Source organism: Callospermophilus lateralis, chromosome 10 (assembly GCF_048772815.1).
Source record: "Callospermophilus lateralis isolate mCalLat2 chromosome 10, mCalLat2.hap1, whole genome shotgun sequence".
Classification (NCBI taxonomy): Eukaryota; Metazoa; Chordata; class Mammalia; order Rodentia; family Sciuridae; genus Callospermophilus; species Callospermophilus lateralis.
The window spans coordinates 12,967,557-13,039,645 of NC_135314.1; positions in this window are offsets into that span (position 1 = coordinate 12,967,557).

Sequence of the window (72,089 nt, forward strand, 5' to 3'; positions counted from 1 at the left end):
ATGTCTGTGACTGGATGTTGTGAAGTCTTGTCCTATATAATGTCTCTCCCCTTATTTCATTCTCTGGTGTCACTTTCTATCTCCATTCATGCACCCAATCGGGCTGAGATTTGGTTGGGTACATCCTGATCTTCCCTGCTAAGCTGAAGGTTCACTACAGGCCTGTTCTGGGTCTTACTCATACTTTTATGTTCAGTAGGACCTTTCTCATGTTCTGCTTTTTAGGAAATTCTCCACAAATTCTAATGGAATTAAATAAACATAAATTCAGCTTTCCCACACTTACCCCTTCCTGACTTCAGTTGTAGATTCAGTGATACTGGTCAGTGTCAGTGGTGACAATGTTGGGATCACTTAGTCACCATCTTTCTTTAGGAGACTGAGATGGGAGGGCTACAGAGGAAGGGAGAGAGTCTCGGTGATTTGAATTACAGTAGGAGGAATTAATTCTCACGACTGAGGGATTTTCTTCCTCTCAGGCTCCTATTGGGTGCGTGATACATGGCTTTCACTATTTGGAGGCCACGTGGACTGTGAGGTACAATACACAGTTGATAATCTCATGTTAATTCTAATTTGAGGAAATGAGCTGCATAAAGTATTCACTGAGAGAAATTTCAGCTCCAGCATCAAAGAGGAAGGAATGATTATCACTTTTAACTTAAATAGTAAAAAACAAACAACAACAAAAAACTTGGTCTTTGATGGAGTCTAGGATGATCTTCAGAACTCAAATGTCTGTTTTATTTCCTTCTTCATGTCCATGGGATTGACATTGTCCTTCAAACTTCATGCCTTCCCAGAACCTCAGAATATGACCTAATTTGCAAATGAAGTTTTTGCAAATATAGTCAAGTTTTGATAAGAGAGAAATTTGGATAGAGATATTTGGATAGAAGGAAGATGAAGATAAGTGGAGTAGGTTATTTGAAAGGGAGGCAGAGGGTAAAAAGATCTATCTATAAGTCAAGCATTGCTGGCAACCACCAGAAGAGACAGATGTGAAGCGTATTTTCCCTCTGAGCCCCCAAGAAGCAAGTAATCCTTTGACATCTTGATGTAGAACTTTGAGCTTCCTGAGTGGGAAAGAATACATTTCTAAGTCAACCAGTTGTTGTAATTTGTTATGACAATTCTAGGGAAATCACGCAACAGCTTTCTCTAGATGGCCGTTCAGATCCACTGTGGACAGGTTGGGTGTGGGCATTCAGAAGGCCTTGCTAGTAAACATCTCAGTCAGCTTGATGGACTTGTCTACATCATGGTCTGTGCCACTGGCTACAGGGACAATGCTTGAAAAGCACCATGGCCAATAAGCCATGGCCAGACACCTGTGTCTCTGGTGTTGTGGATGAAATCAAGTGCCTGGTGCTGTGTTAGGATCGTCACTTCTCATGATTTGTCTTCACCTCCCAAGTGGAAGCATGGGTCGATTGGGGGATAGAGGCCTTTTGGCCTGAAGATTTTAAAATCAAGCCAATCATTTTCTAAGGGGATTAAGATGAGGAAGGTATGGATGGAGTTTGATATGTTTATTATTTTGGGATAAATAGTATTGTATTGTACACATATATCATCAAAATTTATACATACAATGTAGCTGGGCATGGTGGTGTATGCATGCAATTCCAGCATCTGAAGAGGCTGAGGCAGGAGGATCACGAGTTCAAAGCCAGCCTCAGCAACTTAGTGAGGCCCTAAGTATCTTAGACCCTGTCTCTAAATAAAATATAAAAGGAAAAGTAAAATACAAAAAGGGCTGGAGACGTGGCTCAGTGGTTTAGCATCCTTGGGTTCAATCCCTGGTGCCAAAAAAGAAAAAAAAAATAGCAGTTTTTAATATTGATTATTTCTCAGTAAAATTGTTATTAGAAAGATAGGGTAGACTCCATAACATATTCAGCATCAACACCATCCTGATTGATGTTGGTGTTAACTTGCTCCTAGAGAATGAAGATACACTCCCTGTAACTTTGGTTCTTGCAGCAGGTAAAGAGTCCTGTGCACTGATGATCATATAGGTTCAGAGCATCACCTGCTCCAATACTTGCTGGCACCTGGTGTTGCAGCAGCCATGGAACTTCCTGTGAGATCTGTGGATATGGTTCTGACTGAGACTGTGCCTATAGTTATGGATACGGTGATACATCTGGCTGCTGGTTTCTGTCCATCTTTTATAAATCGCTATTCTTGTCACTGCTGGAAAGTCAATTCCTTTTTGTACCTCCAAACAGACTGCTAGACTTTTCACTGATGTTAGAGATTGATTTTTGCAGTGGCCCCACTCATATTTTGAAGTCCTAATGCCCAAAGTGATAGGATTTGGAGGAGAGGTCTTTGGGAGGTAATTAGAGTTAGATGGTCATGAGGGAGGGAACTTATGATGACATTATTGTCCCAAGAAGGAGAAGAAGAAAAGATCTTTTTCTTTCTCTCTCCTCCTCCTCCCTCTCCTGTCTCTATGGACACAGATCAAAGGCCATATGAGGATGCAGCTGGAAGGTGGCCACTTGAAAACCATGAAGAGAGCCCTCACCAGAGAACCTGACCACGTGATCCTTTTATTTTTGCACTTCCAACTTCTATAAATTAAAAAAAGTAAGTTTTGATTTTTTAGACCACTCAGTTTATGAAACTTTTCTATGGAAGTTTGAGCTAAAATACAGTTAGTTTCTGTAGTACTTCATGCCATTGTTTTTAGGCTTAGTTCAGCACCAATTATCATTGGAAACCCACCTAAGCAAAGTATGTGAGATTATATGAAGATCATGGTACTTACTATGTAATATCAGAAATATCACCAGGTATCAGAACCCATGATTCTAAAGCTGTTCATATTTGTATGTTTTAGCAGTATTGTTTAGTCACTGTGGTCATACATGTTAAATAAACATATTTCAAAATTTGAATAAAATATTTTACTAACTTTTAAAAACATAATTAACTTATTGTGATTAATTTATTTTATTATTAACTTCACAGGACATTGTGTTATGAAATTTTTTCATAGGTTGGTTCTTTGGTAAAAGGCATCAAATATAATGTTTTACACATATAAGCTTCAGTTAAGTGATTTCAATACCTCAATGGCATTTGCTGTGGATATAGAAAAATAAGATAAAACATGCTCATTTAAAATGTTCTGTGAAAGTTGCCTTCATTGTACCTTGAAAATTATATTTTATTATTTTGGCAGCAAAGAAAAGCTCTGAATGTCCACTAAACTTTCATACGTGTGTTATCACAATAAAGTCTAAAACAGAGTATGTCATCTTTTAGAGCATCTAGAACCAAAGTAAAAGCTGTATCTCAGAAAGACCCTGTGGTGCATGTGTGCGTGTGTGCTTGTGTGTGTGTGTGTGTGTGTGTGTATGTGTGTGTGTGCGCGTGTTCAGGCAATGTGGACAAGTAAAGCAGTTAATAGCAACATCAGCATCAAATTAAAATATTCTTCACTGGGGGAACACCATAAAGTGCATTTCATTACAAGAAACAGAAAGATTTCAGTATGCGAGTTAAAAAGAGATTGATGCGAAATCTAAGAATGCTATACTTAGAGAATCAGAGAGTAAAATGGTGATTCTTTGGGGAGTGTAGGGAAATGGAGAGGTACTCTCAGTGAGTTTCTCTACTGTTGTCAATAAGTAGCAGATTATAGTCTTAAAATCACATGCCTTTGAAGAAAACTTGTGTGACCCTCCAGACTTGGCTCCCCTCTCTGGAAAAGGAAGATTCATGGAAGCAGTGCCTTAGAAAAGGAGCTGGAATGGCACCTAGAGACACTCCTTTTATTTTGTCATGAAAACATACTAGATTTTTGCTATTGGTAAAATAGATGCTATTGACTCAATTATAAGCAAGGAATTCACTTTTCTGAAATACAGTTTAAACTCAACTTCAGATTTGCCTTATTTGCATGGAACACATCATTTCCAGGGTAAATGATAACCACAACCATCTCCACCATCTGTAATGACTGTGTATCTCTGATTCATGTCTCAACAAAACCTGTGAGAGCTGGAGGGAAGTCTTTGCACACCACGTGCTCTTTCATCCTCCATTCTGCTGCCTATGTGTACTGTGGACTCCATGTTTCCAAAGCATGTGACCAACAAGTAAAGATACTTCAAACTGCTGGCAGAGCTGTGAGTTAAGCAGGAACTACAAGGCCATCAGCCAGATAAAAGAAAGGAGGACCAGACCAGTGTAGTCCATCAGGAACAAGGGATTTTATTATTTATACCCAGAAATGTTTTAAAGTGATTTTTATTTTTATTGTGTTAAAAATATTGAATATGAGATCCAACCTCTTGACAAAATTTTCATTGTCTCAAACAGTACTGTTAATTATAGAAAAATGAACAGATGATCTCTAGAACTATTCATCTTGCATGGCTAAAATGTCTTACCTGTTAATTACAACTCTCCATTTTTTTTTCTCCCCAAGCCTCTGGCATCCACCACTCTGCTCTGTTCTGTGAGTTTAAGTATTTTGGGTACCTTCTAAAAGTGGAATTATGCAGTATGTGTCCTTCTGTGCATGTATTTTTTCACTGGGCACAATGTCTTCAAATTATACCTGTGTCGTTACAAGTTGCAGGACTTCTTTTGTTAAGGGAATAAATAACATTCTCTTGTACCTGCATATCACCTTTTCTTTATTCATGCATCTGTTGATGGACATTTACTTCATTTCCATATCTTGGCTCTTGTGAATAGTGACGCAGTGAATAAGGAGTGCAAATGTCCCTTGAGATCCTGATTTCACTTCTTTTGGACATATAGGAAAAATTGCAACTGCTGAATCATATGGGAAGTTCTTTTTTTTTTCTATTTTTAGAAGAACCTCCATATTGCTTTTCAATAACATTAACATTATATTTCATCTCCACCAACAATGAATAAGGGTCCAAGTAATGAGACCTTTAGATAATAGATGGTGAAATAAAACCAGATATTAGGTCACTTGGCAGCAGTGTTCTTCCAAAATGAGCTGTTGTGCTAAATGAGAGGTATCTTCTAGAGTTGAACCATCCCACCAGCACTCTCCAGCACTTCTTCCATGAAATGCTAGGTTCATCCTGGATATGGAAGCCATACTACTTCTGTGAGTCAAGTGAAGTCCTGTGACTGACGTCAATCAAATACTCCAACAAACCACTTCATTCAAATGAGTCTGAGAATAGGAGACTGTGATATTTGCAAATATCAAAGACATACTATTGCACATCACTAGAGTGGAACAGAATATTTTGACCAACTAAAACGGAGAGTGGAGGAAGAGAAAGCAGCAGTTAGAACATTTTAATTGATAGCAATGAAGACTTAGAGATGAAGTGGTAGCCATGGGATCTATGTGATTGATAACAAAGAATGAAAAGCCATGGTAGCAACAGTTTCAAATATAAAAGTTGAAACTAAAAAATTTAAATTCTCTATTATTAGTTGTTTGCTATGAACATCACACATGAAGACTACACTTATGATGGACATTTAAAAAGTATAATGCCTAGAGTGCAATAAAGAAGACATCCTCCTCTGCAGTGGCTGTTTTTGCATAGTTTTCTCTGATGACAGCAAAATGACTGCTTTTTCTGATTATGAAACATTATGCAGCCATTATGGGTTGAAATGTCTTCCCCAAGAAGAGCTGAAGTGCTAATCTCTTGTACCTGGTAGTGTGACCTTATTTGGAGTAGGGTCTTTGTGGATGATCAAACTAAGATGAGGTCATCAGAAAGGGCCCATCTCCAATATTATTGTGTCCTGATTAAAAGGTGCAATTTAGACACAGAAGCCAGAACTCACAGAGAGGAGATATTATGGAGACACAGAGACAGCTTACTAGTCTAGAAGCACTACAGGGTCCTGGAAGCTGTGACTGATCCTTTCTATATCTGTCACAGGAACTAACCCAGCTAATGGTTTTAATTTTGCATTTTTGGTTTCCAGAACTAGGAGACAATAAATTTCTGTTATTTAAGGAATTAATTTGTGAAACTTTATTATGGCAGCCCTAGCACACCAAGCAGCTAATGTGCCGAATATTGTTAAAACAATATTACTTAAGAGAAAAAAATAGGTTTCCTGAAGTGACCATGAAATGAATAAATATTAGGGATATATTAATAATTAGACAAGTAAAAGCTGTTTATTACTTGCAATAATATGATTTTTATTAGATTTAAGGTAGATAAACTTAGAAAATGCAAACTTTCATAAGTTATTTTTCTGATTATAAGACTAATTTTTATTATATCTCATTTATAAACTCAGAAAATTTAAAAAAATAATTTAAATAAGCCATAATTTATACTAACCAAAGAAAACTCACTACTGTAATTTTATTATTTTTGCTTCCTGTCTTTTCAGAAACTGTGCTTGTGGGTATATTTCCTTATAACTTATTTTTTTTTCTGAAAAAAATAAAAAGTTCTTGCCAATTATCCTTTATCTTAAAATCATGGTGTCACACAATGCCAGAGGGGTTAACATGTTGCTTACATTTGTATTTGACAAGATATACATAGACTGGCAATATAATCCACAACTTGTATCTCGCAAGCACATTAACTTCATGTTGATATTTGCCTTAAAGTGATTATTATTTAGAAGCATGGCATGCCACCATTACACATGAAATATTTTATTTGAACTAGAACATAAGTAGTAGTCCAAATATGGCCCTTAGGAAGCAACAAATATTACTCCTGAGCATGATGCTTTGTAAAATGGTTTATAAATGCTGTGTAAATGCTTTAAAACGAAGCTTCAGAACACAAGTGTCATTAGCCTGTGTTTGTGGCCAAGAAGTGGCCTGGTTGTGGTTGTCCCATTAAAGACTGTGGGAAGAGGCTGAAGACTCACTAACAAGATCATTTCCTTTTCATGTATCTCTCAGAATGAAACGTACAAAACACACAAAATTGGTCTTGACTCTTCCTAGCTACAAATACAGTGACTGAATGGTTTACCTCTGTTGCTTCAGAGCACGCTGCAGTAACATTCATATGAAAAACACAGCTACATATACTAATGGTATTTCAAGTCTTTACTCACATATGGTGTTTCTAGATTTAGCAAATAAAAAACACAAACACCTGGTTAAACTTCAAAATCAGGTAAAGAGATTAATGTGCTAGTATAAGTATATCCCAAGTGTTGTATGGGACATACTTACACTAAATAAGTTATTAACTGATTTGAAATTCCAACCAAGTATTCTGCATTTTAGCTGGCTATCTTCACATAATCAAAGAGTCCCAATGAAACTGAGCCCCAAACTTAAATGCCTATCTGGGATTAGGCCTTAGAGCAAATTTTCTATTTACTCAGGTATTTGTAGCAATTAAAGAGAAAATATATCTACTATAAGCATAGTAATTTTTGCATACAGAAGCTAAATAAGTAAGATGATAAAAAGAGAAACTTTTTTCATGTTGGATCTTTTTGTAATGTGAATTTATCTTTTTGGGGAAATTGAATCCTAGGCCACTAGTTCTAGATTTAAACTGTTTAGAAATTACTTCAAATCTCCCCTGCCAAAAGAACCTTTAAATCTTTCTGTTGACACTCTCTGCCTCTGCCTCTCATCTGATTACTTGAGATTTTTTTTTTGGTTTAATATCTGATGACTTTCATGAGAAACAAAATATACTGTACTGTGTGCTTCTAAATGGGTTGGTTGCCCTCTTTCTATCAAATAGTTGAAACATTAATGAAAATGAGAGTCTCACCAATAGATACTAAATGGAACACTATGGTTTCTGTTGGAATTAGAGTTATATGATTTGCTAATACAGAGGAAGCAGTGTGGAGAGGTATTGAGAAAAGACAATGTTTAGGGTTACTTAAACACTCAGGGGTCACTCCAGGGAAACTTAGCTGCGTGCAATAACCACGCAAGAAACAGAAATACCTTTTTCTTTGGGGGTGCTGTGACAGCTCCTCTGACCTGAAGGGTCTGCAGAAAGAGAGAGAAAGCACGTGCTGACCCCTTTTATTGAGGAAAGGGGTCAGGTTTCAAGGGGCTGAGTCTAGCTTCCTGATGTCTGTTGTCAGCAAGTTGACTGACATCTAGGAAGACCACAGCCAAGGGCACAGTAAGAGAAGGGGACACACAAAGGGCATTTCCATAGAACATTCTATCTCAAACAGGGCAAGGGGTAAATATCACAAAAGAATAGGTGAGTGTAGCTCGACCCATGGGGATGTAGGAAGGCACACCCATGCACAAGAACATATTTGCACGACCCTAAAGATCTGGGCTACTGTCTATGTTTACCTAGGCAACCAGATCACAGGGTGACCAACAATGCCACACCAATCAGAGGGGGAGACAAACGCTGGTCACGTACTATGTCAGCCTCCTATAGTTCACTTGTGAAAAACTCACCCCCGTGGTTCTGAAGAAATAACATTTATGTCACTTGAGAGGCAAGAAAGGTGAGTATGAGTTCTTATGTTCTAGTCCAGAGAGATGTCAATAGCAACATAGAAACAATAGAATCTGAGAACTATAAGGTATACAAAGGTCTTCTGAAAATATGGGGAGAGGGAAATGAAATGAGAGCTGTACCAAGGAATGGTCAGTATTGAAAAGGTACTAGAGTTGAGGATGCTCCTTTGAAGGAAAGAGATGGGGTGGTAGGAGGCAGGGTGTGTGTGAAGACTTCATATGGAAGACTGAAGATCTAATACTGATTATTTTCAAAATAAATTGGCTTTAAATCAACTGTGGGTAGAAAATGAATAATGAAGAGGCAAACAGCCAGCTTTTGGTTTGGGAGAGACAGTAATAAATTTATCATAGCTCAAACTTCAGAACAAGATATAATTATAGATTAGTGAAGAGAAAAGCAAGGTGTTATTTAGTATCAGGATAGTGGTGGAATATATATTAGAAGTGCATTTCCAGGAACATGTGTACTGAGCACATGAGCTACTTTTTCAAGTTTATGGTTAATTTTAAGGACTAGGACTAAGGTTTATAAAATAAGAGGGACTTTCAGGACATAAATAAAACAACAATAAGCTTTCTTAAACATAAATTTCTGTGGAAACAAGAAAGCATGGTCAGAGAGACATTCACTGTGCCGACCTCTGATTACATGGAAATATCCCAAGGCAGTACATGATACATAAACTCCAGGAAATTCCCTTTATCATGTAACTGAATTCTCATCTCCAGACACATGTATTTCAGGTACTACAAACGTGTATGGGCTCCATGGATATGGCTCTTGTTGTGGTTGGGAGTATGCAGTACCTACAGCTTCTGCTATGGCTTATAATGGTGATTATGGATAATAACATCTATAGATTTTATAATTTTTGCCTTTATAGCATTACCTTTAAGCCAAATACCATCAAACAAACAAAAACCAAAAATCAATGGTCAAAAAGAATTACAGACTTCTCAAATGAAGAAATACAAATAGCTAGTAAAAAAATTGAAAAAAAAATGTTTAACATCCTAGCAATCATGGAAATGCACATCAAAACTTTACTGAGAATTCATCATGTTCCAGTTAGAATGACAATCATCAAGGATAAAAATACTCAACGCTGGTGAAAATGTGGGGGAAAGGTTACACTAATATATTGTTGGTGGGACTGCAAATTAGTACAGTATGGAGCTTACTCAAAAAAACCAAAACTATGAATGGGATCACCAAGTGACCCAGCTGTCTCACTCCTTGATGTTTATCCAAAAGAGTTGAAATCAGCATACTATAGTGATACAGGCACATCAATATTTACAGCAGTACAACTCACAATCGCCAAGTTATGGAACCAGTGCAGGTGCCTGTTAACAGATGGCTGGATGAAGAATATGTGGTACAGAACACAATGGGGTTTTACTCAGCCATAAAGAGAAATGGAATATGGCACTACCTGGGAAATAGATGGAACTGGAGGCCTTCATGATAAGCAAAAAAACTAGACTCAGAAAGTTGAAGGTCAAATGTTTCTTCTCATATGAAGAAGTTAGAGGAAAATAAGGGAAAAAAGGGAGGGGGAATCCCCCCAAAATATAAGAAAGATCAATGGAGCACAGGAAGGGAACTGAGGGGGAGAGAAAAGGGACAAAACAGAGAGAAATGATGGAATGAAATTGACCAAATTATGCTATGTACATAAATGAATATACCATGGTGAATTTCATTTTTATGTTTATCTATAGAAAGATGAATTCTAGATAGGGCAGATAGGTGGGAGAAAAAGAGAGGGGGCAGGGGATTAGCAAGGATGGTGGAATGTGATAGACATCATTATCCAAAGTACATGTATGAAGACATGAATTGGTACCAACATAATTTATATACAACCAAAGATATGAAAAATTGTGCTGTATATGTGTAATAAAAATTGTAATGCATTGTGCTGTCATTTATTTTTTAAAAAATCAATAAAAAGCACTAATTAGAAAGTATAAATAAATAGAAGGAAGACAAGTATAGTAGAGGAAAAGAACCAGCAGGGGAGGAGGAGAGGGAAAAAGTACCAGGCACTGAAATGAGCAAATCACATTCTATGCTTGTAAGATTATGTCAAAATCAATCACAATATTATATATATATCTATAATTCACTAATTTAAAACAAAAATACAAAAAGTGTATAGGGAATATAATAAACCAGACATAAAGAAATATATAGTGTATGTTATACCCCAGGCAGCCCCCCCCCCAAGGATAATTGTAACACATAAGCTTTTCCAGGGACCCCCACCATAATTAAGCTTATTGCCAGCCAGATTTTTCAAAGAATGTCAACAGGATTTCACAGGAGTCTACAGAGAGCACAATGTGGTTTGTGGCATCTTTTTTCTTGCCAATTCCTGGTTTGCCAACAAAAAATGTGATAAATTCTGTCTCAAAGAGAGCTATATGGGAAAAAGAGCAAGTGTTATGTACCCATTCATCACTGTCATGCACCCCCTGCCCCCACCACACACACTGGGTATAAATCTAAAAGATTTTTCAGACTCGGGTTCCAAAGATTTTTAGCATTCGTCCCTCTAGACCACTGCAACGTAAATACACCTGCTTTCTGAAGATTCCTTAGGTGTCCAGCCTCATCTGTCGTACATCATTATGGTTTAGATATCAGGTGTTTGACCCCCAGAAGCTCATGAATGAGACATTGTGAGAAGGTTTAGAGGTGAAATGATGGGATTATGATAGCTTTGACCCAATCTGTGGATTAATACTTTGATAGGGATTAACAGAGTGGTCACTGTAGGCAGGTAGATGTGGCTGGAGGAGGTGGGTCACTGGAGGGTAGCCTTTGGGATATTTATTTAGTCTTGGTGAGCAAGTCTCTCTCTCTCTTTTCTCTCTCTCTTCTCTCTTCTCTCTTCTCTCTCTCTCTCTCTCTCTCTCTCTCTCTCTCTCTCTCTCTCTCTCCCTCTCTCTCTTTTTCCTGGTGGCATGTCCTGAGCCATTTTCCTCTACCTCATTCTTTTGTCATAATATTCTGCTTCTCCTCCATCCCACACCAACGGATTCAGCCATTTATGAACTGAGACCTCTGAAATCCCAAGCACAAAAATAAACTTTTCTTCCTAATTATTTTTCTTTCAGGTCTTTTTTTCTCAGCAGCAAAATTACTGACTAAAACACTATACAATTCTGTTTATTTGAGATTCAAGAAATGCAGAACCAATCTGTGGGAATATATAATAGAAAAAAAAAGTTGTGAAATGGAATTTTCTGACCAGTGGTTAAAAAGAACTCTAGAATTAAGGAAATGTTTATTTTTGGTTTTGCTTTATATTCTATTGGATTTATATGTTGTTGAAACTCATCAAAATATAGGTTTAAAATATGGTCACTTTAATGTTTGTGATGGTACCTCAATAAAAATATATAAAGTTTTAAAAATAACCCAAGTTTTTAAATTTATCACCAAGTTGATAATTTCTCTGGTATCTGTGGAGGAGTGATCTCCACTCAGAACCCTCAAGAACTTTTCTTATAAACCTGGGCTCTGGCTCTGAGAAAAGCACCAAAGGGGACATTGAGTTGTCTGGTCTTGGTCACTTGGAGGCCGTGACTATAACCCAAGGTTGGAAGAGAAAGCAGACAGGGAGATTGATGGTACAAGGTTCCCACCAAACACATTCACACCTCTAAGGACATGAAAGCCAACCATTTCATATTAAGATGAGTCAACAAATAGGAGAAAGAATGTCCATGAGATTCTTTCTCAGTCCTGCAAGAATCTGGGCCACTGGTTAGAAATCAGGGAAAATTTTAGATCATTACGATTTTGCTTTTGGCATAATGAAATAGAGGTGTTGCTTTTGAGATTTTAAAAAAAAATCAGGCATCTGTTGCTTGTAACAGTCTTTTCTCAAAAATTCTTATAGCTAGTTGCTTTGTCCCTTTTTCAGTCTCCTGGTCAATGTCACCTCCTTAGGTGTCTTCTGCTTAATATGCAACCTACCTTCTCACACTGTTCCCTGTCATCTGTTCATTCTCCTCCTCATTCTGGTGGTTTTTGACATCAGCCTCCTCCCAACTTTCTCCTTCAGAATCAAAAAGCCAAAATTGGTCATTCTCTTTCTCCAGTTATGCTTCTTAGATACTTATGAAATTATTTAAGAAAACCCCATTATTCAATTTTCAAACCAACATTTTGGCAGGATATATAACATTAAAAACCTATGATATATGGGCTGGGGGTATGGTTCAATTGGTCGAGTGCCTGCCTCACATACACAAGGCCCTGGACTCAATCCCCAGCGCCACAAACAAACAAACAAACAAACAAAAAAGCTATGATATATAACATTAACACCTGACTTACATAGAAAATTCAGGGTACATGGATTTGATTCATTAGGCTTGACATTGTTTAACAATTTTTATCTAACAATTTTTATCCAAATTCTTTACCAGAACCACTGAGCATCTGCTAAGAACTCTAAGAACCCTAACCAGTTTTGTTACCAAAAGCTCAGTCCTTGTTCCCAACACCGATTCATGCCAATTTAATGATGAGGACACTGTTTTGAGAAAAAGGAAGAAGAAGGCTTATTGCTTTGCTGGCAAAGGAGAAACACAGGGGAGTCCTTGCCCAGAGGCTGTGGTTTTGCCCATCAGGGCTTTTACAGAAGCTTTCACCCTCCTTGCTAATCCCCTGCCCGCTCCCTTCCCCTCCCACCCCTCTGCTCTATCTAGAATTCATCTAATCCTTCCATGCTCTCCCTCCCTACCCCACTATGAGTCAGCCTCCTTATATCAGAGAAAACATTTGGCATTTGTTTTATTTTGGGGGGAATGTGATGGACATCATTATACAAAGTACATGTATGAAGACTTGAATTGGGTGTCAACATACTTTATATACAGAGATATGAAAAAAATGTGATATATATGTGTATTAAGAATTGTAATGCAAAAAAACACCAAAGTGCATGTATAAAGGCATAAATTGTCGTGAACATACTTTATATACAGAGATACAAAAAATTGTGCTCTATGTGTATAATAAGATTTGTAATGCATTCCACTGCTGTCATCTGTCATATATTTAAAAAATAATAAAATCAATAAAAGATTAAAAAAAAAGAAACTATTCAAAGGCTACATTCTAGGTATTCCCTGGCAGGGGGTCTCAGGTACACTGGGTGGTGTGTTGAAATCCAGTTGTTAATTTGGGAGGTAATCACTTTCTAGTTCTTCTGGTGACATCTCCTTCATGTAGAGAACAGATAACTCAAGGTAATCTTGTACCCTGCCTCCAAGTTAGGGAGGAGAAGAAGGAGAAGAAAACTATGTCCCTTTTAAAATAAACAGCAAGGGTTGTGTTCAAAAGGTAAAGTGGACCACTGTTATAATTTCTTCAGTCATTAAAACTGAGAACTCTTTATTATCCTATTTATCTAAAAACTAATAGCCATGTTGATCATTTTTAATACTGCTGGGAAAATATGCCTTTTTTTCTAAATTCCTGGCCTCTTTAAATACTTAAGACATCAATAGTTGTCTGTTTTTATGTTGTAAGAAAAAAGGGACAGATTATTTCTGAGCTCCATCCACATTGAAGTCATTCATGTCTTGAAGGCTCTTAGAAAGTGTCAAGCTGAAGAGTGGGAGAGGAGACTTGGGTGGCAGAGCACATAGAAGAACCTGACCTCATCCAAGCTCTTAGTAGTAGAGCCCTATGAGACTTATACAGATGATACCCTGAGTCAAGGAGTGCTGGCTTGGGATATTGTCTTGCACAAGAAAGATAGGCACACAGTTTCTTTGTTAAGGACACAGTCCTCTGGGCCACACAAACTGGCATTAGGTCCCAACAATTCCACTTACTAGTTGTGCATTCCTCAGGAAGCTTCTTAATCTCCACAAACCTGTTTCCTCTTCATCAACCAAAAAGTTGATAATACCTGATAACACTGTCATCATAGTCATTGGATATTACTCTCAGCATATAGCATGATACCCAACTTATAGTAGATGTGCAATAAAGAAGTCTTTTGTTTTTCTTTACAGGATGACTACTTTTGTATGATGTTTGGCAACAGATTTAATGTAATCCCCAATCTTTTCCATCCTTGGAAAGGCATCAACCTCTGATTTAAGTTGACAGGTTTTACTATTCTTTCTTTGTCTCCTGCTTTTGTTGGAGCTCAAGGAGTGTTGAAGAATTGCTATAGCAACTGTTACTCTCAGCATTTCCTTTTCTTGGGTTCTAAATATCTAGGTCTGGAAGCATATATACAGTAATAAGATCTTAAATTTCTATACTTAGAATTATTTGGATTTATTTTGTTTTTTTTTATTCACAAAATAATACATGTAAGCACAGTGTGCATATTCATCTTATTTAAAAGCAAAGAGTATAGCACCAAAGCCAGAATTAGACAGGCAGTCAGTATAGATAGGTAAATTGAGTCAGGTCAGATCAAGGAGGCCAGTTTGGGTCCAGGGAGCTGGAGACTTCCAACTTTCAATCTCCCGAGGTGTTGAAATGCTAATGCCTTCAGAGCCCCTCCTTCAGCCTTATCAAGATAACCTGCCCTGCTCCAACCTTTTGCTAAGGTAACCTGTCCCAGGAATTGTCCCTCTCTATAGGGAGTTATAAAATTTGTTAATTAATGTGTCCTGGTCTGCTCCATTTGGCCCTGCTTCCTGTCCATCTGCTCCTCATCTTTTGGCCATCCCACCTAGCATCTCCTGGGCCTAGTCAGGAAGGCGAGATATAAGGGGAAGAGAGTAGGAGAACAAAGGAAACCTAAGACATAAAAAGGCAGAACACCCTCACTTCTTGAGATACTAGGACACTACCCATGGCCCCTTTCTTCCTCTCAGGGAGAAGTCTATGTTACCCCTTTTAAAATAAACCCTGCTTTATATGATGTTTTGCATGCTTCTCTAATGTTATACTTCAACATGTGCCGAAACAGAACTCGTCAAGAATAATTGGAGGTATCTGCACCATCTAATTTTTCATGCATGTGATATCAGTATAACTCTCGGGCATCAGATCATCCTTTAATCTCTTCGAAATTCCACCTGAGAACTTCTTCTTTTTTTTTTTTTAAGAGAGAAAGAATTTTTTAATATTTATTTTTCAGTTTCGACGGACACAACATCTTTGTTTGTATGTGGTGCTGAGGATCGAGCCCAGGCCACACACATGCCAGGCAAGCGCACTACCATTTGAGCCACATCCCAATTATTGTTATTAATTGAAACAATAAAAACATCAGAATACCAACTGTAAAGCAGAGTGTAATCTTCTGTTGTTGATTTTGTGATCGATTAATTTTTCTTATAATTCCTGTATTTCTCAGGTATTTTGTTGTAGTGTTTTCAAATTACAATTGAACATGGTGAAGTGTCCCTGCAAAAATAAATTTTACAGAAATGAAAAAAATATTCACCATTTGAGAATTTTTACCAGCATAAGATCAGAGATATGGTCCTTGAAAACTGTAAATTATGAAAATTCATTTTTACTATCAACATCAGGCTCTTGGATACCATAATAAATGGAATAGCCTTAAGACCTTCTTATCATACTTAGTATTTTACTTGATATTTATGTGCACTTGCAATGCAACTGTTAAATATAAAATAAAAGTTTGATCTATAAACCTATATCTATAAATTAAGATATTCACTTTTCTTTTGAAAACAAACAACAGCAAATACAAAAAATGCAATTTTAAACAGAAAATATTATGTTAACAGCTTATAAATGGTGATGACTTGCTAGTGTTCAGTTATCCATAATGTACCTTAAGTTACATAGCAGTAAAAACATTACAATAAAATATTATTTTTATTGCTTGTGAATCATACATATTGTTCCTCTTGAATAAGGAAATAGTATTTTCAAATTGAAATAGAATAAATATCAGATAAAGGATTACAACATTTTAATAGCTAATCACAATATTATCATTCTCTATTAAAGTTCTCTCTCTCTATTTTTCCCAATTACATACCAAGAATCTAAATAAAACAAAACAATAAAAAAGAGAAACGGTTCAGGTCATCATGTAAAAATATAAATTTCATAGTAACCTGTATATTAAATATTACAACCAGCTGTCACCTCTTACTTATAAATGTTCTTGTTATAATTGGAAAAGTCCTCTGGGAGCTCATGTAAAGTAAGTTCAGATCAGAAATTTCTTTTTGCCATTATTTTTATTTTTCTTCCTTTCACTGAGATTTTATTTCTAAAAACTGAATCTCTCTCTTTTTAAAAACATACTTCATAGTTAGAGACTTCATCAAAGAAAGCATCACGTAAACAGCACAGGGCTATAGTTCCAGGCTGGTTTTCTCTCTGGTGTGCCTCAGTGGGATTCTCCTTTTATCTTTCCCCTCCCTGTGAATGAATGAGCTGTGACTTCCTGCCCTCTTGAGCCCTTTGGACCCATGTTGCCTTGTTGAGAATGTAAATGGCTTACTCCTGGCTCTCCAGCCCCAGAGACCTGTGACCCCCTCTGAGGCTAGAGGCAGTTAAAAGTCATTCCAAGATGCAAATAGAAGATGCCTCCAAAAAGAAATAAGGCTTGCCTTTTAAGTACACTAATGTGAATGAAAATCAATCAGAGCCAAACAGGCAACTTCAACTAACATTAGAGCCTTTGTGAGGCCAGACTGACTTGGTTTAAGGCTGTTCCACTTATCCATCCAAGGAATTGGTTGTTGCTGGTACAGCCACGTAGAGATATCAATTCCATCATTCTTATGGTTTTGTAAGATTTAAAGTACTCCAAAGCAGAAATGATCTAACAAGCTGACTTGCAAGAATTTGGCAGAAAAGTACATTCAAAGAGATATGATAGTGGCCTTCAAATTCTCAAAAGATGCTAAGAAACATCAAATGAAATTTCTAGAATAAACTTTGAGATGGCCTTAAGTGTCATTTCCTCAAAGCCTGCTTCATACAATGCCTTCTTTATAAGGACTTCTTCATAAGAGCCAATTTAGATAGCACAACATGAATGTTCTTTGCAAGGCTGAACAGTGGTTTGCAGAAGAGGATTTAGGGAACACCATATTTCTTTACTGCTATTCAGATAGTAAACTTTAGCTCCATAAAAATGTGATTACATTAGGGCTGGGGATGTGGCTCAAACGGTAACGCCTGGCATGCATGGGGCGCTGGGTTCAGTCCTCAGCACCACATAAAAATAAAGATGTTCTGTCCACCGAGAACTAAAAAATAAATATTAAAAAAATTCTCTCTCTCTCTCTCTCTCTCTCTCTCTCTCAAAAAAAAAAAAAAATGTGATCACATTAAAAGCTAAGAACCTACACAGAATGTTTGTTGTAAGTACTAGGAAAACAAACACATGTAAGCCATGTAACTCCTCATTAAGAAAAGCATACTGCAGCAGTGAGATTGGAACTCGAACCAGCAGATACAATGCACGGGGCCGAGGCATGGTTGTAATTCTTATGCACGCAGGAGAGTACAGGGAAGATGAGGTCAGAGTCATAAACTGAAGAAAAAAAAATAACAACAACAACAAAACATTTATTCGACTGAAAAAAGTTCTGCATTATCTCTAGAAGTTTGTAGGGCTGATTGAGGATGCAGGTACATGAGACCCTAGCTATCTTTAGCTGTCATTTCATCCACTATGAATCTTTAAATAATTTTAGTGATTCTAATTATTAATAAACTATACTCTTTGATTTATTTTCTTGAAGTAATTATAGATGATTATTATATTCCAGAGTGTTCTTCTTGTATTTTATTATTCAGAATATCTATATATACAAATATACAAGTATACAAATATACATATATATAATATATATACAAATATCCAAGTATACAAATATATATAAAAAATATGTTTTTGTGGTGTGTGTGTGTATAGATATATAGAGAGAGGCTGGCCAAGGTCATGAATTGTAGGGGCTTCTAGGAGATTCCACCAAAAGGATCAATATGAACTTCTCATTGAAATTCTTTTTCATGTACTTTAGAAAATATGAATCTCTCTTAAGATGCAAAAGAAATATAATTTTAATGTTTTATATTGAGTAAATGCTGAAGCCAAATCCTCACCCCGTAAGCTAAGGAGAAAGTCTACCCATTCATTCATTGAGGTCGGCATGCCATCCTTATACTCTAAGTGTAGAAACAAAACCTGTGAATTTTTGTTAATGGTAATCATGAAAGACGTGCTTATTAAATAAACCTGATGGGGTTTTGAGATACATCGAGTACACTGAGCCAATTCTCCAGCACAGGTATGAAATGCAGGGATCTTTGTTAAGCCAGAAGTTCAACATGAATTCTGCTGTCTCCTGTGAGATCCTGCCAGCTTCTTCTGGGTGATCTTTGTGTAGTACCCAGATTCTTGCTGCTCAAGGGAACAAACAACTCATTCCTCTTCCCTTTCAAGGGCATTAACATGAAACTATTCTCTCTCTTTTACCCTTTTTCTTCCTATTCTGTTCCCACCAATACCATTAAACCCCTTTATACTATCTTCCTGTATTTCTAAGATGCTGTGATTATATCAAATAAGAGCTGTTACTCGATGCTCAGTTCAAATTTTCTCCTATGTGGCTATTTTCCATGAGGGAAGTTATGATACGGAAGGAGTAAATCAAACAAGTTTCCTGTAACTTTTTTTGCCCTGCACCCTTCCTTTGGCCTTGCCTGGAATTTTGTGGGTTATTGGTTGAAGCAGTGTTTCTCATGGTGAATAAAGGTGGGGAGAATCCCTGATGGGGGTGTCTGTGGTGAGTCCACGCTTGATCTGCTCCTCCTCAGCCTCTCTCTCCATCTTCCACTGTCAGTTTCCTTAACACACCTGGGTCACACCTGAACCTGTGTCACCAGCTGTTCCCAGTCTTTCTGACAAAATAAATGCAGAAGTCACACATCTGAATGCAACGTTATTTTTTAGTCGATGCTTATCTTCTCTTCCTTCACTTGAGAAATCCCTCTCATTTCAGAGGACCTGATGGTCTTCTGTGGCCTAAATGTCCCTGAGTTTGACTCTTCTGCTCCCATAGAGTCCTGGTCATAAGCTAGTCTCCTTTCCTTCCCTGGTTTTTCTTCCCCTTCCCTTCCCTCCCTTCTCCTTTTCTCATGTGTGCATGCCTATTTCTCTTGAGATATGATTCACTCCTTATGAGCACAGGGTAAAGAGTATGATAATACATGGTTCTAGTTGTCAAATGGATCACTGAATGAGTGCAGGGGTGAATAAATGGACAACACAAACCCTGTTGGCTTTACTGCCAAATTACACCCTCTGCGGTTGAGACCCTGATGGCAACAGAGACATACACCCTTTAATCTGAGAAGACAGCTGTTCCATGTAACAGCACTATTTATATCTCTACTCCTCTGTAGGTGCCTTTTGTTTATCCACTGGAAGCTCATGGTTGAGAAGGCAAAAGAATCAGAATATAATTGAACCAAGATTCCTCTCCTTCTCTTTTTCATGAACTCCCTCTGTGCAATAGGATTTGTAACCTCTATCTAAACAAAACTATACAGCCCATATAAAAACACAAATTATTTAGATAAAAAATGCATAAGGGCACCTAAAAAGGAGCAGAATGGAAGAGCAAAGGGATCACCCATGAGCTCCAGGGGGATGGGATTTACTGAGGTTTAGAGAATGGCACAACTCAGAGCTAAAGGGATGGCTGATCTGTAAGAGTGGTATGCACAGGGCGGAATGATGCACAGAAGTTACAACATCCATGAAAAAGTACATGGTTAAGTTTTAAAATGGAATCATTCCATTTTTCTTATGAAATTAACATACAACAAAATAACTTTGTGTGTGTGTGTGTGTGTGTGTGTGTGTGTGTACCAGTATTGAACCCAGGGGCTCTTAACCACTTAGCCACATCCCCAGCCATATTTTACATTTTATTTAGAGTCAGGGTTCCGCTGAGTTACTTAGGGCTTTCCTAAGTTGCTGAGGTTGGCCTTGAACTAACAGTCCTCCTGCCTCAGCCACCCTCAAAACTGCTGGGATTACAGGTGTGAGCCACAGCACCTGGTGATAACAAACATTTCTAACAAGGGTCTGAGTTTTTACAGGTTGGAAGATTAGAAGGAGAACTAGGCTCACATGAAACATCTCTTGCTAAGTTAATATTTTCACTTTCAGTTGCAGGAAAGCATCCCTTCAGATAAAGCATGAAAACATTACCTCCATACACAGTTAGGGAGACAGAATAGCTAGCAGATGAAGGGTAGGTTCTATGATCTCCATTATCATTATTTTCAAATGAAATTAATTAGGCCAACCTCTATGCTGATGATGGAACTTAGTCGTCCATAGTAAAATTGGAGCAGATGCCGTGCTTGACCTTAGGAATAATAGGAATAAAACATACAGCACTGTTTCATATATGCCCAGAATAAGAAACACCTAAACGTGTGACATGGCATTTAATCTCTAATTATTCAATATAAAAATGTCTACTATCACAAGTTACTCACTAAAGAAACAATGCAGTGCTGCATTTCCTTCCATATACTGTCAAGTGTCTTTGTATCTGCATGGTAGAAATTTTCAGGTTTCTCTCCAAAATTTTTGTGGTACTTTAAATTCCTTTCAACAATGTGTGGATACATGGATTCTGGGAAACTTTCTCAAGTCTGGATGTTAGAGATCTGTTTTAAGTATTACCAATCTAATGGGTCAATGGAAGGTTGCAGGCAAGCATTATGGTACCTCAGTATTTTTCAATATTATGCAGTCATTGAAAAAAGTAAGTTATAGTTCTTTGTATCAATATAGGAAATATGTACATGTTATATAAAACAAAAGAAGATGAACTGAGAAAAGGCAGTGGGTATGTGTGTTAATCAGGTTTCCATCACTGTGACAAAATAACTGAGATAAACAATCTAAAAGCAGGAAATGTTTATTTTGACTCATGGTTTTAGAATTTTTTTTTTTTTTTTTTTTTTTTTAGAGGGGGGGGGAGAGAGAGAGAGAATTTTTTTTTTTAATATTTATTTTTGGCAGACACAACATCTTTGTTTGTATGCGGTGGTGCTGAGGATCAAACCTGGGCCACATGCATGCCAGGCGAGCGCACTACGGCTTGAGCCACATCCCCAGCCCAGGTTTTAGAATTTTTTAACGATATTCAGCTGGATCCATTGTTTGTGGGCTGTGGTGAGGCAGAATGTCATGGTGGGAGGAGATGATGCAATAGCTGTAATGGTCTTAAAATTATTGACATGAAAATGTTTTTGATACACAAAGATGTCTTTGATCACTTTCTCTCTTATTAACGATCCTCAGGGGCAAGTCTGAAGCTGAATCAGAGCATAAGAAAAGATTAATCCCAGTCACAAGGGCTTTGCCTTCACCATGCATTCGCTTTCCAAAGGTCTAATTTCCTATAACATCATGTTGAGGGTTAGGATTTTAATACATAAACTTTTTGAGATGATCCAAGAAATCCCTGTCCTGTAAGGTATATTCTACCTTCATGCAGCATGTCAGTAGGCCTAACTTTGTTTCACTGTGAATGACTTGTGGACACTGGGATTGATTAATCAAGAATGTGTTAAGTAATGTCCTCAGCCATCAAAAGGCAAAGACAACTCAATAACGAATAGACAAATGATTTGAAAACAAATTTAAATGAGTTTATATGCATTTATTTAGAAAAATTAAAAATATGCTCAATTTAACCAGTAATGAGAATGCAAATTATGGTACTAGTAAAGCATTTTCACCCAGTTTGTCAAAATTAAAATTTTCTCTGGTATCAAGCAAAAGTGCAATTGAATGAGCATTCTCATATACTATGATAAGAGTACAATTAGAGATTCAGAGGACACCATTTTTAGTATTTTATATTTGTAATTGTACATTTTCTATGCCCCCAAATCTATTTTCTATAATAACTAAGAACCATCTATGAACCATATAGAACACCATATGTTCTATGAAACATATAGAATTAGAAATCTATAGCACAAATGTAATGGTGTTTTGAAAGGTAAAAAAATTATAAACAACCTAAATGATCAGTAAAATAAGGGTGAATAGCACATTCTGTCTGTAATTCTATGCCATGTTTTTAATTAGAAAGACTGAACATATGTTTATGTTAAAATGCGGTTGAAGAATTTTACAGAACATATCCTATGGGGTTAAAATATGCCACCTCTTAATCTGTTTCCTACAGCTATTTATGTATATACTGATGCATAGGAATAGAAAAATACGTTTTGAAATGTTTTATAATTGGTAAATTAGTTTACAGAGAAGGAAACATTGATTAGTAGTCAGGGTCAAAGTGCTTTGTTTTTTTTCTGAAATGATTTATTTGTTTTAAAATATGCACTCATACATTTTTATGAAGTGAAAAAATAATGATGTTTATCATATAAACTAAAAAGAAGAGAGAGAGGGTAAAGGGAAATACACAGCAAAGAGAAAATTGGTCTTAAGATGGCATTTGAACACCGTAAATGTAGAAAATTCTGAGCAGAAAATGAGTAATGATTGGAAGGGAAGGAGAAAATAGCTACAAATAGTTTTCTATCAGGTAGTTTTGGTTATTAATGTGGCCTATGTAAACCTTTATATTTCCATTTTTAATGTAAAGAATAGAGTTCAGAGTTATTTTACAAAAGGCTGAAGAAAGTGAAATGGCAACTCTTCAAAAAGAATGTTTTCTGTTTCTCTATCGTAGTACAGATGTTTAGCGACCTATTAAGTTGATTTTAGATTTATTAAAAATGGCCTGAGCAAAATGGCATGTGCTTATAGTCCCAGCTACTTGGAGGCTTAGTTAGGAGGATAACTTGAACCCAGAGTTCAAAGCCAACCTAGTCAACCCAGTGAGAGCCCATCTCAAAAACAAAACCATGAAAACAAAGCCTCATGTTATGTTTCTATTTCACATCCAAGTCTTTGTATCAAGAATTCTGCCCCACATGGATGTATTCAAACTACAGCCTCCATTGGGAATTTTTGTTTTTTAATTCTCTACCACTTATTATCCATTTTTATTGGTGCAAGTATATTTTCCCATGGTCTGAAGTATTTTTGCAATATCAGAAGAGCATCACTTAATGATAAAATATGCTTTTTCTTCATAGAACAAGAGTCTTTGCCAGTGTATATGATTGCACAAATTGTCTTATGATTGTAAATGAAATGTAATTGTGAGTAGAGTTTCAAATTTAATAATAGCTACCACTTTAACTATAGTTCAGCAAAGTAGTGAACCAAACATTTTGCTTCTCATTTATCTTTGTATACTTAGGTGGAGATGGGTTTCTTTTTTTTTTCCACCTTTGAAATATCATTCTAAAATATTTTTAAGTAACTTCTTCTCAACAAAGTCTTCTAGTGTTCTGTGTACAACATACTTAAATTCTTTGTGTCCTTCATCAAGAAATAGCTCAAATATGAAAACTGATGGCTTGATATTTTGCATAGCATTATGAAATTATGAAATTTGCTAAATAAATGTCATATATTTATAAAGGCACACATTTACTTTTTTGGAAACCTGATAGATTTACCATAAAGAGGACAATAGATCTTTTTCACTATAAAAATTCTCAATTTCATGATTTTAGGTACTCAGAATGGATAGAGGTCTCTTCTATTTTCTCCTTTTCCATTTTCTTTGTATTCCAAGAAAATGTGACTTTGCTCCTCATTGCAACTTAGCAGATATTTCCATTCAGAGTATGAAATCTGTATGACTTCAAAAGGAAACAGAAAAATGGTTGTTGGTAGAGTTAAATATGATTGGCATTAGGATAATTCATAACACCATAATAGGTTGTATAAGGTTAGGAATTCAGAGTGTGGGTTTGATTACAAAATGAATAAGTGTCAAGAGAATCAGAAATTAAGTCAGAGAAGAGAGAACATATTTGCAAAAACTTAGTTGTTAAAGAACTGTTATCCAAAATATTCATAGGATTAAAGAAATCTTAAAACTCAAAAAAAAAAAATCAACAATTGAAAAGTGTGAAAAAGAACCGAACAGATATCTCATCAAAGAAAAAACAGATTCTGCATGATTCCACTTAGAAGGAGTATTTATAGTCCAACTCACATAAATAGAGGGTAGAATGGTGGCTATCCAAGATTGGGGAGAGAGGGGAAAAGGAAGTTGCTATAATAGGTACAAAGTTACAGTTCAACATGATAGATAAGATCTAGAGATTTGCCACTGTACATAATACCTCTATTAATCTGTCATTTATTACTTCTGTGAAATACCTGAGACTGGATACATATAAAGAAAAGATGTTTATTTTTAGTTCCCAGGCTTAGAGGCTGAAGCTAAACTGAATGGAGCTGACTTTGGCAAGGATAATCTTAGATACATCCCTTTCTGATGAATGTCATCATTGTGTCGGGAACACATACAAGAGGGAGAGATCATAGGGTGAGTCAGGGAGTCTATGTGAGGGGGAAAGGCCAGTCCTGTGATTGTCCACTGCCACCTCTCAACATCACCACACTGGGGACTGAACTCCCAATCTGTGAACGTTTAGAGGATACATTCAGACTATCCAAATCAAAGAATGATATTCTTATAATTAACAATATTGAAGGGTTCACTCAAAAATTGGTAATATGGGGGTAGATCACATGTTAAGTGTTTTTATCACATGATAAACAAACAAACAAACAAATAGTAGGTCTTCCAAAGGAACAAAACAAAGCAATAACCTGAGACAAATTTGGTTGGTTGCTAACAAATTCAGAGAATGGGTTGGTTGCAGAGAGAGGAGTGAACAAGATAGAAGTTACGAGAAGAATCTCAAAATACCCATTGATTGAGAGATTGGGTGTAGGATTACGGCACAAGGGCATACCAGATTGCTCATGAGTGTCATGAAAAACATTTGAGTAAAGACAAGGACACTGAGGTCATGGGATTCATTGATCATTAAATACATAATATGAATTGTGGAAATAATAGAAATATTAGTAGAAAATTGAAATATTTTAACAAATGCCAAAGAGTCCCATGATGTTGGAGGGCATGGTATTAAGATTTTGTATAAATTACTGTGGAAAATTAGGAGAAAGAATGCAAGAAGCCGGGCACAGTGGTGCACACCTGTAATCTCGGAGGCAGGGGAAGTTGAGCAGGAGGATCATGAGTTCAAAGCCAGCCTCAGCACTAGGCACCTCGGTGAGACCCTGTCTCTATATAAAATACAAAATAGGGCTGGGGATGTAGCTCAGTGGTTGAGAACCCCTGAGTTCAATCCCTGGTTACCACATCCCCTTCCCCCACCCCCCAAAAAAAAGAATGCAAGAAATGTGCTTTTGTAAGTCACGTTCTTGTGGATTTCTATGAAGTTAGTGAGATCTGACTTAAGAGTCATTGTTACTGATTCTCTGAAGTCAATGATCACATATAACTTTGTATAAACACCTTGGGGCACTGATCATTTCTCTGGCTATTAGCTTTGGAGGTAAAGGTTTAGGAGAGCATCATTGTAAGCACACATAACCAAAAAAAAAAAAAAAAAAAAAAACCAAAAAGAAAAAAAAAAAAACCAGAGCAGATCTCAAACAGATCCACAAGGTTTCCTTTATTCAGCAGTGGAATCAATCAGTCAGGCATCAGAGAGGCTCATTTTTGGGGTGGAAAATGGCTGCCAGTTATAGAGGTGCTCTGAATTTTATAGGCTACAATGAGAGTCAACTAATCATTGGAGACTGAAGCAGAATGTGTTGATTTGGGCAGTTCAGAAAAGAGTTGTAAAAAGTTCTGAAACTTATTGCTACTGGGAAGGGATAAAAGCTCAGCACTCAGCCATAGTTCACTCTTTATCTTCTTCCTCTGGGACCCATTGGTACCCAGAGCTTCATTATTTGCTTTTCTCCTTCCGGGGACTCATTGGCCATGGGAAAGGGTGAAAGTCCATGGCTCAGTCCCTTTAGGTTAATGTTTGCCTTAATTTCTCCCTCCTACTGGGCCACACTGCCCTCTTGTTTTCCCCAGAGGCTGTCTGGGGGGATGTTATTCTCCATAGTCCTTCAATCACTATGGCGTCTGGCCATGCTGGTTACCACTGTGGGTCTGACTATAGCTGTGGAACTGGCTGCCATTTTGTGTAAGATAATACTTGCATTGTTCCTGAAGAATTCTTAGAATACACTAAAGTGTGGAGGGTTCCCTGATAGCTGAGTAAAGTTTTAAGGACCTACCACAGATAATATAAACAAAGCAAATGATTACTCTCCTGACCCTTTCAGTTTTTCACTTTGGGCTGTCAGGTTTCCAGTTCTGGTTCCTCCATGCCAACTTTCACTTCTTTAGTTTACATTGAGCAATGCAGAGATATTTTCAGATGGTTAAACTTCCTTAGTCCTATATATAATTTTTAAACTCCTATTCCAGACTTTTATGCAACAGAACAGTTCCCTAGTTTAGGGCATTGTATGCTACCTTCTGTTATGATTTTTACTATATTCTGATGGAGATCAGAAAAATATGTGTTGCTATATTCAAGATTTAAGTTTTTCTTTCTAGCCCAGAGGTTAGCTGGCCATTTTTTCTTTTTTTTATTTCAAGTAAATTGCTCTTAAACTCCCTTGATAGTAAAATAGGAATTTATTTCATTCTGTGAAGAATTCATTTTATATAATTCACCATATGGTGCAAGCCACGAGGTGAAAAGTTTGGTTATGTTTTGCTTTCTTTTATCTATTGCATGCATTTTGATGTGTATAAAATTGTCTATGGAGTCCTGACTGTACTACTTTGTGACAAGGAAGATATGGGGCACTTCTGGGAGTTGATTCAGAATGAAGGATATGTCCCTGAGGATATTTTCAGTGGAGACAGCTATGCTAACTTTAAATGGAAAAATTTTCTCCAAGTGTATTTATAGTTTGTGTTCTTGAATGACAGAAATTTGACGTATCACCTTGCCTTTAGTTTCACTCTAACAGACTATAGTAGCATTTCAAGTCTGGGATAGGACTTTAGGGGTTACCAAAACCATTTTAGATGGTCCATTACATAGGTTGAATTATTTTTATAATTACATTGGAGCACATTTTTCACTCTTATTCTACCGCAATTTTATAGCTGAGTTTTCCAGAGGGTAGACGAAATATGATTATAACATTATTTTGAAAGCTAAAATGTTCTCTAGAATTTTCTAAAGTAGCAAGTTTAAGGTATAACATTTTGTATTTTCAAAGAACAGCTCAGTTTGTTTTCTGTACTTCTATGCTTTTACTCAGTCATCTTTATTAATACTTGCTATCATTTTTACTTATTGCCCTAGTGCATGCTGACACACTTTATAAAATTTAATTTTCTATTCAGGCAGTGAAGGAAACTGTCTTGAGTTAGCTTTCTCGAATTGCTGCAGCAAATTACCACAAACTTGTTGGTTTGAAATAACAGAAATTAATTTTCTTGCAGTTCTGAAGACCAGAAGAGTGAAATCTAGGTCTAGCAGAGCCTTGTCCTCTCTGGGGGCAAATCTGCCTTGCCTCTTCCAGATTCTGGTGGCTTCTGGAATTTCTTGGTTTATAGCAACATCACTCCAGTCTCTACTTTCATCTTCACTTAACTTCTTTCTTGTGTCTCCTCCTTTTCTTTCTAAAGACATTTGTCACTGCATTAGAACCTAGTGAGAATCCAGGATGATCTGGTTTCTAGATCCTAACTTTAATTACATCTGAGCTTTTCATGGACACATTTTTATAGTTCAACCCACTAAAACCTCTTAACTTGGTAAAAATGCCAAAAACCTATATGATGTTATTCTTAAGGAAGTGTATTAGTCAATAGATTAATGAACAGAGAAACAGATCCAATAGGTCAAGGGGATATATACAGAGAGAGCAACAGAGAAACATACGGAGAGATTTATTTTAAAGAATTGGCACACAGGATTGTGGAGACTGGGAAATCTGAACCTGGTAGAGCTGGAAGGCAGCAGAGAAGTTCTGGCAGGAACTGATGTTGCAGTGTGTTGAGTTCAAAAGAGTGCCTCAGTCAGAGTTCCCTCCCTCTTGGGGACCTCAGTCTTTTCTTGAAGTCCTTCAACATGTTGGATGTGACTCACCTAAGCTCTGGAGAGTAATCTCTATGACTCCGAGTTTACTGATTGAAATGTATATCACATATATCTTCACAGCAATATTGAGATTGGTGTTGGGCCAAGCAACCAAGCACTATAATCTAGTCCAGTTGACACACAAAATTAAGCAACACATGAGCAGTTAGAAACTTCTGTTTCCAAAACAGAGAAAATAAAATGTTCCACCATTACTTTTAATCAGTAGTAACCAGTAAATTCTAACCAATACAGTACAAAAAGAAAAAATAAATAAAATAAAAGTAGGAAGGAAAACAATACAAAGTATAAGGAGTAGATAAAGATTTTTTTTGTTTACATAATTGTGTTTATAAAAATTTATGGGCAGATTATAGGAATTAATGAGTTAAGTATGATGGTTGGACATCCGTTTAATTTACAAAGAGATTGTGAAATTTATATGCCAGTCTCAGAAGAGAAAACTAAAATAAGTAAACAAACAAATAAATAAATACTAGAGAAGAAAAATATGATAATTTGTAATACATATAATAAGTAGTAAACATTTTATTGCATAGCATCACTAATGTATAAATGCCTAATGTTACCTACATTCTTTCTTTGTCATAGAAGTTGTTCTAGATAATTTATATATAATCTCATGTAATATTAACTGTAAAGTAACCCCTTTTACAGATGAGAAAATCAAGTCATTGAGAGTTTAAATAACTTTCTGAAAGGCTTAGGTATAAATGATAGCAATGGAAGTTGAAACTGGACAGTCTTGTTCCAAATTTTCACTTGTAATGACTTTTAATAAATGGATTGAAAGATTCAATAATCTAAAAATAGCTATATCACCAAATTAATCTGTATATCCAGTGCAATTCTAGTCAAATAGTATCCCAATTTGGTTTTGCAGAATTTGATAAACCAAATTAAATGTATTTGGAATTTCAAAAAGTTCAATTGTATACAAAAAGCTTCCCCCCAAAAGGAGTAAGGTTGAGATTTTTGATCTGTCACATGTCAAGGTTCTATAGAGCTCTAGTAGTTCAGACTTTGGGATTTTAGAAGAAGGATAGACAAATAATTCATGTAATGTAACACAAAGTTAAAAAAATGGATCCTACTTTTGTTGATGCTGAAAAAGTAATAAAAGTGACAAAAGTCATTGTTGGTAGGATAGCTACTTGATAATGGTTATAGAGTCATTTCTTTTTACATAAAAATAAAAATAGAAAGATTGCCTCACACACAATACCAGTGGTTCTGAAAAAGGGATAGTTTTTCTATTCAAGGGACACTTGTCAATAGCTGGAGACATTTTGGATAGTGACAACTGTGGGTGAGTTGCTACCAGTATTGTGAATACAGGCCAGAGATGCTCATAATGTTGTACAATACAGAGAACAACTGCCACCAATGAGCAATTATCTAGCCTAAAATATCAATAGTGCCAGTGTTGATCTGCTGTGCAATAAAATCCAGTCCAAACATAATTAATATGAAAGTCAAGAACTTAAAAGTTTTCTGAAAACAATGTAAAAGACTATCTTATCAACTGAAGATTGGTAAGATTTACAATCTCAGAGGGCATTGGAACTCAAAATAAAATATTGAACCCTTTGACTTTATTAAAATTAAAATTTATTTTCTATAATTTAAGAAAGTTAAAAAATAAATACACATACCTTTAAATGGAGAGAGTTACTGATGGTATGTATGAATGACTTACAGCAAGTAAACAGAACAAAACATGCTATACATAGTGAGTTCTTATGTGTCTAAGTATATGAGTGACACATAAACACATACATGACTCTATAGATAATATTTATGTATATTCAAATGTGTGTATATTATACATTTGTACATATGATATATTAGATATAAAAGATGAATAAGATATGGGGATGGCCATTTTGCTGAGGGGAAGCAAATACATATTTGAAAAGTTGTTCAAACTCATGAATAAAGAGAAACCTGAAGACCATAATGATGTATATTTCAAATTAAAAAGTTGGAATATTCTAAGTGTTGAGAGGTGAAGCAATGAAAACTTTTATATCATGCAGCTGGAAGTATAAATTGTTGCTACTGCTTTAGAAAACGATTTGGCATTATTTCATAAAATTAAATCTGAGCATGCTTTATGAGATCCTTCAATTTCCCTCCTGGGTATGAACCCAGGTGCAGCTGGAGACAAGTGCAAGACCATTAAGGGCAGTATTGTTTGTAGCAGCAAAAATAACTCATCTCTTATGGATGTGGGGCTATTGGATCAGGTTAAACTGCCTGGGCTAATTCAATGGCATGGTTCATGTTCTAGCTCATGGGGTAAATGATGTGTTCATGAATGCTCATTTTATACTCATGTTTTAGAACTCACATATGGTCTTTTGTGTGCATCAACATTGCATATTAGTCATTTGAAAAGTACAATAAAAATTTATTTGTCTATATGCATAGAGAATAATTTGGGAACTGTGACTATTTATTTGAAATTACAGAAAATTTTTCAAAATAAAAACATCTTAGGTTTTAGGGGATAGACAGATGAGGATGGTGGGAATGTGAGGTTAAGAGAATAATTCTATAAAATGGGCCCCCACATATTCCAAGAAACAATTTAGCTGAAGCCCTGCCTGGAATAAGTGGATGGGATATGTCATATTCCTCAGCAACCTACCTATTATCTGCAAAGGAATGCAAGCAGAAAATAACATTGATATGAGGAACCCAAGTTACTTTAAAGGGAGAGAATTTTGTGAACCTTTTCACAGACCAGATTCTGGAAGATAAGGATACAGGTTCTGGAAGATAAGGATGATTCCTCCTTACCATGAATGTATGATTAAGAATCTAATTAGAATTGGTCAGCACGGGCTAAGATGACCTGGAGTTGCCACAGCAGTCAGGACTTGAAAGTCTGATGTCATCTTGCTCTCAGTCAAAAATCAAGAGGTGGACCTGGGTGAGACTCTCTGGAACCTTCTCTGTGACCCCCCAATAAAACTGGAGAACAGGAGATACACATTGTCCCTCTCTTCTCTGGGAGGATCTACTCTCTCCCTTCAGAGTTCCCTTTCTCTTTTTCTATCCCCTCAATAAACTTAGTCCTGTTACTCTGAGCAACGTGGCTGAAATCTTTGACTTGATCAAAAGAATCAGGATTTGAAGGGCAGGTCTTCACACTACCTCAGCTTTATGGAAGGCCACAGCTCTGTAATAGCTCTGTATGGAGGTGTATTGCATACTTATTCAGGTTAGGGGCTTGATTAGCTCAAGGTTTACTGTTAGATGCCAGCCTTACTGTTAGATGCCAGGCTTAAGGTAGTTCAGCCAATGGAGACTCCAGGAATTCAGACCCTCTGTTATGATTGAATTTGTTCTCCCAGCCTCCCAATTCATAGGATAAACCCCTAATCCTTAATGTGATTGTATTTGGTGAGAGTAATTAAATGAGGTCATGGGATGAGGTCATGGGATAAGGTCCTAAATCAATAAGATTTGCATACTTAAAGGTAGAGGAACAGATACCAGGGCTGTGGATACCTAGAGAAAAGGCCTTGTGAGGACTTGGTGAGAAAGTGGCCACCTGCAAGACAGGAACCTAGACCTCACCAAAACTCAACTCTGCCAGTACCTTGATTTTACATGTCTAGCTTCCAGAACTGTGGGAAAAAAAAATTTCTGTTGTTTATCCACTCATTCTATGGAATTTTGTTACGGAAGGCTAAGCTGACTAATACACCCCCTCGATACTAGACTTTAGAAAACTTGAAAAATGTAGGGATTGAGGGATATGGAAAACAACAACCCGCAGGGTAAAAGGGGAACAGCAATCACAGGGGAGAAAGGAGGGCAGTAGTTTCCAGAGAGAAAAGAAAAACAGTGGACTTTGGACTTTTACTGTTTCCCAGCTACAGTGGTGTCAGGAGGGGTCAAAATTGCGACTTATGCAGTCGAGGGGGATAAATAAAGAGTATCCAGACACTTTTGCCCCTTTCAATGCTTTATTGACTCAAATTAATCAATATAATTTCACTCTGTAGGTTCTTAATCAAGAAAACAACAATCCTTAATGCTAGGCACTGCAATAGACATAATCAATTCACAGCAAACAATTCTAGATTAATCAATTCACAGCAAACAATTCTAGATTAATTCTAAGCACTGCAAAATACACTTAATCATGACAGGCTAATGACAGACATTCCCTCTGCATGCTAAGTTCAAAAGTCTCAAGCCTTAAGCTTCATGTCCAGCAGATGCACACTCACTTGGACTTTGTGATTGGGTCCGGAACCAAGGCAGGCTTTTCCTGGCATGGAGTGGACGAATGGTTGAGGAGAGGGTCGTAGGGAGAAGTTGTGGCTCTCACCAAGGTCCAGACGAGGCTGTAGAGTTTAAGAGCATTGAGGACCATGCAGAAGATGAGGAACTGATGACAAGTGATGGGATGTCAGGTCCTCATCAGGCTCTCCAGCTCGAGTGCATCCTTGTTTCAGCTGGATGAATCCCTGTTCATCAGCTCTATTATTTATACTAAATTTGGGAGATTTTTGAGCTCCCTTTCAATCCTTATTAGCTACCCCAGGATTTCTCCATGACATCATTTACCTTGGGGTCAGAAGTATCTGGTCTGGTGGTTTCCACCCTGATCTTCTGGCCTTTTCCTCTTATCAGGCAAGGACAGCCTGCCAGAGACTTCACTCTGTTTATCAGGGTGAGGGGAAGTAACCTGTTTGAGGCCACACTGGAGGGCTCTGTGGGTGTGCCTGGTGAGACTGCAGGTTTCAAACTGGGGTTTTTAAAACGGGTTGCTCAGGCTCAGGCCTAGGGCCATCCTCATGAGTGGACTCTGAACTTTCACAAGCTATTTCCCATTCTACAACTATTTCCCTGACTGCCTAGCTGACACATTCTGCTGTGATTAAGTGTATGTAATTAAGTCTCATTGCACATTCCGCTACAATGGTTGTGTCTTACTTAAATCTCACCCCTGTTCTGCACAAATGACGGAATTGAGGTCCCTCTTCGTGGAGTGGGCTGGCTGCGGAATAAAAGCTAATATACAGAAAATGGTGAAAAAAAAACATTGTACCCAGGAAGTAGTTTTTTAAAGCAAGGGTAGGACAGCTCTCTGGGTTGAGATCTTAGGGATTGAGCTTCCACACTGGAAAGAGAGAGATGGAGCCCGTGCTCGCTTTATTTACATGTGTGTGTGTGGGGACACCAAAGGTTTCACATGGAATGTTCTTTGCCAAATAAGGTAGAAGATGGGCTGTTTGGTTCCCAATGGGTTACGCCCAACTCTGGAGCTATGAGCACTGTCTCACTAGTAGAGTGAAGACAGAGATCTCACGCCTTGGGCAGTCTGATACACATGGGAAAACCAGGATAGTTCCCAAGGAAAAACCTAAGTCTCCATGGCTCGGTACCAAGACCCCTCACATAGCTCACGGGTGGCTTTCTACACTTAAACCCTATAAAAATCAGACCTTTCTTGTAACTAGTTGCCATTGTCTCTCCTGAAAATGTAACATTCTGCTGCTTCATAAAGAAAGCCTCTGTCCCTGTTTTGTGTATTTGCTTTCATTATGGTGCGGAAACCCAGGAATGGGAGTAAGGGGTCTTTGCCCCTCCCTGTCTTAACAAACCTCTTCCCTAACAGTCATGTTAAACAGCCTATGAGACCTCGGAAGTGACTGTTGATTGTCTGGCACTCCTGTGGTTCTCTGAGGTCAGGGAAGCCCCCAGCCATGGCTCATGCAGATGGCTGAATTCCCAGACTGATGTCTTCCCTCTCCCACTTTCCATCCTGCCTTATAGAAGGAGACCCTTCACACTCTTGGTAGTCCACTTTGGCTAAATGGCAGTACATGACCCAAAATTGACCCCATCCTCTGGTTAGATTTTTTGCTGCCTTGTTGCTCCTTGATATAGCAAGAATCTGTACCAGGTCCTTATTGTGTTGGAGGCATCCTCCCCTTCTCTCCAGTCCATCCCTTCTCTGACATACTTAGGACTTCAGATTGGAGACTGCCTTTTGCCATTTTGTTCTTGCATGCAAGACAGGCTTTCTCATTCTTCAGCGAGGTAAGATCCCTTCTGTTCTCATGAAGAGGTACCCGGCCTGAGGTCTCCTCCTTTGGCTTGTCTGGATGCTGGGGGTGCCCCCACCACTGAGATGGTATAAGGGGATGCACTCTCATTCTCTGGTGGAACTGGTCTGGTGATAGTAGACATCAAAGGAGACTTCCATCTCAACCACCACCCCAGTCAGACCTCTCCAACATCAGAGCTCCCATCCTGGAGGACTCCCCCTTAGGTTTTCTCATAAATAATTTTAAGAGCCTTCATTTCATTAGGCTTAATACTCAGATCTGGCCAAAATATAAATTAGACAACCTGAATCAATAGTCCAAATTTGGAATTTGGGACCTTTGATCCAAAATATCCTCCAGGATTTAGACACTTTCCTCCAACAAGATGGCATATGGTCTGAGGTTTCCTACCTCCAAGCTTTCTTTTGTCTTCACTCAAGACCTCATTATGCAAGCTCTGCTCTGCTTTACAATTAATTCTTGCTGCTTCTTTACTCCATAAGCCTCCTATATCAGGTCTTGACCCCCCTGGCCCCAACCCTATTCTTCATTTAAAGTCAAGAGGAGGGTTGGCTTTCCCTTAACTCAGATGGTGATCCTGACTTGCTTTAGTTTCTTTTCTGTGGGAGAATTTTGGTGTGTGGGACCCAGGAAGGCTTCAAACGACCCAAGGCAGCTGGCCAGGGCCACTCCCTGATGCTGCATGAAAGTCTCACGTCCTGAGTCTGACCCCGAAAGCCCTCAAGCATACCATATATTGACCATTAGCTGCCTCTGTTTCTGATTGCTTCTACCCCCATTCTGTCCATATTGTCAGCCTCCTAAATAGGGACCCATTATGAGAAATTCTCATGATAGAGCTCCCATAGCTTTTAAATTATACTCCCCTCATCTGGCAAGAGAAAGACCAGAAAATCTGTCTCACTTAATTAGAGTAAAACTACCCCTTCTATATCCTAGTTTAAAATTCCAAATTATTCATTTTCTCTAATGGAGACATAACCCAGAGCACTAACAGGCTTGCCTCCCACTTCCAATTTAGGAACATAATATGAAGTCATGGTCTTGTAGGTATGAGGACCCAAAAGGACAAAGAGAACATGTAAGAAATTTTAAGGGCATAACAAGCTGGCAAATGCCCTTCCTTAAATTAAAACAGTTAACCACAGTTGAGAATAATTTTCTGCATCCAAACTTGGCTTGATTACCAACTGGGAAACTTTTTTGAATAAAAAGTGTCACTTTTAAATTCAAGTGGCTTATGGGATCTAAATGCCTGGCTCTCTTATCTTCTCTTGGCAATCTACCATCCTGCTTTCTTAACAAGTTGCTCCCTAAATACTACAGCACAGGGAGAAAAGGTGGAATGATCTTATATATACAATTCTTTACCCTGAGAATCTTTACTTAAGGATCTCAGAGCTTTCTTATTCTTTCAATATCTGAACTGACTTTAATATGAGCCAAAAGTGCACTCTGATCTGATAAACTGTTCTGCATACTCCTTTACTAGTAATCACAGCTCACTTTACACTTTACACCTAGCATTTCCAACCGCACGGGGCTCTCTACTTAAGCCATAATGTGAAAGTCTAAACAGTTTAAAAAGGCTTTACTAAACATTTGTAGTGTTGCCTCAAACCTGTGGAGATCTACCTGCAAACAGCTACAAGATCTGTTTCTTGCTGTTTTATGTATTTGTGCACACTTGTGTATTGTGTTATTGTGTCTACATATGTGCTTGTGTCCATATATTACGTACATGCTATCAAAATTTGCATATAGATAAAAGAGTCCTCATAAGCTAAAATTAAAAAAAATGAATCCAAAATGATGTAAAAAGTGAAGTTTAAATTGGGTAAATGAATGAGAATAAAGATGTCTTTAAAATTACTAAAGTTTTTCTAGATGGTCAGACAATTAACAGAGTATTGGTTTCTTTAAATGTCTAGAATGTAATATCCATTGCTTCTAAGATTTTTCTTCAACAGTAAAGAGATAATTAGTACCATTGTACTACACTTGTCTGATATCTTGGTCTTTACAGTTAAAAAAGAGTAAATTAAATTTAACATCAATAATGGGATTAATCATAAATATGTTTGTTACTGGAAACAGCTGATTAATTTACAAAGTTAAAGTGCTAAGAAAATCAACTGCTAAACATTAAACCAAGTACTCTTGACTTCTTAAATTCCATAAGGTAATATACTTTAAAATGATGTGTGTTTTCATAAAGGGATAAATGAAAACTAGTCTAAGATGGCTTTGTTTCTGAGTCTTCACTAAAGCAATGTTACTAAGAGTTAAAGTTCTAATAGGTGCAATTCTATGTGCAAGGAGTTCAAAAAGTTTCAGCTGTGTTTTCAATTAAAGTACTGCAAATAGTAGAAAGCATTTCATCTTATTAAGAGGCATAATTGGAAAGATTCAAAAATTTCATAAGGAAGGTTTATTCCTAAGGTCAAATATTTTTTTTTCACCTTTTGGGGGAGATGATACTGAGCACATCCCCACCCCCTTTTTTTAAAAAATTATTTTTTATTGTTGGTTGTTCAAAACATTACATAGTTCTTGATATATCATATTTCACACTTTGATTCAAGTGGGATATGAACTCCCATTTTTACCCCGTATACAGATTGCAGAATCACATCAGTTGCACATCCATTGATTTACATATTGCCATACTAGTGTCTGTTGTATTCTGCTGCCTTTCCTATTCTCTACTATCCCCCCTCCCCCCCTCCCCTCCCCTCCTCTCTCTCTACCCCCTCTACTGTAATTTATTTCTCCCCCTTATATTTTTCCCCCTTTCTCCTCACTTCCTCTTGTATGTGATTTTGTATACCCCTGAGGGTCTCCTTCCATTTACATGCAATTTCCCTTCTCTCTCCCTTTCCCTCCCACCTCTCATCCCTGTTTAATGTTAATCTAAGGTCAAATATTAATGTACTGATATAAATAAAATTGAATCCTCTAGGATTTCCTAAAACATTAATCTGTTCTATCAAGATAATTTCTTGTGTTTGCTAAAATTTATTATTTAAATAAACTAGCCTTAGATACATTAAGATTTATACAAGGTTAAACAAATCTGGTTGAACAACAAGTAGTATTTTAGAGTATTACTATATATTACAGAGTATAAATATTTCTTTAAAAACTAAAGTTGATTAGCATGAAAACATCAGTGTGATTGTAGTGCTGTTACTAGCCTCTTTGTACAGTAAATGTATTCATATTTTCCAGGTATAAAAGTCTTTAAAGTATAAGGTTAAAAGAGCATTTTTATTAAGCTGGTGTTCTCCAAACTAAAGTTGTCCGTAATGGTAATTTTAGACTTGTGAAAATAATGAGTTTAATTGAGGATTTATTTATGTCATTTAATCTTTACTAAGTGGACCTGTTATCAATAAGATATATGTAGATTTTTATGTTACATTTTACACTGGGGTAGAAATTTGAATGTATTTTTAAAAGATAATAATAGTCTGATCTTTTTAACGGTTAATATTGTGAAACATAAAAACATTTTGCTACTTTCCCACAAAAGGAAGTTAAAAGCCCTCTGAGCTTTTGTGTGATTCATGTTTCAGATATAATATTATATTGTGTTAGCTAACATTCATATAGACTCAGGAAATTATATATAATATTATATCCATATAATATTATATATATATTTAAATTATATATATATATATATATATATATATATATATATATATATATAAATTTTATAAAATGATATTAAAGAAAGAGGCAAAGATTAGGTTCAGAAATTAAACACTTTATGTAAGATTTGCCAAGAGCCCCACCTCACCTGATTTAAGAATCTGTCTCTCACCATACTCCATGTTAAGATAATTTCAAAGTAGGATAGACTTAAGCTCATTTAAAGTCATCTTTAAAGAAAAAATATTTGTTATAAAGATCACTGTGATCCTCCAATAAACAGGATATATAATATGTAAGTAAGGTTTAAGCTTATAGAAATTATGTTTCATAGTTCATAGTTGTTATACTAACTCAACATATATTTTACTCTTGCCAGTTTCATTTTGTGTTTTCCTTGTAAACTTTAACTATTATCTGTTAGTGCCTTACAAAATTACAACTTCCATTATAACAACCTGAATTAATTTAAATAATAGACCATAATCTATAGGACAGACAGGATGTAAGTCTAACTTCCAGCACTAATATTGACCCCAATTAAATAGAAAGGGTAAATAACTATGAAGTTATAGACATTAGAGGTCAAACTCGGGACTCTTACTTTAAGACCAAGAAACTGTCTTGTTGATGTTTAAGACCAAAACTTAGAGACTAAAAAGTTAAGAAATAAGAGGACCAACAAAGAAAATAGCCAATATTTGGCTCTTGCCCTCTGAAGTCAGCTTGAACCCAGGGATCAAGGGGACTTCCCAAAGGACTTTGCAACTCTGAGCCACATTACCTCCTGATCAGGGAGATTAATGAGACCCTATGGAACAGACAACTGCCCAGTGCACATGCTGCAAAGAGGAGGGTTACATCCCTGATGCTTCTAAGGGAATCCAAATATCAAGGAGACCCTGACCCACTCTGGCAGATGGCACTAAAGAAGCTAAGGGGATGCTCACAAGTTCCCAAGAGTGATCCCCTGAAGGAATTCAGCTGACTCTTAGATAGGCACAACATCAATTTGACCAGTTCAGTCTTAAACACCTAGCAAAAAACAATTATAACCAAAGCGCAGACATACCTGGTAATTTAAAGAAGAGTCAATAGTTCTTTTAATGGAACTTAAGATGTCCACTTGTGTCAGCCCCACAGCCCTGGTGCCCCCTAAATTCTGAGGCTTTTTTTTTTCTTTGTGAGGCTCATAGTTACCCTGCCTACCAAAAATTGGACCGGCTTACTCCTCATATTGACATTTTACTTAACAACAAAAGCCTATCCACTGTGATTGGCACAGTAGGATTGGGGACCTCAATTTATTACTATAAAAAGTTATCAGAACAGATTATTGAAGACATCCAACATGTTGCCGACTTGGTACTGACTTTACAAAATCAGTTGGACTCCCTGGCATCTGTTGACCTGCAGAACAGTTAGGGAAGAATGATGCTCCTGTGTAAACCAATCAGGATTGGTAAGAGACAAGGTTAAGTGGCTCCAGAACCACCTGGAACAGCGGAGATGAGAACTAGCTGATTCCTGATGGTCCTCAAGTAGGTTCTGTTGCAATGATGGGCATCCCAGTTCCCATAACTAATGGGCATCCCAGATCCCATAACTATGGGTCCAGAAATGCTTTTCTTGACCATGCAAATACATGTGTTTGGATTCTAGGTTGTAATATCAAACCTTATCATGGAAGAGGGGATGATGGGAAAAGTATATTGGCTGCTACTGGATTACTGAATTCAGTGAGAATCCCATCTCCAGAGGTTAAAACGTCAATGCCTTGAAACTGGAAGGCACAACTCATACCATGGGGGCAAGTCAATAAAATAACAAAATGGCTGAGGGACAGTTAAGAATGTGTTAAAATTACAATAACAGATGATGGCCATGTCTAATGTAAAAACAACTACTTTTGATAATGAAGATGTTTGGGGAAGTTTTGCTGAAGGGATTTCTTCCCCTAACCCTTTTAAATACATTTCTACACATGTAGCTGTGTTCCTAGGTATAATTGTACTGTTAATTTTACTTCTTTTCTTATTTTGCATAGTCTGTCAAGCAGGATGGAGATGATTAAACTATCAGGGAAGAAAATGGTTCCAAAATCAATTATGTTTGCTAAGCTTCAAAGGACCCAATCTCCTGAGATCACGAAGAGTGCACCCTGAATCCCGGTGGGGCATGATGACCCTTGATTAAGGAGAAAAATAAGGCCCCAACTGTAGTATCTGATTATGGAAGAACATATGCTGTTTTGTCACTGGGAAAAATATTTTTCTAGCAGTAGCACAGCAGTTAATCTTCATTTGTCTCAGAGTAAACCTTCCTTCTCTGTCTTCTTGATTTTATAAGAAACAGCTTCTTAGTAAGGTGATGTGTTTATCTCAAACTGCCTCCTGGGAATACGTCAAAGCCATTCTCCTCTTGTGCTCACAGTCTGACTCCCTGAAACCACAAAAGGAGGACTTCACCAATAAAGACCTCGAGGCTTCTTACCCCTCCTCATCCTGGGCCCTGGGATCTCTGGATTCTCTCCCAGAACTCTGAATGGGGAAAGTCCCCCTACTTCACCCCTCTCAACAAGAATCAGCCAGACTGGATATTGATGCCCCAATTCATTATCCCCTTTCAGAGTCTGGAATGAAGGATATGAAAAACAACCACCACCAGGGTAAAAGGGGGACAGCCCCCAGGGAGAAAGGAGCACAGTGAGTCCCAGGGAGAGAAGGAAAACAGTGGGCTTTGGGCTTTCACTGTGTCCCAGCAACAATGGGCTCTAATTTCCCATTCTATAACCCCTTCCCTGACCACCCAACCAACACATCCTGCTATGATTAAATGTATATGATCAAGTTTCACTACACATTCTATTACGATGATTGAGTCTCACTTAAACCCTCTAAATATCAGAACCCTCTTGTAACCAGTTGCCATTTTCTCTCTGAAAAATGTGCCATGCTACTGCTTAATAAAGAAACCCTGTTGACCCATTGAGGTCAGTCCCTATTTGGGTTATTTTTGCTTTCAGGGATTCCTACAATAGCGATGTAGTTTCCTTATGATGGTATATTCATTGTGAAATAATACGCCTACTACATCTTGTATGTGGATGTCAGAAAATAATTAGAAAAAAATTTATTCTATGGAGTTATCCCAAAATGTTCTCACTAAACTTGGCTCTGGCAGAGATAAATATAGATTTCATCTCATTGTTCTACTCACCGTGGATCAGTCATCCAGGAGAAGGAGGTACCACTCAACAATGCCTCCATGGGGGTGAATCTCATCAGTTTTCAAATTGACACAGCTGTGTTTGTGAAGCAAAGCATTCAGTCTGATGATACTCTAGCTTTTAGAAAATAAGTCAAACATCTGGAAAATCATGGAAGAAACAAATGCAATTTCAGTAGAAGAGAGCCACTTAGCTTTTTTTTTTTTTTCCTTCAGAGTACCTAAAGAGGCAAATTATCAACTCTACAGCAAATGAGATAATATCTTCTGCTGAGGCAGAATGGTATAGTGGAATGATTGCCTGACTGTGACTCAGAAGAGCCACTTAAACACTCTTCAGTCAGCTTTTAGCTGTTGCATGTGCCAAAGCTAGCTCTCTTTATATCATCTATAATACCTTTTTGCTAAATCTAAAGATCAATATTCCATCCTCAACATACTTGACTAATCATCAAGTAGTTCATTATCAATTCCTCTTTGATGTCTTCTTTCCTTTGACTCCAAAGTCTCCACATTCTCTTGACTTATACTTCTCCGGCCAGTCCTCCTCCATCTCTTTCTCATACCTTTATTTTCCCTTAATTTTTAATATTAGAATGTCTCCATTTCCATTTTTTACCTCTTGGCTTCTCTATTTTCCTGGCAGTTCATTTGATCCCACAACTTTTAGTACCATCTCTAAATCTAGATGACTTACAAATTTATATTTCCAGTTTATATCTTTCTCCTGATTTATACAGCCAACCATCTCTCTGAAATCTCCATACAATTACTAGTCAATACAAGTTTATTCTAAAATGAAGTACTAACTTCTTCCTGCAAACCTTCCCCACCTAATATCTTCCCAATATCAGTCAATGGAAGCTTTGTCCTTCCAGTAATAAAAAAATAAAAAAAATTTAGAGTTTCCTTTGATGCTTCTTTCACCCCTTATATCCAATTCATCAGGAAATAATCCTAGCTCTGACTTTGAATACACACACAATTTTTCCTTCACAGGTCTGACCTTCCATCATAGCTCACGTGGATGACTACAGAAGAGTTTCAAAGAGACCTCTGAGTCTCCTCTTGCCCCATTAGTACAATTTTAACATGGCAGACTATTGATGTCTCAAAATATGTTAATTTACGTGTCTGCTAAAAACCCTAATGTCTCCGTGTTTTTTTTTATTTTTTATTTTTTTGTGTGTTTAGTTGTTGATAGACCTTTCTTATTTATTTATATGTGGTGTTATGAGAATTGAACCCAGTGCCTCACACATGCCAGGCAAGTGTGCTACTCAGAGCCACAGCCATGTTTTATTCTGAGTAAATCTAAAAGTCCTTACAATGGCCTATAAGGGAGTTCCTCACTTTACTAAGTTCTTTCACTGTTCTCCCATCACTTTCTCCACTCCAGCTAGGCCAGCCTCAGCCTCCTTGCTCTTCCCACAGACTGGGCAGACTCTTAGTGAAGGGTTCTGCCCTCACTGTTCTCCCTCCACTCAAAGTTCTTCCCAGCAGGTATCAGCCTGGTCTATGCCTTTCCCCCTTCCCTTTCTTACTGAAGCCTACCCAAGGAAACTACTTTGAGCACAAGTTTCTTTTTTATCCCCAACTCCTAGAACCATTGGTCTTCTTACTATTTTCTACTCCCCATATCTTATTACCATCTAACCCACTATATTATTTATTTATCCCTTGGGAATTATCTGTGTCCATTGCTGTTGTGGGTTGAATAATGGCAATAGGCTGAATAATAGCCCCCAAAGACACCAGGGCCTAATGCCTGACAGCTGTAGGTGTTCCCTTGTTTGGCAAGAAGGTCTTTGTGGATAAGATTAAATTAAGGAGCTTACGAAGAGAAGACTCCACTGGATTATCTAGGGGGGCTGTAAATATAATTGCAAGTGACTTGTAAGAGACAAACATGGAGATTTGACAGACAGGAGAGAGAAAGTCACTCTGTCCTTGGGGGCAGAATTTGGAATCATGTAAGCACCATCCAAGGACTTCCTGGAGTCCCCGGAAGCTGGAAGATGCATGGAACAGATTTTCTCCTAGAACCAGTGACAGGAATGACTCACAAACCCCTTGATTTCAGTCAAATGGTACTGAATTCAGACTTCTGTGCTCCAGAACCATAAGAAAATAAATTAATATTATTTCAAGCTACCAAGTTTTTGGCAATTTATTGCAATAGCCCAAGGACACTATACAACACCATGGGGGAAAGGGTCTTTGACTCAAAGATATATTTCAAATACGTAGAACAATCCATGGAGCAATGTTCTAGCAAACATTGATTGAATTAAATAATAATGTCCATTTCCCTCACTATAGGGCAACACTAACTTGACAACTTTATAAGAATAAGAATGCTTTCCAAATTTGAATCCCTGTCCTTACTATTAATATATTCTTGACACTTTCTATTCTTCAGCAGAATTTAGAAAATACTTTTTCACTTGGCTCAAGAATATACTTGATAATTTTCAAGGTTGTGATATTTGTTTCCGCAAAATACAGGTAGAATATTCCTTATCTGAGATGCTTGGGACCAGAAGCGTTTCCAAGTTCTCCCTCCATCCTCCCACCCCAGATTTTGGAAAAGTTTTATATAGATAATGTGGTATCTTGGAGCTGGAACCCAAGTCTAAACACAAAATTCATTTATGTTTCGTGTACACCTTATTCATAAAGCTTAAAGATAATTTTTGATAATGTTTTTAATATGACAAAATTTTGACTATGACCTGTAACATAAAGTTATGTGTGAAAATTTCCACTCATGCATTATGTTGGCACTCAAAATGTTTTAGATTTTGGAGTATTTCTGGCTTCATATTTTCAGATTAGGGAGGCTCAACATATATTTATTCTGTAAGGTTAAAACTCTATTGTTACTTTTTTCCCCTAAAATTTAATGTTCATGAGATGGATAGTACTTCTTGGCTATGATTTTATGAGCTGAATGGCAAGAAAACCCATGGAATATTCATTAAAAATGACTATATTTTAAAAAGATGGTATGAAATTTTGAGCAAGAATAATAAGAAAAAAAACTCTTTATACTATCAGAAACTTTGACCAAATTTCAAGCATTTCTAATTATTTCCACGTTACTTTTATCTGGAGCTGACCATACCTTTCTTAGTTATCATAGTGAGATTTGTCTGAAGCTTGGAGACCTTCATGAGCTTTGTGCATGAGGTCATCTCAGAAAGCTGTAAAGCAGCCTTTTATCTTTGGTGTATCAGGGAAGTTCTATCTGCTTAGTATAAAGGAAAATTCTCATTTGCCTTTCAAGATTCCTATTTATTTCTCCATTCCCTCTGCTGGATTCCCACTTCAACTGCCTAAACAAAATAAAAAATGAAATTTTCGACAATATGATTTGGATTTCCTCGTGATGTTTCTAAGCAATGATTTTCTTTTTTTTTTTAAGAGAGAGAGAAAGAGAGAGACAGAGAGAGAGAGAGAGAGAGAGAGAGAGAGAGAATTTTTTAATATTTATTTTTCAGTTTTCAGTGGACACAACATCTTTATTTTATTTTTATGTGGTCCTGAGAATCAAATCCAGCTCTCCGCGCATGCCAGGCAAGCACGTTACCGCTTGAGCCACATCCCCAGCCCTGCAATGATTTTCTTGAGAGACTTGGTTCTCCTACATGTGAACCCTCCCTCCAGTGATTCTCCCATTTTTACCTTACACACTTCCCCTAGCAATTCTGAGTCCAGCACCTCAGCACTAGACCAAATTTGTTACAATGATATTCAAATATATAAACACTTCATTTCAAGGAGGTTAATATTATCAAACCAAACTATGAATTTTGTTGTGTTTCTAAGTGCAAAGAAAATTATTCCAATAAAACAAAATCCACACTCTTCCCAGATTATCATAGAATCTTATTTTTATGTATTCTTTCAGCATTTAAATGAAAAAAATAAATTATGCTTGAACCATTTATATAATTGTCATAATAGACATATGTATTAGAAGTATAATTGGATGGTTGGAATACACTTGATTCTATACAATTCCCACCTGTTTTAGTTTCTTTTAGTTCACATCTTTATTTGCCCTGGATTATGTAACTCACATATATTTACTTTTCATGAACATCTACATTTTCTTCTAAACTGCGACCTCTGATGGGTTAGGACTAAGTCCCGCTGAACCAACATTGAGTGTGTAGTAGGATCATCGTATGGTATGAATGTTTGTCTTTCCCCAAACTTTATATGTTGAGATCCTAAACCCCAAGATGATGGTATTAAGAGGTGGGGCCTTTAGAAGATGATTAGGTCAGAAGGGTGGAGCCCTTCTGACTGGAATCAGTACCCTTGTAAAAGAGATCACGGAGAACTGTCTCACATCTTCCTTCACTGAGGCCACAGAGAATGTGCTGATCGTAATAAAGTGGGCCCTCACCAGACACTAAGTCTGCTGCTGCCTGGATCTTGGACTTCTCAGTTCAGGAATGGTGAGAAATAAGTTTCTGTTGTTTATAAACTGCTGTTCATAGGATTGGGTTATAGCAGACTGAGAGGACTAGGACGGTGCCCAGTAACTGAGAGTGTTATTGGTTTGTTCGGGAATGGTCCCCATAGACTCAAGTGTGGAAGACTCGCTCCTCAATGCAGCAATGTTCAGAGATAGGGTTTTTGTGGGATTCATTGCATCGTGAGGGCCGTGCGCTCATGAGTGGACCAATCCCCTGATAAGAGAAGGGACTAATGGGAGGTGGTGGACACCGTATGTAGTGGGACATGGTTAGAGGACGTAGGTCACAGGGGTATGCTCTAGAAGGGATTTCTCGTCCCCAGCTCCCTTTTCTCCCCACCCTACTCCTGGAGGCCATGAGCTGTGCAGTTTTCCTCCACAGAACCCTTCTGCCATGGTGTTCTTCTTCTAGGACTGAACCTCTGAAACAAGGAGACAAAGTGATTCTTCTTTCGTTAAGTTGTTCATGGCATGTATTTGCATGAAAAGCTGTGACACAGATAATTAAATGCATTATTAAAATTAGGAATGTTCTTGTATACATTAATTTTTTCAGGTTTCATATTTATACATATGAATACATGTAATAAGCATATTATAAATGTATTCTAGTGCTATATACCTCTCCTTTTCCCTATACACAAACATGCATGCTCACCCCATACATATACACACCTTTTTTGGGGAAAGTTCAATTTTCAAAGATTGAAAAGTTAATAGCAATACTCACTGAGTATTTGGGTGTTGCTTCTATCTTGCTTCCTTTGCTTTGATTTGTTTCCTTTTTAATTTCTAGGCTATTTCTTGCTGACCTCTACTTAGTTATTTCTACAATTTCTTCTTTCCCTCCGAAATGTCTACAGGTACATGAAGAAAAGATTGCTGGAAATTTAGAAAGATAAAAAAAAATCAGCTTTTAGAAATACTTTTAATCATCACATATGTAAGGCATATTAACTTTGCTATTGAAAGATCAGACTTAAACTTACATAGTTGTTGAGGTTTTTATGATACAACATTGTGAACTATGATCCTCCTACTGTACATTGGATCTTTAGACTTATTTATCCTACATAAAAAGAAGCTTGAACTCTTTGACCTCCATTTTCCTATTCCTTCCCTTTCTATACTTAGTAACCACCATTCTATTCTGTTCCTTTGTATACTTTTTTTTTTTTTTAGATCCCACATATAAGTGATATAATGCAGTGTTATCCTTCTGTATCTGGCTTATTTCACATCCATAATGTCTCCAAATTCAGGATGTTGCTGCTAGTAGCAGGATGATTTTCTTTTAAAAGTATGGGTAATAATTCTCTCTCTCTCTCTCTCTCTCTCTCTCTCACACACACACACACACACACACACACACACACACACATATCTTCAACCAATTTCTTTATATATGAAAACAAATACTACATGTATTTCTATATCCTAACTATTGTGACTAGTGATGCAATGAACACATGGATGTAGATATCTCTACGAGATGCTGATTTTTTGTTGTTCCTCTGTGATTCATGGAGGATTGGTTTCAGGACCATAGTGAGCATGAAAGTCTGTGAATGTTCAAGTTCCTTATATAAAAGGACATAGTATTTGCATGCAATTCTTGCAAATCCTCCTGTATACTTTAAATCACATCTTGATTACTTATATTACCTAATGAAATATGAATGTGTCTAATATAATATAAGTGACAGAAACGCCAGATATTGTTTTAAGAATCATAATAGGGAATAAAGCCTGTACATGTTCAGTATACACTTAACCAACACAGGCTTAAACATATTTTTGAACCATGGTTGTTTGAATCTGTGAATATAGAGGGCTGAAGGTAGAGAAACTGCTGGCTAATACGAAAGTTCTATTTTTTCTATTTTTATTTTTTTAAAGAACAACTCCATACTGCTTTCCATAATGGCTACATGGATTTACATTCCCACCAACAGTGTACAACATTTCCCTTTTCTACACAATAACCTTATCTAGCCCTTGTCTTTTTAATTTATTTACTTTTTTGGTACTAGAGACTGAACTTAGGGGCACCTGACCACTGAGACACATCCCCAGACCTAGTTTGTACCTTATTTAGAAATAGGGTGTCACTGAGTTGCTTAGCACCTTGCCATTGCTGAGGCTGCATGCTTTATAGTTAAACCTTTAGTGTCCTGTGGTTCTTGAACAAATATCCTAGGAAGCCAGAATGATGGCTCCATTTTATGGATCTCATAACCTTGGAGGGAAGTTGCAGAAGGCTATTATAAATTGAGGTGGGGAAAAACTGCCAGCCAAACAAATTTCTTACATTATGCTTCAAAAAGAGAAATGTATAGCAAATGTGCTTACTGTTCATTATTGCATTTGTTTTCAGCTGATCCTTATCAGACAGCATTATTTTTCTTCTACAGTTATATTTGCTGTTATAAAAAAAAGAATCTATTTTGTATCCGCCACATTTACCCGTATCAAATATACTTTTTCTGTTTATTACCATGTTCTTACATCCTTTGTATAGGGATGAGTCAATTCTCCAGGTGACTATGGGCATCCAAGGCATTGGATAACTTCTGAGCCTTGCACAGGGAATCTGAGGGTAAGAGTGTTACCTAAATTTGATATTCCAGTAGTTTCATCTAAAACTCTGATATTATAACTAAACTGCAACAAAAACATCCCAATAGATCTGTTGGGGCTCAATCTTTTCTCTCTTTAATTTCTGCCATGAACACTGTCAAAATTAATGTTATTTGGAAGTGATCACTTTGTGATTCACCCAACAGAATTTTTAGGAAGTATCTAGTGCCACTTCAAATTTTTGTCCTTGCCATTGAAAAAACTGATGCTTTTCTCTCATAGTTTTGCACAACTGTTGAATGAATCTATTTAAAATCCTATGAGCTTTTTTTGCTTTGTTGGCCTCTTCCCATCTCCCCAAATTACATCTCTTTCTTTTCCAAACAATGGGTCCAGTTTAGACTCCACCTGTGAAATCTTTCCTCACTCCTGATGTACATTTCCATAGTTTTATAATTAATATGCTACAAGATGCTCTGTTAAATAAAAGCTACCAAAATTCATATTTTGCTGTTCAAATCCTTAAATACATATGGACAAGCACAAACTCCTGAAGTCCTTGCTATAAGTATGGACAGAATCCTTAGACACTTCTTATTAGATAACAATTTAATATGGTACGTTTTCTTTATATAAATTAACATTGGTGCCTCTTGGTTCTCCTTAAATGGGCCCCTAACTCAGGACATCTTTCAACCTACCACCAGTAGATCACCTCATACATATCCTGTGAGATATGGAGAGGATTTTCAAAGAAATCCAGCTGTACATATGGGTACCTAAAGAAACTAATATGAAAAAATATCATTTTTGAGTATCCTTACCTGAACCATCAGTTTCAGTTCATCAACACCCCATTTGTCAGTGGACTTCCACTTGGCTTTCTATGGTCCAGAGATGTTGGTTCTCAAGAGGGTGTTGGTTAACAATTGAACTGGGTCCCTGCTTCTGCCTTCACAGTTCTAGAAATGATTCACTCCTGCTTTAGCCACTGGTATACACTCATCATCTTCTGCCTGCTATTTGGTGCTATTCACCCGATTCTCAGATCTTAGGCTTGAACTGAAACCACCTCAGGAGAGGGTTGAAGTCACACCAAGTTGCCAAGCTTACTTGCTGGACAGAGATTCTAAGCTACTCACCAATGCTTTCTGTCAGATGAAGGCACTAGAATAAAAGAATGCCTTTCAAGAGGCTTGGCTAGCTGAGCATTTAGTGAAGAATAACTTCATTCTGATGACTGGCGTGCACGCCAGAGAGTAAAATATGCTGAGGGAAGAACAGCTTTTCCATTACTTGTAAGTGCTTCAAGGTATTTTACATGTTTGTATTAGAGGAGAGTCACAGTAGTAGGCTTATTGTGAAATAATGCATGCAAAATAACCAGATGCTTTAGAATAATTTATAATTGCTGTTACCACTATCATTTAAGGAATACTTTTGCAGACCTCACTGCTATGGCTTAGGTGTGGTTTCTCCCTTCTGGGTTCATGTGCAGAAGCTGGGATTCCAGTGTGATGGTGTTAGACGGTGGTGTGCAACCTTCCAGAGAAGAAGCACAGTGGAAAGTGGTTAGGTCACAGGTGGCATGCCCTCGAAAGAAATCGGTACAGTTCTCACATGACTCCATGGTTGGTCCTTACCAGAGCATTCTTAGGAAGGAGCAAGTCTGGTTCCCCCTTATCTCTGTTTCCCTGTCTTGCCATGTGGTCTATACTTGAGTGAGCTCCAGTCAGGGGTCCTCACCAGACCCAGTGCTGTGCTATTTGGATTTTCAATATCAAACTGTAAGCTAAATATAGTTATTAATTAATTAATTAATTTTTGGCAGTACTGGGGATTGAACCTAAGGCCTCACACATATTAGGCAAGTGCTCTTCCACTAAGCTATATCCCCAACCCCTATAAAACTATCAATAAGATAGTTATAGAATAAATAATCATTTATTCTTCAACCTTAGATATTTTGTTGCAGTGGTAGAACACAGACTAATACACACCCAGAGCTTTGATCTTTTTGTGGAGGGGTAGAGGAAAAAAGAGCTCCCTTTGAGGGTAAAATTATAAAGTCCTATCTCCAAATCCATTTACATATATTAAGACCCCTGTATTTAAAAATCACTTCCCAATGGTCTCTCTTCCTTCCCAATCTGCATCAGGCTGCCCAGGATGCTTTCTAGTGAATTTGACACTGCCTATCGTGCATTTTCAGGGTTGGAAGCACATACTTATAGATAAATACAATGCTACTTTTTAATATTTTAAAAACTATCTATCTTCTGTAGAATATTATTTTATCTTGAAAGATCACTGGGTGACTCTGTGTTGTTTAGCATTGTATTCCCATTTGCAGCACTGAGGTAATTCTTGGTAAATTTTTGTTTTGTGAATGATTGAATTCATGAATAAATGCAGAGAAACTCAGAAGTCATCTGGTAATTGAAGAACCACTTATCCTTTATCAGAAGATATGTCATTTAGTCTCAGCATATTAGTAACTATGCACATTACTTGAAATAAGACTCTGTAAGCCTTAACATTTTAACCAGAGAATTGGTGCTAAATCACAGATTTTCAACCCTTCTTGTACATTATAACCCCCACAGAGATTTTTAAAAAGCTTTTAATTTCAGGTTATGCCCAGTTGAATTGGATTCTCTGTGACTGGGGCCCTGGCCTGAGATGTCCTTATTTTAAGCACTCCAGGTGTTTCTAATGAGCATCCTGGCTTGAAAACCACTGTACCGGATTAATGAAAATTCTTCCATTTCCAAGTCTTAGTTATTTTGCTCACATTGGGGAAAAGGCAGACTACTCTAATTTATCTGAGTATGTGGAATGATTCTCTGCTCATAGCAGGACCTCAATAAATGTTTGCCATTGCTGAACTAGCAGAGTTCTAGGAGAGGTCATGCAGATTAAACCAGGACATGAATCTGCCATGATGTGCTCATCTCTCATTTGATAGTAGGTTCGTGAATAGGCTTCACAAACTAGCTAAAAATCATTTGAGAAACCCTCTAGCTGTGACAAGGAGCTTGTAGCATCAGTGACTGTAGGCAATGTTACTTTTAAATAAAACCAGCAGTCCCTATTAAACTCTTCATATGTGCAAGACAGAATTTTAATCATTTTTCAGGTACAAAGTAATTGTATCCTAACAATATCTTAGAATAGATTCTACTATTGTCCATGGAAGACAGAAGAAGAAACTGAGGCATGAAGAAGTTAACCTAGGTGGTTATGGGTCTAGGTTTGAACCCAGTCTATTCCAGAAACTGGGCTATTGACCATTATTGTAGGGCAGTGAAATTTCACAAAGTATTTCTACTTTGACAGTATGAAGCAAACAGTCCATACCTAAAAACCATTTTGAATATAAATGTAGGACCTCTGAAGAAGATAGTATTTATACTCAAATAACTTACTTTATGTGGTCTAACTAAATTTTTGTACTGCTGATATCCTAATTTGTAAACTACCACCTTATCCTGTTACCTATCATTGTGTATCAAATTACCTCATGCCACAGTGACTTAAGACCACACAGAATTGTCATGCCATTGTACTTTGGGGTCAGGAATATGGGCATGGTTTTGTCTGAGTTCTCTGCTTCAGGGTTTCTTAAAATCCTTCAGTGAGGACTCTACTGGGTGCAGTCTCACATGAAAGATGGAAAACTAAGGATCCTCTTCTGAGCTCACTCACCAGCAGAGGGAAGAACTCAGAGCTGTCAGGCATGTTGTACTGAAGGCTTAAGTCCCAACTGACCTGTAGGGCCATGCTTCCTTTCCATCAAGGCACACATGGAAAGGGCTGAGGAGAATGCCAGCAGAATAAAAGTCAGTCTTTTCAATCCTAATCTTGGAAGCGCCCTCCTCTCACGCTTGCTGTATGCTGTCCATCAGAAACAAATCAGGTTCCTAGCCAGATGACACTCAAGGAGAGGGGGGTTGCACCCAATTATGGATATGGGGAGGCGGGGTGATTAGGGGGCCGTTCCAGAAGGCTGCCTAACACACAAGGAAACACCCAGGGGATTGTGTGCATGCCTCTCTCTCTCTCTCTCTCTCTCTCTCTCACACACACACACACACACACACACACACACACACACAGACACACACTGTCGCTATAGATGTTGTTCTTCTGCATGGCCACTAAATCTTTGGTGACCTGGTTGTAGTTATTGCTTCAATTCTGACAATTATTACTGCATTCACATTTCTTGACAAGGTAGGCAATCCTTTTTCTTTTTATAAATGACCTGGCGTCTTATATATCCAGACCACCATATGCTCTGGGGTCAAACTCTCATGGTGTAGTGATGCTCTAATGTTTCTTAGCTTTTTCTCTTAGCCTCAGGTATAAGGAGCTTGGTCTGCAACCATAATCTCCCAACTTGGCATAGTTTGAAATCAGACTACTTGAAAGACCCAGTCTTAAGTAAGCCACTTTTAAATAATGATGTTTGTTTCCATAACCCCCAGCTATGCCTGGTATATCATCTATCTTCTATTACACCCACAAAGGAGTGAATCTAAATCAGTTTCCTAACAAACTTATCTAGCTAAGCATGCCTGCTATTTTTCTTCATTAACGCACACATCAAGAACTTTACAGTCTTTTATATTTTATTGGACCTTGTGATTCCCACAGGGATCTGTTTTTTTTAATGCCACATAAAAGAACTGCACTGGATGATGAAACTTTATTGCTTCACATCACACATGTCTGATTTATATAAATATGTACCCTTGGAATTAGGATAGCCCTGAAGATGGTTAGTTTGTTCCTTTCAACCCGCAGGCCACAATAGAATCATTGCCATTGTTCTGTTGTTTTTAGATACAGCACCAGATAATGGCATTATAAGTCATCTTCAACCTCACAAAGGAGAAGTGTCACTGTTAATGTCATCCTTTTTGAAATACTCTGCATTAGATCAAAATCATACAAAAGAACCATCTGCCTGCAATATCTTTATAAGCAACGTTAAGTTCTAATCTTTTTGTTTGTCATTCACTCATTTGGGGACTAGGAAAGGAGCAGGCAGGTGTGAGCTGTCAAGCCCCATGCAAGTCTCATTGCAAAACTTATTCTATACAAACTTCATAAGACACCTCTAGGTAGATAAAGAAGTGCAATTCATAAATGAAAAATACGAGAATGTGAATTGCAAAGTCAGAATTTCAGTCCAAGTCTATTTGCTTTTACCACCAACTACCATGTTGCTTCAATTGTGACCAGTCCTTATCAGCTAGTCCCATATTTTTCCTGGGTCTGTGTTTCAACCTTACAGAGCTGTAAAAATATGATCAAAATATCACAGTTTCTTATCTTGTGTTCTAAAAATGATTTTAGTTTATATATTTACGTTTGTTCATTCTGAAAATTTTAACCTACTCTAATGACATGAGTTAAAATCTGTGAATTTTTTCCCTGCAGAATGATTGAGGAATTATTCCAATATCACAAACCAGAATGTCTTACTAGTCCTAATGCTTATGAAAACTTGGATATTAGAAATCCTTTCCACTGCTTCCTATGACATTTATACAAAGCCTTTTCTTATAAAATTACTTATGTGAATAAACAATGAGGAGTTCTATCATGTATATAGTTGAGTGTCATGGTTTCATTTTGTAGTTGCTAATCGCTACTATGGAAAAAAATCATAAAATTGCTTGGATTGGTCACATCTAGTGATGTAGACCTTTAGCAAATGGGTTATTTCTGTGTGTCTGTAGAAAGTGTGATGTCAGGATGTGGTAACATGGACAAGGTCCACTGAGATCCTACTAGGGGAAGAACTTGTTGCTCTGCATCTTTATGAGCTGTCTGCTGATGATCCTCTACCCTCAGGCCCTTAGGGGTTGCCTCAGCTGCTTAAAGCAGCCATACCTGAAGACGGACCTTTATCTTGCTAGGATATCTGTATCCCATGAACCACCAAGGCAGGCAGTGTGAGGGCCTGACCATTTCAGCCCCAGCAGGATGACTCTGATGGGCCTTTTCAGTGGCAGAGCAATTTGTAGGATGAGCTGAGGCTCTGGATCCTGATTGTGGTTTCCTTTCTCCCTCTGTTCAATCCTCTTTCTCTTCCCTCCATTCCCCAGGTGTCGATCATAATTAATATCCTGTGGGCTGGGGATGTGGCTCAAGCGGTAGCGCGCTCGCCTTGCATGCATGTGGCCCGGGTTCGATCCTCAGCTCCACATGCAAACAAAGATGTTGTGTCCGCCGAAAACTAAAAAATAAATATTAAAATTCTCTCTCTCTCTCTCTCTCCCTCCCCTCTCCTCTCTCTCTATCTTTAAAAAAATAATAATAATTAATATCCTGTGGAATCTAATTGTTCAAGAGTCAGCTTTCCAGAACACTCAAACCATGAAATCTGCTTCAAACATCTGCCATCCACTTGAAACTGATATCCACCTCCCACATCCAACATGCCACAGGTCATTATCCAAATATGGCCTCTGGAAAATTCACAAACAAGAGGGGAACATGCTAAAGATTGATAATTTCAGTTTCCAGACATTTAGAGGCTCATGGGGTTATGAACTAAGATGACCACTCCCTCCCTCTTATCTCTTTTCTTTCTGATTCCCTGCAAGAATTATCTTTTTTTTTTTTTTTTTTTTTTATGTAAGCTTTTGATTCCAATTCTCTTGCATCATAAGACTTGCAGAGCCTCCGGCAGCCTACGTTCTTTCCTCCACTTGCCCTCACTGTATTTAACAAGCCCAGACCTCAGCTTTATAAATCAAAACAAAAATACATGACCTGTCTTCTGAATCTGTATATTGTACCATGTCTTCCCCTTTTAACCAACTTCTTTGAGAGAATAGAACACACTATCCATTTCTACCTTTTCATCTCATTTATTCTTCCATTTACCAATCTGCAGAAACTGCTCACTCCAATGTTAATAGTGGCCTCTTTCAGGTAACACTTAACAGATGTTTCTTGATTGATCTCATATGGTTGACCCTCTCAGCCATTCTATTAACCTCTCATTCTTTCTAGAAGTTCCACTCCCCATTTGCTTCTGAAATATGACTAGGTTTAACTCTTTCTTCTCTTTATTCCTCTTAGTGTTCTTACTAAGTATTAGCATTTCCTATTCTTCTGTGCTTGGCCCTTTTCTATGAGTTTGTGTACTCCCTCTGGATGATCTTATTTATACCCACAGAGTCAAATACTCCCACTTTCCAAGATATACTCAGAGTGCTCTTCTTTCCTAATATTGGAAGGTCTGTATTTGCTCTTGGTCAACTGGACAAAAGGTCCCTAAATTTTTATGGGGCAAATAAAAGTGAAATCTTACTTTTTAGATCATTCAGGTGTTTAATATTTAGAGGCACTCTGAATTTGGAAGTTCTTGTGGCTGAAATTGCTTCTCCTTCTTTCTCTTCCCTCCAAGAAGGATAAGTTGAAATTCTGAACCTTGGTATCTGTGAATATGACCTTATGAGAAATTAGGGCCTGTGTACGTAGAAGTAATTAAAATAAGGTCATACTTAGGATGGGTGCTGATATACATGATTGATGTCCTTGTAGGAAGAGATGACACAGAAACCAACAGCGAGAACTCCATGTGAGGACACAGGCAGAGGACAGGAACAGTGAGACCAATCTATAAAAAACAAAGATTGCAGATTTTAAGGCCTTTAGGTATAGACTGAGGAGTGGGATAGCTGGGACAAATGGTGCTTCCATTCCAAGTTTTCCAAGGAATCTCCATACTGCTTTCCAGAGTGGTTGCACCAATTTGCAATCCCACCAGCAATGTATGAGTGTACTTTTACTCCCACATCCTCACCAACACTTATTATTACTTGTATTCTTGATAATTGCCATTTTGACTGAAGTGAGGTAAAACCCTATCGTGTATAACCAGAGGAATGAAAAGTTGTGCTCCATTTGTGTACAATGAATGCATTCTGCTGTCATGTATAACTAATTAGAATAAAATCTTAAAAAGAAAAAAAAATGTAACCAAGTACTGAGGAGAAATATGTGGCCTTGACAAACCAAATAATGCTCTGGTTAAGGAAAAAACCAAACCAAACCAAACAAACAATAACAACAACAACAACAAAGAAGAAGGATAGGTGTTATGGTTTGGTTATAAGGTATCTCCCAGGAGCTCATGTGAGAGACAATGCAGGAAAGTTTAGAGGTGAAATGATTGGGTTCTGAGTGTTTTGACCAAATGAATACATTAATCCTTTAATATGGATTAACTTGAGTGGTAACTGGAGGCATGTAGGGTGTGGCTGGAGGAGGTGGGTCATTAGGGGACCTGCCTTTGGGTATATATTATGTACCTGGTAATTGGACTCTCTCTCTCTCTCTCTCTCTCTCTCTCTCTCTCTCTCTCTCTGCTTTCTGATCATCATATGAACTGCTTCGCTCCACCATACTCTCCTTCCATGATGTTCTGTTTCACCTCAAGTCCCAAGGAATGAAGACTGAGAACTCTGAAACTGCGAGCAGCTTTTCCTCCTGTAAAATTGCTCTCATTGGGGTTTTTAGTCACAGCAGCAAAAAAATAAAAATAAAATTTAAAAAGCTGACTAAAACAGTAGGGAACAGATACTTGGCTAGAGAATTTAGAGAGAGTGTGGCTCAGCAGACATGTGGACCTGTGTTTCTAGCCTCTGAAACTGTGAGCGAATAGATTTCTGTTTTTAAATCCACCCAGCTTGTGTTACTTTGTTATTGCAGCCCAAGGAAATTAATACATGCCCGTTTTTTTTCTGTTAACTATCTCCGGCTTTTAAAATCTGTATGTCTATTGTGTTTGCAGGAAAGAGTGGGAGGAAAGTACATTTACTTGTGAAAAAGGCACAATAAACAAGAAGTCAGATCCTGTCCCTTCTTTTGTAAGCGGCTACAATACATAAAGGGACACAATTTTTTCACACACATCCTCAGCCTTCCCATGGGACAAATCAGCAGCAGCTGCAGAATAGAGACATTTATGTTTGGAATCTAAATGATGGACCAGTAGCATAAAACATCAAACTGAAGTGAATAAATTCAAGTAAGAACAATGTTTGTTAGGACAGATTCAGAGTAAAAATGTTAATATTCTAAGACCTGGAATATCAGAAAAGCAGTCGATGTCAGATTTAAAAATAAATTTGACAAGAGGAGCTACAATTAAAATGTTGAGATTTACAATTCAAAATCTCAGTCTTCTGACACATCAGACAATCTGATCAGCATGGTAGATTTAGGCCAACTTCTTTGTTTTCGGTGGCCAGAGTGGACCACTTCTTAGCAGTTTAGAAGTGATCACCTGTCATAGACCATGGTTAAAAAAGATCATTTCTCATGATCTGAAAGTGAGTGGATGTAGGTCTAGGCAATTATTTAAGATGTCGATTTCTCAATAGAAGCCACAGGACATGTTTTCTCACAGTAAAATGCATGATGGCAGCTATATCAATGCTACCACAACCAAACCCACGGATTTGCCCCAGACCTTCAACGTCCCAACCAGAACCCTACCCTACGTCTTCATATCAGAACCATCATGATCTCCAATGTAATTTTCACAGTAGCCACAACAAGGAGTCTTGGGATGTGAAAAGGGGTTAGGAAGCAAACAGTAAGTGTCCAGAGTTTGTTACAATATGTGAGAGCTTTCTATACCACCAGGAGCAACTGTGGAAAATTCTAGGATTTTGATTTCTAATTCCATAAACTAATTTGTATCAAAATTGTAGCTAATTCTGCTCCATACAAATAAAAATAATTAAGATGGCATTTGAATCCTGTGTCAAGGGTGGAATTACCTGATCAAATAGAAATATTGTGTAACCTAAAATGAAAATCCATTGCCTGCATATGAATCTGTAGGTTCATATATAAACTGAACATATTCCTTGCAAGTGCCGGGAATTCAGCTAACTATAGGAATATGCCTGCTGTCTCCTTTATATTCAAAGCAGATGTAACCCCTCTACATCAGTTGAAAGATGAGCACTTTCAAATACAGTTTTGCTTACACTGCTTCTTAATGCCATCTCATGACATTGAGCTGAAAGCAGTCATCTGAGGATGTACTATAGTGGTTTTCAGCTGAGAGTGTTGGATTTCATTTGTGTTGAGAGTCTATTCCCTAAAAATAATGATTCCAGCTTCACACAATAAAATTTAGGCATGTTGCATTTTTTAAATGAATAGAAAAATATGAAGAGAATACAAAATTCTGCTTTTGCAAGCTGAGATGTTAGGGATAAATATATTCTGTAAGAAGCTTAAAACTGAAATTTAAAACAAAGTAATTTAGTTTAAGATACAGCAGAAATACTTGGGCTTCAGTGACACCCAATCCACACACACTGTTTGCTAAGATCCCTGCAATCAAAATGTATAGTTGCCAACAACATTGGGCTTTGCAAAACGATAAGTACCTGTAAGTCTACAAGATGGCAGGGTATGTCAGAGTTCTTGTGGATTTTCCATCATTTCTTACATAGCACATAGAAAAGCAGATTAAAACACATTTCTCTGGGTGGAGAATATTCAGATATATGACTAGAAAAATAATAGCAAGATTTGTTATTATTGATTAAAAAATAAATTAAAAATAATTTTTATTGTTGATAAAAATAACTGATTATTTGAAAAAAAAGTGATGCAGAAGTATGTTTGAGGATGAATTCCACCTGGAGGTAGCCTAATCATCAGAAAGCCTCCATGGCCACAGTAATGGAGGGAAGGGAGGCTTCCCCTAGGCACCTGCATTAGGATATTTTGCAAATCTTTCCTGAGCAGGGTGATCACCTTTACATTTCAACTTTGCTCACTCATGTATTCAAGAGCATAGTAATCCAAGTGTAAAAACCCATGGAAATCTTTTGAACCAAAGATGACTAAAAACAGAAAGAGCTTGAGGGATCATTCCTATCGTTCCTGTGTCAGAAATGACATAAGGCGTTGATAATGAAAATTGATAGAAATAAGTGTAAAATGTACATGACATTTTTGAAGAGACAAGAATAATGATAACGAGCAGGCATCCAAAGAAGAAATTAGTCCATAAAGACTCAGGTTAGTGAACCAGCAACCAGGTCTAGTTTCCCTCATTTTCCAAAATATGGAGACTAAAGTTAACCAATGACCCTGTACCGCTATAGGCCATGACATTTATTTTTATATCATGTTTATATTTAAAGTAGCTGGCAAGTGGAAGGCATATAACCTATTTTATACTGAGTTCTTTACTTCTATTAATTGATTTTTCTTGGTACTTCATTATTATCTTGGTGCACAGACGCATGAAAGGATTGTTATCATGTGCACCCAGTTACTCTTAAGAGCCCTGTGATGGGGGAGAGAACATAAGTCAAGGGCAATGGAAAAGACTCTTACAAATGAGACCTGTTTACAGTTGGTGGCACAGGCAGCACCTCTTAGTGGGGTGAGCAAGTTGTGCCTTCTGATGGGCCTGATATGGCCTGGCACTGCATGTGCCGAGCTATGAGATCCAGCTCAGGACTTTGTTCCCCTGGAGGAAGAGGGGACTTTTGTACTTTGAACAAAGATGCAATATGTATGCCTTCTGGTTCTGTTTTGCTGCATGATAAACCAGCCCACACTCAATAGCATAAAGAACTACAATCCTTTATTCAGCTGAGCTTTGCAACAGCTCATCTGTGCTCCAGGGAGCCAACTGGTACATCTTGGTTCTGTGGCAGCTAGAGACACTCAGGTGTGGTTGATGACACTCCTGAGGGCTCAGACTGGAGCGGTCAGTAGGAGAACATTGGCATGGAGAAACTTGAAGCTACTGTTCAGCTTCCTTATAGCTTCCTTGCAGGTCTCTTCAGATTTTATATTTCTTCTGGATGAGTTTCAGTAGTTTGGGTTATTCTAGGCATTTATTCCACTTCCTCTGAGTTATGCAATTTTTAGCATGCAGTTGTTTATGGTATTTCCTTAGACTTGTTTTTATTTCTTTAAGTTGGTTTTAATGTCTTCTCTTTCAAGCATGATTTTAGTTATTCTGTTCTTCTTTCTTTTGTTTTGGTTTGTCTAAGTGAAAAATGTATCCATTTTCTTGATTTTTGTTTTCAGAGAATCAATTTTGGTTTTGTTGACATTTTCTAGTACTTATTCATTTAATTTTACTCTTATTGTTATTATTTCCTTCCTTCTAGATCTGGATTTAGATTCTCTTTAATTTTCTAGTATCTTAAGATAGACTGTTAGATATTGATCTAAAGTCTTTCTTGATACAGACATTTGCTTTTCTAAATTTAATTTATTTTTAGATGATAAATAAAAACCAGCTTGTACCTATTAATGGGATAGCATGTGAAGTTCTGTTATTTTTAAGCACTGTGTAACATTTAAATCAAGTTAAACAAATCTGTGTTCTCAACAATTTATCATTTTATGGTGAAACATTCAAAATCCTTTCTTTGGACTTTTTGAAATACATAATATGCTGTTGCTTATAGTCACCCTACTATACAACAGCATGTCATAACTTCTTGCTCACAACCAGAACTTGGTACTCACTGACTGACCTTTCCTTTTTGCTTCACTCACCGCACTCTTCCCAGCTCCTGGTAACCATCATTCTACTCTCAACTTCTTCGATATCAACTTTTTAGATTCCACATATGAACAAAATCAGTGCTTTGTGGCTTATTTCACTTAACATAATGTTATCCAGTTCCATTTATTCCATGGCAAATAACAGTCTTTCATTGTTTTTATGGTTGAGTACATAGTGTGAATGTACCACATTTCTGTATCCTTTTATCATTTCTTTATCCTTTTATGGACACTTAATTAATTCCATATTTTGGCTCTTGTGAATAGCGCTGTAATGAACACAGGAGTACAGATGTCACTTTGACAGACTGATTTAATTTCCTTGGGTTATATATATTCTCAGGAGTGGGGTTGTTGGATCATATGGGGGTTCAAATTTAATTTTTTGAGAAACTTTCGTATTTACATCCTACCAACAGAGTGTAGGGTTCCCTTTTCACCATATCTTTGCCAGAACTTATCTTTAGTCTTTTTGATTTGTGTATCTTATTGTGGCTTTCATTTATACTTCCCTAATGATTAATGACATTGAGAATTTTTTTTTTCTGTTGGCCATTGGTATTTCTTCTTTTGAGAAATGTCTATGTATGTCCATTGGCCATTTTAAAACCAGGATATTCGTAATTTTGCTATTGAGGTTTTTGTGTTTCTTCTATAGTCCCTTGCCAGACACAGGGTATGCATAGACCCTCTTTTATTCTGTGGAATGTCCTTTCCCCTTGATAATTGTTTTCTGTGCTGTGTGGAAACCTTTTAGATTTTGATGCAACCCCATAATTTTCTCTCAAGGCACTGCTTTAGCTGAACCTTATACATTTTGATATTTTCCGCTTTATTTTTGATTTATATCAAAGTATTTTCTACTTTCCTTTGCATTTATATTATCTTTAATTTATCAGTGCAGTTACTGTTAGAGGTGTTCTTTGTTCCTTCAAGTGGATTTATGCCGTCTAGAGTCCAAAGAATTCAGTCTCTGCCAAGACATTAGCTGAGTTCTTTATTACCTTACATAGATTATTGCATAGACTGTGAACTACATTGCTGGGTCTTACATCACATGAAAGTCCCCAAGCCTTCATAGTGATCTTTTACAATGCAATTCTATCATTCTAGTCTTGCAAATTACATTTTTCAATAGCAATATCTTTTAGTAATCACTCATCTTGTTAATATAGAAAACCCCCCAATACAAGGTAACCAATGTCCATAGTGGTTTCTAAAATTTTGAGGCTATAAAAGAATGAAATGTGAAACGTGGACCTGGCCAGGTGTGTATGGTGGTTACTCTGTCTTCTCTTTCCTCTTCTCTCTATAAAGCAGACTGTGAATCTCCGTTGCTTTGAAGGTCCTTTTCCTACTCCTTGTTCTATAACCCATTTTTCTGCCTATATTGCTGCTGCTTCCTTCTCCTGTATGTCTCTCTTTTACATCTTTTTTTCACTATACCTTTATTCTTTGACTTTATTATATCCATGGAGAGTTTCTTTAAGTTGTCCACTATGTCATGCTGTTCCACCTACACTGGACTTTTCTCTGTTCTAAATGCATTCTCTTCCTTCTTTGTTCAGGTACCAAATTCACATGCATCTATCATTTGAGTAATTGCATCTTCTGGGAAGACATGTTGAATTTCATAGTCAAGTTTGGATAAATTTTGTGAAGTTTTTGTTGATTTCCCCTAATGTTCTGTTGACTTACTCTCTCTATGAATGGGATGAGTATTCAATACTCAATACGTGTGTACTAAAACGCCATGAACTGAATAATTTTAACAAATAGGCTGAGGAATTTTAATTGATATAGAACATTTATTATCATTATCTTAACTGAAGATATCTCTTGAACTAGTCCTGTTGATCAGATAGACTACTGAGTTATCAAATGTGGTACAAAGAAAAAATAGTGAGTGCCGTTGGACAACAATGTTCTTAAAGACCTGACATGCCAGGCCCTATAAGGTATGCCATGACATCAAAAGAAACTTCACACTTTTTGAATTGGTTTTCACTCTGTACACCAATCTTTTGACACATAATACACAAATGTGCAATTATTTATCTATCTGTTTGAAGGACAGAAGGTAAAAATCATGTTCTGTTCATCTTTCTGATCCAGATCCCAGAACTGGTTCAAGCAATATGAGTAACCAGTAAAAATATATTGAGGGAAGCAAATTAATCACATAGTGCAGTTTTGTAAGTTGAAAGGAGGCTTTATCACAGAATATTCACATAAACTTGAAATCCCAGAGGCAATACATGATGATTGCCCAAGAAGGAATTTATTATGTTTTTGATCAATTATATGTAAATTAAAATTACTTTATAATGTATTATATATTTGTCAGTTTAGATTACATGACAATGATGGAACACAGGAAATTAAATTATAGTTGTCACCATAAAGTTTGATTAAGAGGAAGTGGAATAAACTGCAGAATTTTTGAAGACCAAATCAATAATGTTCAATTCAGGAAGACATTTCATATTTAATTGCCTAAAATTAGGTTCATTATATATGGCAATGTATTTTGCCATAAACAATTGATCTCCTCCTCAGCACATCTTCTTTCTTAAAGGTTAATATCTTGAAATCTCAGAATTCCTTATAGTCACTTTCTATTTGTCATCTCCAAGCCTTCTCCCAATGATGTCCTGTTGATTTGCCTTCTGTTTTACTTTTCATTCTTCTGTTGATTCATATTTCCATAGCTTCTGCTTCAACACATACATACTGGGCACCCAGAACAATCCCTTTATTATTCTGTTACTCTTTATTTCCTTATTCCATGACTTATTCCACAAATTCACAATCCTCTGTTTTATTTAATTTTTTTGTAGCTGTAGATGGACAGAATGCCTTTATTATATTTATTTATATATATTTGCTGCTAAGAACCAAACCCAGTGGCTCACACATGCTAGGCAAGTGCTCTGTCACTGAGATCCAGCCCCAGCTCCATATTCTATTTAATCTTTCTAGAAGAATGAAGGCAAACTAACAAAGATACAAAACAGATCTCACTGCTTTTATCACTGTCTTGCTCAAAATTTCCACAATACTCCATCTCCCACACTTCCTTTTTTAAGCAATATAATATTTAAGAACAAAGATTCAATAATGACACTCCAGCCTGTTTTTCCCAATTTGGATCACTACTATTTTTCTCTAGACTTCAGCTTCAATAAATATATCGTGGACATGTGAACAGGGCTGGCACTGATGTACCCATGGCTAGTTTTGTCATAGTTTATCTATTTCACTCATGAATGTCTGCTTCTTTTACTGTGTTTTTTAGACTTTTTTTTTTTTTTTTTTTTGGTTTCAGGTATTGATTCCAAGGGCACTTCACCACTTCACCAGTTGTGTGTGTATACATGTGCGTGTACCTGTGTGTGTGTGTGTGTGTGTGTTTGAAATAGGGTCTCACTAAGTTGCTTATGGCCTTACTAAGTTGTTGAGGCTAGATTTGAACTCATTATCCTCCTGCCTCAGCCTCTGGAGCTACTGGGATTACAGACATCTGCCACTGCACCCAGTTAACTTTTTAATCATAAAGCTTTAAATCAGCAGAAAAATAGAAGAGTCTGAACACTTTTATCCATCATCAATTTTTAACAATCATTAGCAATTTGAAATATTATCATTGCAATTCATTTTCAAAATTGTGATATTTCACATTTCAAAATGCATATGAGAAATAGGAGTATTTTCTTATAAGTAAGAATTATCCCACATATTAATATTAATATTCCTTTTATATCAATCAATACAAATAGTCAAATTTTCCTACTTGAATTAAAAAATAATTTCAGAGCAGAATTAGGTTCATAATAAAATTGAAAGGAAGGTGCAGAGATTTCCAATTTAACTCCTGTGTCCATTCTGAACACCAATTCACGCACAGCCTCCACCAATAACAACCTCCCTACCAGGGTTGCATTTATGACAACACATGAACCTACATTCACATCAACAAGACCCAATCTGTAGCTTCTATTAGGATCAACTTTTGATGTTGCACATTCTGTGGGTTTGACGGATGTGCAATGACATGCATTCATTTTTGTCATGCAGAAAACAGTGTGTCACTGCCCTGAATGTCCAAGTGCTCTGCTTATTCTTCCCTCCATCACTCTTAACCTCTGACATCCACTGATCTTTTGTGCTGTCTCCATGGTTTTGCCTATTCCAGAATGTCACAGAGTTGGAGTCATATTTGGTCTCTTCCATATTGGAGTATACATTTAAGTTTCTCCATAACTTTTCATGGCTTGGAAGTTCATTTTTTAAATGCTTAATGTTATTCTATTTTCTGGATTATTACAGTTTATTTATCCATTCACCTACTTAAGGGTACCTTGGTTGTTTGTAAATTTGGTGATCATGAATAAGGCAGCCATAAAAACTCACATGCAGGCTTTTATGCAACATATATTCTCCATTCCTTTGGCTAAATATAAAAAATCACAGCTGCTGGCGGAAACATGTTTAGCTTTGTATAACTGTCTTCCAAAGTGGCTATGCAACCTTTTTAAAATTCTCACCAGCAAATAATGAGAATTTCTGTTGCTTTTAAGAGCAACAGAAATTTCTGTTGTATCCTTAAAAGCATGGTGTTGTCAGTGTTCTGGATTTTTACCATCATGATAGGTGTGTAGTGTTGTTTTACTCCTGCTTTAATTTCTGTTTCTCTAATGACATGATGTGGAGCATCTTTTCATATACTTACCTGTCACTTGCATTTTCTTCTTGAAGAGGAATCTGTTTAAGTCTTTGGTCTATTTAGAAAATCAGGTTGTTTTCTTGTTATTAAGTTTTTAAAGTTCTTTGTTTATTTTGTATAAGAATTTCTCATCAGTTGCATTTTTTGCACATATTTTCTTCCTCTCTGTGGCTTATCTTTTCATTCTCTGGATGGGGTCTTTTACAATGCAAATTAACTTCAGTGAAGTTCAGCTGATCAATGCTTTCCTTTATAAGTCATGACCTCATCACATCTAAAAATGTTATCACTAAGCCCATGTCGATTCAGATTTTCTGCTCTTATTTCTTAGGCATTTTGTAGCTTGCCATTTTATTTAGGTATATGATCCATATTGACTTAGTTTTTGTGAAGAGTGCAAGGTCTGTGTCTAGATTCTTTACATGTGCAAATCCAATAGTTCTAGCATCATTTACTGAAAAGACCATCTATGCTGCATTATATTGCTATACTCCTTTGTCAAAGATCAGTGGACCATATTAGTGTGAGTCTCTTTCTGGACTTTCTTCAGATGCACTGGTCTACATGTCTTTTCTCTCCCCTGTGCAACACTATGGTAAATCATGACATCAGATAGTATGTGTTCTCCAAATTGGCCCTTGAATACAACACTGGCTATTTTGGATCGGCTAACACTCCAAATTAATATTAGAATCACATTGTTGATATAAACACAATAACTTCATGGTATTTTGACTTAAATTTCTGTTATTCCATAAAATTTGTGAAGATATGACATCTTGTCAATATTGAGTCATCCTAGTCACAAATGGAGAATATTTATATGTACTTGGTTCCTTGATGTCCTTCATCAATGTTTTATAGTTTTGCTTTTATAAGATGTGGTGTGAGTGTCCTCTGAGGCTTTCTGTGTTTAAATTTAATCCTTTCTCTGAGGTATAAGAGGGTGGACACAACCCAATATGGTTTTTTGAAGTGGGGCCTTTGAAAACTGATTAGGAAAAGATCATTATGATGGAGTCCTCGTAATTGAATTCTGGTTACTTTAAAAGAAGATATATATATATATAGAACACAAGGTAAACACAGACACATGTGTGCTTTCTATCTCTTGCAAAATGTTGCCCTGTGTCACCTTGGAACTCTGCCAGAAAGAAGGTCATCACCAAATGTAGTCTCTCTTGACTTTCCAAGGTCCTGAATTGTGATCTAAAATAACCTCCCCCTCTCTTTCACTGTATCTGGGGTATTTTCTTATTGATAATTTAAAGCAGAGTGATACAAGGGACATTCATGCTTTGTTCCTTATCTTGGTTGGAAAACGAATTTCTTGCTATTTACATGATATTAAAATATTTTGGTAAATATTGTGTATTAATTTAAGTAAATTCCCCTCTTGTTTTTTCCTTTTAATAAACATTCAAGTATATTCCACATGTTCCACATATTTGTATATTTTTAAATCTCTTTGAGTTCAAAATAACCCTCTATTTTTATGACATTGGTTTGTTGAAGATACCAGATCAGCTGTTGTATAGAATACCCCCTTATATTATATATTTATTAATCTATTATATATTTGTCCACTGATGCTATCTAATTTGTGCCTCTAACTGCTGTATTTTGTATAAATTAGAGGTTAGATCTTATGTCTTGGTGTGATTCAGGATTGTGCTTTGGCAAGAACACTCCAGAGCTGACAGTATACCTCAGTCAAGTGTCATCCAGTGCTTCCCATCCTCTTATTTTTATTTAATTTGGAGTATAACTTCTCATTCTTTTGGTTGTACATGGTGTAGAGTCACAGGGTAATAATGTCAGATTCATTGTATTCTATCTTTCCTACCCTCACACCCCTTCCCTTCCTTCTCTAATGTCTAATCCAGAGTACCTTTATTCTTCCCTAGCCTCCATCCCTTACTGTGAATTAGTATCTGCATGTTAGAGAAAACATTACACCTTTGGTTCTTTGGGATTGGCTTATTTCACTTAGTATGACATTCTCCAGCCCCATCCATTCACCAGCAAATGCCAGAATTTCATTCTTCTTTAAGGCTGAGTAATATTCCATCATATATATATATATATATATATATATATATATATATATATATATATATATATATATACACCAAATTTTCTTATCCATTCATCTGGTGAAGGGCATCTACATTGGTTCCATAATTTAGCTATTGTGAATTGAGATACTGTGAACATTGATGTGGTTGCATCACTAATATGCTGCTTTTAAGTACTTTGAGTATAAATCAAGGAGTGGGATAACTGGGTCAAATGGTCTCACCCTCCTTTAATGTAAATATGTTTAATCTCTTCACTTGTGCCCCTGATTTTCCCACTCCTTCAAGCCTGTACTCCTCATTAGCCCTCATTGATTCCCTCTCTCCTCTGAAATGCTGTGGAAGTTATAGTCTATAACATTTCAAATTTGCTTTTATGCTAATATATATATACCATTTTGAAGTCAAATTTTTACTTCAAATTGTCTATGAAGATATTCTAAAAAGAATTATCCATAAAAACTCATACAACAAAGTAATTTAATGCATATGCAGTGTTCAGCAACTGTTAAGGTAGCCTGTCTTCTTCTCCTGTCCAAGGAAGTACCCTGGCAGAACAGTACAAGCTGAAGATTCCCGGGGGTCTGTTCCTTCTATTTTCTGTCTTCTATTCCTCCTTTAATGAGTCTGGAGAAACAAATTAAGAAAAGCATGCATCAATTCTTCATTAGCTCTCCTGAATATGGAACTGTTTAGTAAGTGAATGAAGCTGTCCTCTATCTGACTAGTCACAGTGGGCAGCTTCTGAAGGCTTTAAACATGTCACACTTTGTTTTGGGGTGGCTGCAAATAAATTCAACCTATTGTGTTATGTTTCCTCAAACAATCCTGGTTGTCATTGCATGCCATTGGGGGATTTGGACTCAATAGTTCAAACAAAAAAGTGTCATTGCTGCTAACAAAAGAGAGAAACCTCACCTGGAAATAGAGTATGCATGTTTAAAAAACTGTGCTTGCATTCTCATTACCATTAACACTACCTCATTTGTTCAGATTTTGTAAACATCATATGTTAACAGTGGTTTGGAGAGTTTTGAGTAAATACTACCTCTCTTCAGGATGTGTAAACAAGGCATATTAGATTTTAAAAATAAGAAAAAAGTGTTAGCTGCTTGTAAGAACCAGAAAAATCATCTATAGTAAACACTAACAGACCAATCGCAGATGAAGCAAACAAATAAAGCTATACTCTCCAGAGCCCCTCCAATTCCATGGCTCCCTGATTCCCTTTTCTATGGTCTAAAGCATCTTTTCAGCCTTTAACTGCTTTTTCGTTTGATGCTATCATTTATTTACAAAACAATGCATGCCCATAATAATAAGTCAAATGATACATAGGAAGAGGAAAGTGACTGTCATCTTAGGCCACACAACTCCTCCCTGGGGTGACCATCCATTGCTTTCTATTCCTGATAGGCCCATATGCAAATTTACCTCCAGTCATAGTTACCTAATTGTGTGGGGTTTGCACTTAATAGTTCAAACAAAAAAAGTGTCATACTGGGCTCTTGCCTTTCTGTCCTGATATATAGTTGGATGTTCAAGTCAATGCATACAATTTCTATGAATATTACATAAAACTTGCATAAATATAAGCTTATAAATGTTTTATTCTTCATTTTGGGAATTATGTTAGTGAAGTTTCTATCTTCATGTGTTACCTTACTCACTTACATTCTCCCAACCCCACTGTCCCACATCAGCTCCTACCCCATCCTGGCCAGATAGACAAATATACTTGTTAAAAACTAATTATTATTTTAATTAATAAAGTAATACAAGTATAAACATATGTGTATGTATTTTATATATAGACATAGACATAGTTACAGATGAATATTTTATTCAATGTTTTAATTAAATTTTGTACTTAATTTTGTATCTCTTTCTAGAGGTATAAGAATGCTGATCTCCTTGGTGCCCTTTATCAGTATAGGGAATCAGAGTAAATCTCTGTTCAGGAGCTGAGTGTTATTTCATCCCACAAGTATTTAGAATTTTAAGCCCTTAAAAGTGATAAAATAAAAATCAAAAAGTCTGCAGAATGGTCAACGAAGGAGTAAAGACCTCTTCTAAGCCTTAGAGAATTTTCTGATGTTGTAAGTCACCACATAAACGTCATGTCAGTAGCTGAAGCCATCAGAAGAGGCAAATTTCTGGAATCTAACAATACTCTGCAAGGTTTGAGAAATACTAGGTTAGCCAGTTTGCCTCTTAACCTGGACATTGCAGTGGGCTTACAGTTTCTGCCCACACTAGCTAATGTCAATTTTCAACTGCTGGGTCTACCCTGCTCATCGTCTCTAAAGAATGCTCTTTTTTGTTAAAAACAAAACCAACCAACCAACCAAACAAACAAAAAAACCTTCAATTCTATTAACCTTGGAGGATCATTTGCCTGGTTTCCAAATTGTACCTATGAATTCTGGAATTGCAAGTCTATTCTGCACTAGAATAGAACTACCTTTGCTGAACTTCAGCCTTGTTTATGATTTCTTTACTTTATAAAAGGAACTAGAAAGAATTCGGTGTTCTGGATATCTCTCCATTTGTTAATTTTCCTTTCAATTTTGTACAGATACAACTCTTGCAATTGCCTTTAGCTACCGGGAAAGAAATTTTGATCTGTGCAAACATACATTGATGTCATTTCCTCCACAGACTTTTCTTAACCTGTCGTCAATACCACAACTTTGTGGAAACATCCCCTCTGACATGTCCAAACTCCCAGAAACATTTAAATTTCCTACCACAATTTACTCTCCATAGTCTATAGATATTGTATGATGATGTTATCCATGTTCATACAAAAAAGAACCAGGTTGAGATTTTGTAACCCTGAGGTAAATACTAGTGAGTTAGCATAGCTTTCAAGGCCAATGAGAAAGTCTAGAGAGTGATATGGTTTTCAAGTTCACTCAGTTATTTTACTTTTTTATGAATGTGAACATCTTACATTGATAGGGTATCAATCATTGAGACACCCAGCCTACAAAAGTTGAGAAAGTTTTTCTATGATCCATCTCGGAGTAGGACATATGAAGAATTTTTCAGTAGACTGCTGAAGTAAGTAACTCAAATGAACTGTATACAATTATAAACAAGCACTCTTCAAGGAATGAAAGCTAGCTGCTTACAGATTTCAAGGGTTGGCCTTCAGAATTTTATCAAGTGTGAAAATTGACCCTTCTTTGCAAGTCCTGAGAGTTTTCTGAATCATCTTGTTCAAGTGGACAGATGTGGAACCATCATCTCTGACCAGAGTACAGGGATCACATTTTAAAAGCCTGCTTCCTTGGCGACCATGTGCATGGGGATTCTGATGTATTTCAAGACTTGGGGGACTGAAGAAACCTTCCTCTATGTAACTCTAAGGTATCTGTTATTTTATTGTGATCATCTTTATGATGTTTTCTCAACTTTTCTTGAATTTAATCTTGGAAGGGCAGAAGATATCTCCCCATTCTTTCATGTTTAATTTCCAGCATCTTACTCAGTGTCAAATTTTATGCTATGACTCCAAAAATTCTTGTTGAAAGAATGAATATTTGAATGAAAGGAAGATGGTTACCAATGCCTTCCTTGTAGAAGGTTAACAGGTTCTTGATTTCTCCGTTAAGACTCCTTTGATTATCTTCTTAAACCTTTGCCTATCCTTACTTGTTTGCAATCAACTTTTCTTTCATTTTCTTCTAGGCATTGGCATATTGCATTTCTGATGTTACTATGTAGTTTATCCACTTACTTTCATACCTATGTTTCAAACTCAGTTCTCTTTTTCATTGCATTTCACACTTTTTATAACAAATTACCACTAAAAATTTTTATCTGACCCTCTCACAGATAACACAAACATGTATCTACATCAAGTATACATCCAGTGTATACCCTAATTGTCTCCCAAATGCTATCTCTTGCATATCACATCTGCCATGAATTTCAGAATCCATCAATTGCAGAGTCATGTCTGTAATTCACTGTGTGCTCCTTTTAATTATTTTTATTTTTCACTTGTTTTTCTTCATTCCCATACCATATACATAAGTCTTTTACATTTTGTCATTTAGATATCTATTTGAT